Below are 72,089 nucleotides of genomic sequence, written 5' to 3' on the forward strand. Positions count from 1 at the left end.
TTACACACGCGTTAACCAACCTCGAAATGAAAACATATGCTCTCCGAGTTGGAGGCTATCATGTCTTAAATACGGCCACCATCCCGGAAACAGAATTGCAAGCTTCCATGTCGCAAATTCGAAAATATCAAAGACACAGACTTGGATGCTATCGTATCTCAAAACGGACACCATAAGTCTCCGTACTACAGGGACAGAGTATGAGGCCGTCATGTCTCAAATATCGATACAATCAGTGTCCGCATTACAGAAACAAATGGGAGGGTATCATATATCAAATACGGACACCATCAGCATCCCCATTACAGTGATACAGTTGGAGGCTATCATGTTCAAATAATATCACAAACTGCCTCTTCATTGCCGAAACAGTGTAAGAGGCTTTCATAGCTCAAATACTGACACGATCAGGTTCCGCATTACAAAGATAGAGTTAGAGGCTATCAGCAATCAAATAGTGACACCTTCAGTATTACAGAGATAAAGTTGGGAGTTATTATGCATGTTCCAAATGCTAACACCATCAATGTTCGCATTACAGAGACATGGCCTTGGTTTTACGGAGACAGTGCCAGAGGCTATCATGTCGCAAACACTAACACCGTCAGCCTCCGCATAACAAAGACAGAGTTAGAGGCTATCATGTATCAAATACTGACATCTTCAGCCTCAAATTACAGAGACAGTGATAGAGACTATTATTTATTCAAATAGACATACCACCAGCCTCCGTATTACAAAGACAGAGATACAGGCTATCATGTGTCAAGAACGGACACCACCAGCCTCCGCATTACAAAGACAGCGTTAGAAGGTTTCATGTCTCAAATACGGACATTATCATCCTCTACATTACAAAGACAGGGTTAGAGGATATCATGTTTCAAATACGAATATCATCAACCTCTGCATTACAAAGACAGTTAACGGCTATCTATCTCAAATACGGACACCATCAAAGTCCGTATTACAAAGACAGAGATAGAGGTTAGCATGTCAAAAATACTGACATCTTCCGCCTTCGCATTACAGAGACGGTGATACAGGTTATAATTTAATAAATACAGATAGCATCAGCCTCTATTACAATGACACGGTACGAAGCTATCATATTTCAAAATCGAATACCAGTAACCTCTACATTACAAAGACAGTGTTAGAGGCCATCAGGTCTAAAATACGGACATCATTAGCCTCCGTATGACAATATCAGAGTTAAAAGCTGGTTTATTTCAAATTCGGATATCTTCAGCCTCTGCCTTACAAATAGAGATTAAGAGTCTATCTTGTCTCAAATACCGACATTATTACCCTTCGCATTACAAAGCCAGAGTTAGAAGCTGTCATGTTTCAAAAACGGACACCATTAGCCTCCGCATTACAAAGACAGGAGAAAGAGGCAATAATGTATCATATACGGACACCATCAGCTTCCGTATTACACAGTTAGAGGATATCATGTCTCAAATACGGAGACATCATCAGTCTCCGCATTATAAAGACAGAGATTAAGGCTACCACGACTCTAGACATGGAGGCGATCATATCTGAAATACAGATACCATAAGCCACAGCATTAGAGACTGAATTTGGACCTATCATTTCTCAAAAACGGTACCGTCATCCTCCATATTACCATTACAAAGTCAGAGTTAAAGACTATCATGTCTCAAATACTACTGACACCATCAGTCTGCGTAATACAGTGACAGTGTTGAAGGCTACATGTAGCTTGAGCTTAGTACCATCAGAAAGTAACCAGACACTATAAAACTTAATCAAACACAACATCAGTAGTCGGATTAACAGTCTGATGAAGAAGATAATGGACTTAAATTATGTAACCTATGGCAAATATTGGAAATAGACATTTAAAAAAAATGCAAATCGAGTATCAGACAAGCATAAATAAACATGAATATTACGAAGATCACATGCTGTTAATTATTGTATTATTCTTTTAGCTGCTCTAATCATATCTAAATCACGGATGTGCCTTTAAAAAGGTCGTGATTTCAGCCATGCAACTAAGTACCAACATAATGTCTGTAATTATGAAAGTTAATCAACCTTTACTAAATGATAAACTATAAAGCTGTTTTTACAGTGACAATGGTAAAACACATACTTGTGAAGATTTGACATAGGGTGATCAATAATAGAATGTCATAGTATCAGTTTTGACAAGAAAAACTTCGGAATAAACGATACTGTTTTATTCGGTTTCTCATTGTCGTAACCCCCATGATACTTTCGGATATGCGATGAATTATAGTCACCAGAGTTCGAATTATCCGAGTTACTTTTACTAAGATAAAGATAAATTTTGCTGGGATCAGAGTAATATTTCGTTAAACGGCGTCTTCTAGTTGATATGATAAGGACTGTTTTGACATAATCACTAAATTCCAGTTGAGCGTTGAGGATCCCTTTGGCATCTTGCTTATCTAGGGACACTCCAGTCGCTATTTCCCTGGAGCACACCATTTGTCATGCTTTTCCCTGGTTGATTTTTTTTCTTGTGTTATCATATTTAGCCGGAATATTATCTGACATTCATAAGTCATATTAATAATATAAATTTACAGTTCCTTTCGACCCGTTCTTGATATTGATCATCTATAAGCACATGGCAATATGTGATTTCATTTAAAATATCATTGTTGAACATAATTACTTCTAATGTTCATCTTTCTCATTTTATACAATTGGCACAATGAACCTGAGGACAACATAACTTGGTGTCACATTTTTGTCAAAAACACGAGTCGAGGCGACATCCACTTGAACCGTACAACAGATATATCAATGAGTAATTTGACTCACAAACAATAGTACCTTTAGTACATACAGTTCAGCTCAAATTGTTGCTTTATTTGTAATCGAGAATATGACTGTTTGTAACCTCGAAACACGGCTATTAGACGAAGATACTGTGCACGAATCATTACTTTACAACGGTGACAATTCGTTAAACATTGTAAGCCATTTCCATAACAAGATTACTTGAGAACCGGAAAGACAAATACGCTCTAATTGATAAAAAGCGTAGACCCAGACCACACTGAACAGGCTAATTCGTTCCTATCAGCGGTACTGAAACAACCCTGTTTATATAGATTAAAATCGTCGATTAATTTACATAATTACATCAACGTTGGCAACATTGTCAAACGAAACCTTGGATGACCTCGTTGTAACCTAGTTGCACGGTTTAAATCACAATTGGACTAGTTCTCCGGTCAAAGTTGTTTTTACAGGAACATCCATGACTTTGAAATAATTACAATATTAAAACAATGTACAGTATGTGATCTTAATGATATTCATGTATATTCATGGTCGTTTTAGACTTGATTCGACCTGATGTTTTAAATGTGCGCTTCCGATCTGAATCTTCTCTGCTTGCCTTGCACGAGGTGACGATTACTGTGCATTTTGATATTACTTGCCTTTTTAATGATAAATGTAATGAATAAATTGTTTTCATTGATACCTGGTGTGTCTAAATTTGTCCTTTTTTTCAAAAGTATAAGATATTTATACGTATCCGAAAATCAACGTCTTCAAATCGTTGTGCTTATAAATAGGATCAAACATTACCTAAGATATCATACCACACCTTGGAAATCATGTAACTCTTGTATCGTCCCCACGAGTTTGTGTTCACGAAGTTCGACTGTAGCATTTTTGTCGCATCTATATAGTTTTAGGAATTGCTCACGTAATACTTGTCTGTGATAGCTCAATAGGCTAAGTGGAATTTGTGTTTAAACAGAATCTCGAGATCCTTCTCACGTTCTTTCTCGTCACGACGAGAGAAAATTGTTTGGAAACCTCCCTAAAATGTATCTAAGCCATCCAGAGAGGTTGTTAAGTATAACCCTCACAACACTAGACGTTTGAAATTGTCTGTTATTGTACACATGCCGATACGTTGTTGAACTTTACGTGAGGAGCCCATTTGTATTCTCACCAGTCAATATACATCCTAATTTCTGTGTATACGGAATTATTGGCAAGCACTTGGGAAAAGTTTGACATAACTGTCGACCCTGAGCGTCATGTGCACAGACATCCATCCAGAAACTCGGTGTTATTCAATGTTTTGTTTTTGTTTTGTTGTTTTTTGTTGTTGTTTTTTTAAACTACATCAGCATGACAAAATACAACAATCGAGTTTCGTAAAAATCAATCTTGTCGAGACCATTTAAAAGTTGCGCGAGTCCAACGGTGTGGAATGATACCTAAGATAATGTTTGATTCTATTTGTAAGCAAAACAATTACAGTTTTCAGACGTTGATATTCCGACATGTACATGTATCAATATCTTATACAAAATATAAAGATTAATTTAGACAAAACAGCACATGATAAAATCAATATATTTATTTACGGAAATGAAACAGGGACTATTTTTCTGTCGTATTTATATGTAAATGATGTGTTGTGGGGGAAAATCAGCAACTGAAATGATATATTCATGGTGTTTTCATGGTAAAATGTCTGTTGATTTCACTTGGTATGTACTTATAAAGAATCAACATTGAGAATGTAAAATTATAGCATTAGACAAGCAATAATGAAACCCGTTCAGGTATCGTCAACTCGTGTAATTCACGTGGAGAAGATTGAGATTCCTGCATGACTTGATGTGCATACCAAAGTTCTAGCCGTGCAAAGAACGCTTAACATTACGAAACAGTCACCTTAGGAACCCGTCTACATTTTAATCAGACTTTGGTGACTCTTTTTCGGCTCTTACTGTCCACAAAATTGAGCTCATCTGTGTATGGATTCTACATTATTTAATGTACATACCAAATATGATCATGATCCAGCTGTCCTTGGAATTCAGACCCAGACGACACCAATACCTACCAGTTGTAAACATGTGAGGCCTTCTTTAAATGCACTTGACCTCAAGGTGTCCCCAGCTGAATCAATAATTATTTTCTGTGTCGTTATTAAAGCGACACTGAAGAGGCCAACATTTACATTTCACCCATATTGAAACGACCCCGTTTAAAGCGAAAACGTGTTAATATATTTACATAATTACAATTAAGTTGGCTATATTGTCAAACGGATCATCGAACTGACCTCGGCTTAACCAAGATGAACGGCATGAATCACAATTGGACTAGTTCTCCGGTCAAAGTTGTTTTTGACAGAAACATCCATGACTTTGAAATAATTATAATATTAAAACAATGTAGAGTATGTAATCTTAATGATATTCATGTATATTCATGTTCGTCTTATACTTGATTTGAACTTTTATTTTAAATGTGTGCTTCCGATCTGAATCTTCTCTGCTTGCTTCCGCGAGGTGACGATTCCTGTGCATTTTGGTATTGCTTGTCTTTCTAATGTTAAATGTAATGAATAGATTGTTTTCGTTGTTAGCTGTTTTGTCAAAATTTGTCTTTTTTCATAAGTATTACATATTTATACGTGTCCGAAAATCAACGCCTTCAAATCGTTGTTGTTTTGCTTACAAATAGGATCAAACACTATCTTAGATACCCTACCACACCTTGCAACTCATTTTACTCTTTTGTCGTCACCACAAGTTCGACTGTAATATTATTACCATGCCGACTCAGATTCCTGCATGACTTGATGTGCATACCAAATGTGATCGTGATCCAGCTGTCCTTAGAACTCAGACACAGTCGACACAGTCGTAAACAGGTGAGGCCTTCTTTAAATGCACGTGAACTAAAAGTGTCCCCTGCTGAATCGATTATGTTTTTCTGTGTCCTAATTAAAGCGATACTGAAGCGGCCAACATTTACATATCACACATATTGAAACGACCCCCGGATAAAGGATTCATAATTTGGAAATGTCGACAAACGTCCTTAATCATATTAAAACTGACGACACCATCAAACCAATACTCTATGACGATGGGTGAATCGTAACCTTATCGCATGGCTGAATTCACAACCTTGGACTGGAACTCCAATTCGCTTACAGATTCCGCGCTCACACAAATAAAGATGTATAGACCAGTGAAAATGATATTGGACTACTTCATTAATGTTCAATAATTTCTGAACATCACTAGCAGTATAAAAACCGACTTTTTCAATATAAGCTAACCACCTGACACGTGTACCTAATAACGTGGTTTCTATTCAAAGATCCCTCGCCTTACCGACAAAGAAACAGCCCGCCCCAGCAATCAAATTGACTGCCTCATCATACCGCTCACGTAACAAGGCCTACGGTCAATAAAGAAATTGAAATTGAAATTGAAGTCTGTGAATAGATACTTTTTAGACGACCTCTCAAACTGTCGTAGTCCGGGTTTGAGTTGGTGTCCAAGATGATGTCAGAAATATCTAATTAAAAATAGGAAAGGATGGGCTACAGTTACGATATTACATTTCCGGAAAGGAATCGATGTGCGGAGCAAGCGAAAATACTTATATTTGTATCATTCCCCATGAGATTTACATTATGTCGGGAGGATATTAACATACATTCGATAAATGTAAGAAGACAATATTAGATTAATTATATATCTCAGCGTTGAATAACAAAAACATAAAATAAGTTTACAAACAAGATACAAAGAAATTGAGCTCACTATCAACCAACAGTAGGCTTTTCAAATTGTCCTACATCCTTGGTTCGCCGCTCCATCCTAAATAGGTTTGTCTATAAGATGAACTTTGATCCCGAAGGTTATTCAAATGTTGATGTCATTTTTCCATTTCGGTAACGTCTACGTTAAACATTATCAGGGACAAACCAATCATTTCTTGTAATTGGCTATTCATCAGAGAAATTATCTATAAATAGAATACCGATGCGAAAGTTTTCCTGAAAGCGCCTTTGTAGTCTCTCTTCCCAAAACAACATAATACTTTATAAAGATGGTTGTGTTCCGACGGTAACAACTTCAGAGTTTCACATGATTTTTGCTTCACCCTCTTGTCCTGCAGCCCAGGTTTAAGAATTGTACTTGCAATATTTTGAATCTTTCTCTAACATGACATCTCTTCCTAACGTCTCATTTGACGACACTTCTTCGTAGTTAGCATGTACAATGTAGTTGTCTGTTACAGTTTTAATTCAATTTTTAGCCAAATGCAATGCATATTATAACTACTACTGCTATTAAAATGCATGGTGCACATTCCATCTCTTACAATACAACCACAGACACCTTTATAAAAAATATAGGCATTATCAAATAAAAGTTCAAACATAATTTTAAACATATCACTTCGAAACATCTATAGAATATATAATTCAATTCCACGAGTGAAGTCGGAGTAAATGAAATACTATTTTTATGGCTAAGGCCATCAGGTACATGGAGTTAACTCTTCCCCTTCCATACTAACGTGCATGTATCTGCCATGCATGTGTATTTATCGGGCCCCTGTCACTATTAACATCTTCAATAAGTTTATATACTGCAGGTACAAATTCTGCGAATACCTATCATAACTTCAAATAACTTTGACATGCATGTACAAACTGACGAAATGAAGGAAATTAATGTGATTTGAAATACACGTATGTATAAATGAAGTGAGTTTTTTTTTAAAGAATACATATTACATTTATATGTATATAGAGGATATCTAACCATGTCTTCATTAATACCAAATATATTCCGCGGGTGTGCCTATTTATGTTGATATTGTGGATAGCACAATAAATATCAAATTAAATAAATCAAAATGTTAGCCGCACGAATGAAATATATTTGGTATTGCTGAAGATACTGTTAGATATATTGATTATTGCATTTTATAGCAAAATATACCGAGGCAGCTCAATTTCTCCCAGAATTCATTACGGCCCCCTGTCAACAGCTCACCAGAATCGTGACGTTATGTATTCTGTCTTGCATTATGCAATATATGGCATGACGGAGAGCTATATGCAAATCTTAATTTTTCCCGATGTCGTTTCCGGTTTTCTAATTTTCTTTCCTTTCAACTGTGAAAAATATTTGCTGGGAAAGGACATGATATCTCGTTCCCAGACAATAATATCTCGTTCCCACACAAAAATATCTCATTCCCACACAAAAATATCTCATTCCCACACAAAAATATCTCATTCCCACACAATAATATCTCGTTCCCACACAATAATATCTCTTTCCCACACAAAAATATCTCATTCCCACACAATAATATCTCGTTCCCACACAATAATATCTCTTTCCCACACAAAAATATCTCATTCCCACACAAAAATATCTCATTTCCACACAATAATATCTCGTTCCCACACAAAAATATCTCGTTCCCACACAATAATATCTCATTCCCACACAATAATATGTCGTTCTTACCCAATAATATGTCGTTCACACACAATAATATCTCGTTCTTACCCAATAATATGTCGTTCCCACACAATAATATCTCGTTCTTACCCAATAATATGTCGTTCCCACACAATAATATCTCATTCCCACACAATAATATCTCGTTCCCACACAATAATATCTCGTTCCCACACAATATTATCCCGTTCTTACCCAATAATATCTCGTTCCCAAACAATAATATCTCGTTCCCACACAATAATATCTCATTCCCACACAATAATATCTCGTTCCCACACAATAATATCTCGTTCTTACCCAATAATATCTCGTTCTCACACAATAATATCTCGTTCTTACCCAATAATATCTCGTTCCCACACAATAATATCTCGTTCCCACACAATAATATCTCGTTCCCACACAATAATATGTCGTTCCCACACAATAATATCTCGTTCCCACAAAATAATATCTCGTTCCCACACAATAATATCTCGTTCTTACCCAATAATATCTCGTTCCCACACAATAATATCTCGTTCCCACACAATAATATCTCGTTCTTACCCAATAACATCTCGTTCCCACACAATAATATCTCGTTCTTACCCAATAACATCTCGTTCCCACACAATAATATCTCGTTCTTACCCAATAACATCTCGTTCCCACACAATAATATCTCGTTCCCACACAATAATATCTCGTTCCAACACAATAATATCTCGTTCTTACCCAATAATATCTCGTTCCCACACAATAATATCTCGTTCCCACACAATAATATCTCGTTCCCACACAATAATATCTCGTTCCCACACAATAATATCTCGTTCCAACACAATAATATGTCGTTCTCACACAATAATATCTCGTTCGCACACAATAATATCTCATTCCCACACAATAATATCTCGTTCCCACACAATAATATCTCGTTTTTACCCAATAATATCTCGTTCCCACACAATAATATCTCGTTCTTACCCAATAATATCTCGTTCCAACACAATAATATCTCGTTCTTACCCAATAATATCTCGTTCCCACACAATAATATCTCGTTCTTACCCAATAATATGTCGTTCCCACACAATAATATCTCATTCCCACACAATAATATCTCGTTCCCACACAATAATATCTCGTTCCCACACAATAATATCTCGTTCCCACACAATAATATGTCGTTCTTACCCAATAATATCTCGTTCCAACACAATAATATCTCGTTCTTACCCAATAATATCTCGTTCCCACACAATAATATCTCGTTCCCACACAATAATATCTCGTTCCCACACAATAATATCTCGTTCCCACACAATAATATCTTGTTCCCACACAATAATATCTCGTTCTTACCCAATAATATCTCGTTCCCACACAATAATATCTCGTTCTTACCCAATAATATCTCGTTCCCACACAATAATATCTCGTTCCCACACAATAATATCTCGTTCCCACACAATAATATCTCGTTCTTACCCAATAATATCTCTATCTTACCCAATAATATCTCGTTCCCACACAATAATATCTCGTTCCCACACAATAATATAATAATATCTCGTTCCCACACAATAATATCTCGTTCTTACCCAATAACATCTCGTTCCCACACAATAATATCTCGTTCTTACCCAATAATATCTCGTTCTTACCCAATAACATCTCGTTCCCACACAATAATATCTCGTTCCCACACAATAATATCTCGTTCCAACACAATAATATCTCGTTCTTACCCAATAATATCTCGTTCCCACACAATAATATTTCGTTCCCACACAATAATATCTCATTCCCACACAATAATATCTCGTTCCCACACAATAATATCTCGTTCCCACACAATAATATCTCGTTCCCACACAATAATATCTCGTTCTTACCCAATAATATGTCGTTCCCACACAATAATATCTCGTTCCCACACAATATTATCCCGTTCTTACCCAATAATATGTCGTTCCCACAGTAATATCTCGTTCCCACACAATATTATCCCGTTCTTACCCAATAATATGTCGTTCCCACGCAAAATTATTTCGTTCAAACGCAATAATATTCTTTTATGATGTCCGTAGTATGGTTTTGTTAGATGCCCAAAATATTCCCACAGTGTATATACCAAGTTGTGTTGCCATTGAATACATTTCTTAAAGTACAGCAAACGAAATGGAGACCAGTAGGAATGGGTGGTCCCTATCCTATCGTCAGGTGTACTAATATACAGCGATTTAACTAAATCGGAATCACGGAGAAGTAAATTTACATTATAAATAGTATTATTCTCAATACATATAAATACAGTGGATCGAAAGTACTTAAGTAACCGTTATGTCTAAGTATTTAACATATTATCATGTTACAAATAATATACAGATAGATGTCCGTAATCTCCGTCGTTTTGCTATAGAAAATGGCGTCCTTGACGCCATGCACACGCGGTTAAAAAGAGCACGCGGCTTAAACTGAATTTAATGCTAAAAGTAAATTCAGAATGCATCATGTGATTAATTTGTGACAGCGTTGAGTTCAGTGAAATGTATGTCTCGGATGTTATTGAACATCAAATGTATATAGCAACTTATGCAGAAATTATGCAAAAACTTCATGAAACCATTCGTTTCTTTCCCTTATTTCCAAATCTAATGAAACAAACACTTTAAAAAATGTTAATGTTATTTCTATTTCATGTAGCTATATTAAACTTCAGTGTCCTCTTATCAATCCGATCACTGAAAATATAACTGATTACCTGTTCACGACGAATGACGTAACACTGACACAAAAAAGTTGTTGATGGAAACTTCATAATTGTTTTCAATCATTTATTCAAACTGAAAGAAATCTGACAGGTGGTAAGGGATTGACGGTTTGTTATGTCCTGTAAAGGATTCTGGATTGTTTGATCCTCCATTTTGCACACTTTGAAGCTCATTCCCGTAGCATTATTATTCTCGGCAACAAAAGACGATAGCATTTAATTCAAAAATAAAATCCCTCTCTACACTAGCGCTGCGGTCGGGAATGTGTGGTCTCTGTGTGTCCGAACTTTATTGTTTTGTTTGTATGTGTTTATTTATGTTTTACTGTATTCATTCACTGTATTTCTACTGACAAACCGTAAGGTTTAAGTAATAAATTGTTTGAATTGAAAAACCTGTATCAAGGTGTTAATTTAGGTACAGGTAAACTGATAGATTGAAATTGATTGATTGATTGATGGGACTTAACGTCCTTGTTCCGGTTATAACCGAGCCTTATAACAATTAACAATAATAAAAATCCTGTGACACATGCTGTGCTTATTGAAAAGAAAAAACAATATAAAAGATTAGAAAGAAAATTTAAAAGATTATACTTAATTCATGAAGGGGATATGATGGAGTATCTGCGTAAGCATGACCCTAAATACTTTTATAAGAAAATCAGCAAAAATCGAAATAACAAATCGCCACAAATGCCTTTAAATCAGTTGTTTGACCATTTCAAAAATCTTGCTAACAGTGCAGAAATAACAGACTCTACGCATATACATGAGAATGAGCCTGAAGTTGACGAGGCGGTCATTTTTGAAGAGCTAGATCATGACATTGGTATGAATGAAATAAACGATGCTATTAATAATCTCAAACGAGGTAAATCACATGGTTTAGATGGTTTGTTAAATGAATGTTTTATGGAAGGTAAATTTATTCTTTCACCAATTTTTCACACAGTATTTAATAATATCTTAAGGTCTCGATGTTTCCCGTCTGAGTGGTCTATAGCAGTCGTGGTGCCTGTACATAAGAAAGGCGATCGTACAAATCCTAATAATTACCGTGGTATCAGTCTAATTAGCTGTTTATGTAAATTATTTACATCGATTCTTAACAAGAGACTATTAGATGTTTGCATCAAGTACAACATTTTAACGGACGCTCCATTTGGATTCAGACCTAATGTTAGTACAATTGACGCAATTTTCGCTCTACAAACATTAATTTCGAAAACTTTAGGTACGAAAAAAACGCCTTTACTGCTGCTTTGTTGACTTTCGCAAAGCTTTTGATTACGTGGATAGAGCAGGTTTATGGTTTAAGCTGACCAAGATCGGTGTGAGAGGAATTTTTTTAGCAACGGTAAAATCTCTTTATACTTCTGTAAAAGCTTGTGTTTTAGCGAATGGGAAATGTTCAAACTTTGTCCTAGTTGGTATTATTACAAGGGGAAATATTGTCTCCCCTACCGTTTTCTCTGTTTATAAATGATTTTGAAAATAGTTTCATTGAAAACGGCGCCACTAGTTATAATGTTGGAGAGTTGAGTTTATTCCTACTACTATATGCAGATGATTTAGTTTTGTTTTCTGAATCAATTGAGGGTTTGCAAAGTCTTTTGAACAGTTTAAATACATATGCAAATGAATGGAAATTGACTGTTAATATAGAAAAAACAAAGATAGTTGTTTTTCGAAACGGGGGTATGGTTAAAGATAACGAAACGTGGACTTTAAATGGAGAAAACATTTCTGTGGTCGATGAGTTTTGCTATTAAGGCACTCTTTTTCGATACAACAATAAGCTTCATGTCTAAGCATGTAGCTGATCAAGGGAGAAAAGCCTTTTTCGCTTTACGTTCAAAATGTAACAGTTTGAGTTTAAATATCAATACAATGCTTCATCTTTTTGATACTTATGTCGGCAGCATTGTTTTTTATGCCTGCGAAATTTGGGGAAGCCATAAAGCAGTAGAAATAGAAAAACATCATCTGGAATGTTTTAAACATCTACTTGGGGTCAAGAAATCTACTTGTAACGCGATGGTATACATTGAACTTGGTCGTCAACCTCTCTTAAATACCCAACTTTTTAGAATGATTAAATATTGGTTTATATTATTAAAATCCGATAATTGTATCCTAAATGAGGCGTATGATTTCCTTTACAGTGAAACTTTAAAGGATCATCCAAAGCATAATTGGTTAGTGTATCTAAAACAGAAGTTATTTGAGCTTGGCTTTGGATATGTCTGGATTCGTCAGTCTCATATGGATGTCAATCTTTTACCTTTAATTAAACAGAGGATTATGGATCAGGCTAATCAATCCTTGTTCAATTCAATTAATATGTCGAACAAATGCGATCTTTATAAGCACATGGTTGACAAGGTAATGTTACAGTCGTATTTAACTTAATCTCTTCCAAAACAGCGAAGAATTATGGTAACCAAATTACGACTCGCATCACACAATTTAGCAATCGAATCCGGAAGATACAGAAATATCGATATACGTTTTAGATATTGTTTAAACTGTAATGTTTTAGATGTTGAAGATGAATATCATTTTCTTCTTGTATGCCAGTGCTACGCTGATATCAGGAAAAAATATATCAAATTATTGAAGCTTTCAAGCGTAGAATTGTTTAACTTAATCCGTCAATTTGTATTTTATTTCACATAGACACGGCTCTCTAACCGATCAGTAATATTTAATGCTCTCCTTCCGGACAGACCACTATTTATGGAATCTTAACAATAAAAATGTATGGTTTAATTGTTTATGATTCTGTTATTACATGGTTCTATACCTTATGTTCTGATTATGTAGATGTATTACAGAAAAATATTGAATGTAATTTTTGTACGGATAATAACTCTAAGTAACATTCGTCTATACATTTGACTTCACTAATTTTTGTCATATTTTGTGTTCTTGTAAGTATAGTTACTGCATGCCATATTTTGTATTATCGATGTTACAAATGAATTCTGTATATACTGATAGTCGGTATGGCCTAAAGTGAATAAAAAATTGAATTGAATTGACAAACAGATACACTGCCTTAGTTGACCAGGCTATAAATAGACCCCCTATAGGGCTAATTAATAAAAGGAGAAACTGACCAGGTGTGGTGATGACTTACATACCTGAACCCGATGACACCTAATCAATTGTATATCCATGGCCATCAGGCGAAGTTGGTGGGGGGAGGGGGGATTAGTACCCATGGCGACAAGTTAGGGGAACAATTAAGTCATTTATATGCTTCTATTAACACATCTGTTTGTTTCAGAGGCCTATTAATGGGTGACTCAGGTGTACGTGTACTTAATGTACATATTTTGTCAGACAAAAATATTCCAAATTTTTATTAAATGTTAATTTACTTAAGTTTCTTTTACATTGTTATTTTAAACTTGAATGTTTCTTTCACAGTACATGTCATCTATATGATATTACATTCTATGTTCTTGAGACATTTACATGTACATGTCCAGACTACATGTACATTACATAATACTATATTTATAACCCTGTTGCCAATGACCACCTGGGCCCAATATGCAACCCATCCATGCCTTGAGGACATGCATCCTATCACACCTTACCTGTAAGATTATGCTTAGTCTAGCTCTTCTGTGTTTGACACATGGCACACCTGGCCAGGTGACTTGTCCCCAATTAACTCCCGGGGTCCAATCATGGTTCATTCTAACTTAGCCACCATTCTGAAAATAGCTTGTATTACCTGGCCAACATGTCAAATTTTACACTTGAATGAGTTTAAACTATATCCTGTTCTTACTTTTAATGAAAGAAAATATGAAAATGACAAGTTAATATGACTTATAGAATAATGATTCAAATGAATTGATGTAGGCTACTTATCATAACAAATCTTAGATATTTGCGGTAAAAACCCAAATTTATTAAGTCTAGATATATTATGAAACCTGCATCTCAAGAGTTTAAATTATGCTTTTAATAATAGAAGTATTAACAAGTGTCTTTAATGACTGTTATTTAAATATCTGTGTATGTGTGTGCTTTTTGTTTTACAAAATGACGGTGTCTTCCCACTCAGCCAACATATCCTATTTTAACAATAGGGGTAGGAACAATAGAGAACAATAGGCACTAATTACAGGTAAGTTATAGCCTGTTTTGGAGAGGTAATTGATTATCATGTTACCTGTGTTATCTGTATTACCTGTGCTACATGCTGTTAACAGTTTGTACATAATGTATACTAAATATATATCAAAAATACTTTTATACAATTACAAAAAATATCAAAATATAATAACTAAAATTTTCATAAATTAGTGAAAATAATTCATTTCTCTATATCTTTCATTGTTATAAATTTCACACTTTATCATAATTATGTTTTATAAATATAACAGAAAATACATTTGTTCAATTCTAACCTTTACATTGAAATGAAACATTATCAATAAGTTTAAGTCAACGTTACCCGTTTTATTGTGAATATAACAGGTATAAAACAACAAAATACCTTAACTTTAGTTAACCTGTGAACAATGTACTGTGTTGTTTGTATTATTGCTGACAATTAAGTCTAACCACCCTAGTTTACCTGTGTGATACTGTTTCGGACCATTTGTACCCTATACATGTATACCCTAACTAGTGCATAGTACATGTTACTGTCTTAAAGGTTAGACTTTAACACAGTAAATGTAATATTGTTTATCTCGGTTTCCATCATAATGCGTCGACTCCTAAGATCCACCATTTTGTATCACACTAAGCTTGATGAGCCATGTGACTTATTTTTTGTGAGCGTGTTATTTTAATAGGATTTAATAGGAATAATTATGGACGCAGGCTACTAGCCTCTATATCCATATCAGAAATACATATGATGTAAAGTTATTTGCCGTTTCCGGTGTCACGGCTTATACAATATATTGATTATCCTATAATAAAGCATCCATTTAATTAAATTAAATTAAAATGAAATGTTCATATTTTTACAGTGTTCATCAAGTCTTATTTCAAATTGCGGTACATTTTCAGAGTTAATAACATGTTGTGGAAGGTTGTTCCAAATATCCACTACGCGAAAACTAAAAAAGTTCTTCCTAATATCAGTTTTACAGCTTCTTTTGAAAGTTTATAAGAATGATCTCCACTAGGTCGATATCCTTAATCTTATATGGATTCCACACGCTAGAGGCATATTCTAGATGAGGCCGTACAAGTGTCTTAAAAAGTAGCCTAAACATATGTTCATCAAGGTAAGTAAATGATCTGCGGATGAGTCCCACGATGCTATTGGCTTTGTTTACAACTAACTCAATGTGAGTTATAAAATTTAAATTCCCATCTACAGTGACTCCAATATCTTTTTTTTCGCTGACATTTTCCAATTCTATTTCCTGACCATTTTCCCCTAGCATGTTGAATTTTCTTGTTGACTTGGGTTTGACAGACAAGACTTTACACTTCTTAGGATGGAATTTCAGTAACCAATTTTTAGACCATATTTGCAGTGCTTCTAAGTCATCTTGTAGCTGTTTAATATCATCATTGTTCCTTATATTTCTATACAATTTTGTATCATCTGCGAAAAGTGGAGATGCTGAACATGGAACTTCTGGCAAGTCGTTTATATAGATGACAAAAAGTATAGGGCCTAAAACACTGCCTTGTGGTATTCCGCTTTGTACTGGATAGGTATTCGACGCTGCTCCGTTCACAATCACTTTCTGTGTTCTATTTTTCAAGAAATCCTCAATCCAATTTGTTACACTTGTGCTTATTCAATATGCTTTCAGTTTTTGTATGAGTCGACGGTGAGGTACCTTACCAAAGGCTTTCATGAAGTCCATGTAGACTACATCTATCTGCCCGCCATTATCAATAACTTCAGTCCAGTTTTCTAGCACTGTTAGCAATTGTAACTGTGTGGACCTTCCTGGTATAAAACCGAATTGTTTGTTACTAAATAAATAATTCATATGATTAACAATGCTGTCTCTTACCAGGTTTTCTAACGTTTTCACAGCTACACTAGTTAGGCTTACAGGTCTATAATTACTTGCATCTGATTTAGAGCCTTTCTTAAAACTCGCTGTAATATTCGCTTCCTTCCACTGTTGAGGTAATTTCCCAGAAGATAAGGAGTCCCTGAAAATTATGGACAGCGGTGCAGCTATACTTTTTCTCAGTTCCTTAAGTACCTTAGGATGTAACATATCAGGTCCCGGAGACTTGTTTTCATTCAGATTAGACAGAAGTTTTTCCACTATCTCAGATGTGCAATCAATATCTTTAAATTGCTGCGTAACGTTCCGTTTACTGAATTCTGGTAGGTCTCCAATTGGTTCTTCGGTAAAAACCTCCGCCTTTTCCTTGTCCTTCACTGCTATCTTTTTCTGGTTCCCTTCCATGTATGTTAAATCTGATATTCCGGTCTTCTCTTTTCTTTTCAAGTTTACATACTTCCAAGATTTCTTCGGTTGGCCTTCGATGTCTTGAACTAAATTTCTCTCAAACTCCTGTTTAGATTTTCTAATTTCCCATTTCAGCTGGTTCCTAAGTCTAGCAAATTTTTGATATTTTTCTTCTGATCTAGTTTCCAGGTAACGTTGCCATGCTCGATGTTTCTGATGTATTTTCTTTAAAACTGTTTCACTTAATGGCGTACTGTCCAAGTGCTTCGAATTCATATTCTTGGTTCGAATCCTTTGTTTGGGTATACATCTTCCACATGAACTTGTTATAGTATTTAAAAGTTGATCATAATTTTTCTGTATATCGCTTTTAAGAAGCGAAGTCCAATTCCTTGGTAAATTACTTTCCATGCTTCCATAATCTCCCTTATGACATATTAAACGAGGTTCCTTGGGTTCTTGCATCTTTGTTTGGCACACAAAATTAAAATTGATGACTAGATGGTCACTATTTCCAATAGGACTCGGGTATGTTATATCTTTTACCATCTCCTCTTCGTTTGTAATAATGAGATATATAATGCTTGGATCATTTCCCTTCCTATTCCTAGTAAATTTGTTTACATGTTGATAGAGGTAGTTATCCCTAAGGCATTCAATGAAATTCTCACTTCCTTTATCTCCATTTGTTGACCAGGAATCCCAGTTTATTTTTGTAAAATTCATATCTCCCATTATCAGGATATGGCTATACTTTTGTCCTCCTGATACTTCTGCAATCAATTTTTTTTCCATACAAAGATACAGACAGATTAATAGCTGTATCTATTTAATTCTCAACTCCTTCTAAAGATATTTGCTGTCGCTACATTTCGTTTTTGACGTTCGGTAAGTGTTTTTAACTAAATTTCGTTTCGATAAAAATACACTCCGTAAAAATTCTACCGAACGGTTATGAGACGGTCTACGAGTGAAAATAGTTAAACGCAAGTGCAACGGTAATGCTATGGTGAGTGGACGCAAATGGTACGTACACGGGTCTGTACATGTACTTTTATTACCTATCATAGATAACCCAAATTTTTCAGAATGTCTATAATTATTTACTGTATTTTTAGTGTTTTACCCATCCAGAATTTCCTGTGGTATCCCCCATCCAAAAAAAAACTATTTTAAAATTTGGTTTGAAATTTTTTTCATTTTCAACTATAACCTATATACATGTATAGCTAGCTTATATAAAGAATTAAATCACTTGCCTTCTTGACAGTAGTGTTTTCATTCCATCAACCTGCAAAACAAGAATAACAAAAAGGAGAGAATTTATCATATTTTACGAAATGTCACATAGACAAAATGATGTGTTCAGTGATGTTCATACATTTACATACCATATGTTCAGGAGACCAATAAGGGATACTGATGATTGTTTTAAGGGTGTTTTGCCTAAAATACGGGAGATTTGTGCGTGATATGAATATCAACATCTTTACTCAAATTTTAAAGCAATAAACTAATTTTGAAAGTGATAGAGAATATTTACATCTATTTGAGATATTAATCATACTATATGAAAACATCAAAATGTTGTATAGGGTAAAAATGCATCTTTTGTTAAAAATCCATTTTAGTGAACTATCTGTCCGATACATATATAGTTACATGTTCTGACTATGCTCAGAATTTCGAAGATCAGTCCTTTTCCTATCACTATCGACATGTAAATTTTACGCGACGATTTGGTGAATAAAAGCTGAGCTCTCGGTAAAAAGGTAAGTTTTTGTTCTCATTCTTTTGTAACATAGAAGAATACGTCATTAAACATAAATATATACCTACTTCACAACGATCAGTGCTCCTTACCGACACTGTTCAAGTCCTTTTCGGCTATTACGGTACTTTTCGACACTTTTCGGCTTTTATCCCAACTTTCAGTCCTCCTTTGTATGCTTAAATCCTCATCGTGAAATCGGCATATTCCCCGTGCTGGTCAGTGTCGATAACAAATTTCTCACATTTGCGATCGTGATGTTCGTTGTGTCCTCGAAGCCCAAACAGTTTACATGCATAGAAAAACATGTTGCAGTGCAACGACTCTGCCGTGTCCGCCCCAAAACACCACTTTCCCATGATTTTAATTCGTCCTCTGGCATTAAAGGCTTGGCTTGTTTACTGTTTTTAATCTTACCGAGTCCAATAGAAACAAACTCTTTCATTCTTTCATCCTGCCATTTTGTGGGTCTTAAAAGTTCTTATCATTAACATTACAATCTCTCAAATGTCAGAGAAGTCCGCAGATGATTTAGTTTAGTTTAGTTTTATCGCCATATAGTGACAAAGGGATTAGGCAGCAAGTTTTACCAACTTATAAACGACTTCTCCCATAATAATACATAATAATAGATAATAACATATCCACATGATGGCATATACAAGTATTCAAAAATGTGATAAAGAAACAAAAATATAACAATTGACATGTCAGAAATAGTATTTTTATAGTAGAGAGAGAGGGGGGGAGGTGGAGGGTGTAGGGTGTAGGTACATATAAAGTTAAATGACTGCAAGGTCGTGGTTCCGATTTTTCCCGACAAAGACGGCACGAGTTATTCTAATCGTTATTCGAATCTTTCTGCTTGTACTAAATGTTCATCACATCCTGAGCAAAGTTTCTTTCTCCTGGGTCTCTCTGTTTCCTTCTATTATATCCGTTTCATATGTGCCGCCCGGATCTTTTATATATTCACATGGATAAATGGAGCATTTTGGATTAAGATGTTTTTGAAATTATTTGGAAAATGGCATGAAAAGAAGGGGAGAGGGGGAGTTAGGCAAATGATAGTTAGTCGAATCTTCCCGACCTTCTCAAGAAGTTTTGCACAACTTGTCAGCTGAGGAAATATTCGTGTCACCATTGCAAAGTAAATCTACATTAACATGACCGTACCAGGTTAAATAAGAGTAAAAGGGATAGTTAAGGAAGAAAATGAAGGGAATCTTCACAGGGATGTCCACATTGACAAGCAGGTGAATCAACGAGATTGGCTCTAAAAAGATCATAACTTGGTGCACTTGCTCGATTTCTTATTCTGTTGTGTAGAATATTTAGTTTTCGAGGACCATAGCTGATAAAATGCTTGTCATATATACTGTTTACTGTCATAGATTTTTGTTAGATTAGATTTGAAGGAACTTAGAAGTAGGCGAGTTTCTGATAGTGTTATTTAAGTCATTCCACAGTTTTGAAGTGGAAGGAAAGACATATTTTTTTGATAATTGTAGACAAAAGTGTTGTTCCCTAAATAAATCTGCATTTCGTAAATTATAAGGAGCAATGTTGCCAATATCCATTGGCAGTAGGTCGATAGGAAAACAAGATGCCAGATTATTGACTATAGAATAGAATAAGGAGAGTTTTCGAGCATCTCTTCTCTTCGAAAGGGGTAACCAACCGGTTTCTAGATATAGGAACTCTGTTTTTGTGAATATGGGAAACCCTGTGACTATTCTTGCGGCCTCTAGATTTATCCTTTCTAATAAGAATGAATTTGATGCACCGCAGTTGTCCCATACTTCACACGCATATTCTAGTAGTGGTCGTATATAGGTGAGGTACATTTCTTCTAATGTGTTCCTGTTTAGAATAAGTTTTAATTTACAGAGGGTGGCTATATATTTAGTTACTTTATTGACTATAGATTCTACATGTATGTTCCAATTACAATCATCGGAAAGAATGACTCCTAGGTGTTTATGGTGGTTTTTTATTTTAATCGGGGTATTGTCGAATGTAAAGGACGGAGCAAAAGGAAGTTGTGTAGTTGATATTACGAGGGCATCGGTTTTATTAGGATTAAAGGACATAAGCAATTCATTGGACCAAATTTCATGTTTTAGTAAATCGCGTTTAGCCTCCGCCTCGATACGGTTGAGGTCATATGACGAGGTGAAAGATTACAGGAAATATAATTTATGTATAGTAAAGTGGATCAAGAACTGACCCTTTGGATAAATACTTTATGTCGCCCTAACGGCGACATTCTATTTATCTGTCACCCAAATTGTATTCATATAAACTGTATACTACCCTTTGGTAACAGTTCAATGCTTAAATATGTAAAGCGGATCAAAAGTGCTTCAGCAACCTTCACGTCTGCGTATTTAACATATTATCGTTATAATATGCAGATAGATGTCGACCATTTCCGTCGATATGTAATGCAATAGATAAAAGGGCGTCCATGTAATCAAGCACACGAGGTTGAAAGTGCACGCATCTTGAAGAACACGGTGAATTTATTAAAAATGCATTATGTGGTTACTGTGTGACAGCGTTGAGTTCTGTCAAACGTTACAAACATGTCATTGTGTTTGATATTTAAGAATGTATCAAGTGAAAAAAAGCCAAATAAATTTCCATAAACCAAATCAAAGTCTGTAAAATTCTGAAAAACAAAGTGCAACGTATTGAAAATTCACCAAAAAAATGAATTTTATTAAGAGGTCGGTTTCGGTCTGATTATGCTACAGTAAAAGGGAAACAACTCGTAACAAGATCCAAAATGAGACACCGACGTTGGATCCAATTTTAGTTTGTTATTAAATTTCGACGAAACTTCATCGCTGTCTCTTCTCCTCCTTTGGGTATAATTGCCTCATACAATTGTTGCTGGCACTATATTATATTGTGAAATATCGCTGAGAAAGTTTATCTTTTGCAATAATTGCCATTTCATTTCGTTTTAAGGATTTGAAATAATTTGCTTTGTTTCGCCCCTCGGAGACGAGACCCCTATTTTACACCAAATTTGGTCACACTTCATCTAAGGATGCTTCAGACTTTATATAGTTCAAATCCTTTCATTCTTAGCGAAGAACAATGATTTTTTTTTAAAGAGTGCATTTTCCCCATATTGGGCCCTGCTGATAAGGCCTCGGAGGCAAATCTCATCATTTAGTAAACATTGCTTCCCCTTCACCAAAGGATGTTTCTGACTAATATTGGTCTAATTCAACTGAATCATGACAAGCGATTTTTTTTTAGAATTGTTGATGGACGGACCGCGGATGTCGCACCATGGCATCAGCTAAGCGGCCATCGCAACCAGAGTTAAATATAGAAAAAAAAAGACGTAGCCAAACATCATTTTCATATGTTAGAGGACTAAAACATAAGCTATATCATTTCGAAAAGTTGTTTTAAAGGTCGGTTTTAAAAATAAAAACCTGGTCCAGGAGGCTGTATTGCTGGTAGTTCTCGGTGCAATTATATATTTACTCATTAATTCCATATTTATGATTTGATTATGTGAAGTCTTTTACGAGTTATAATATAATGAGCTAGCACGAAGGTACAGACGATAGACATGATATAATAAATAGTAGCAGAGGGTAGCTTACTGGTCAGAGTGCAGTAGTATCATGGAGCGGCAAAACGACTGGCTACACTAACCTTCAAAATCATAATATATGCTAAACATGACACGTGACTGAATACATTAAGTCTTGAATAAAACCTGCTTGCAAAGTGCCCTCCTTGAAACTGTTGCGAACTCCTCCGTACCTGCTCTTCCATTCTGACGATGAAATAAATGTCCTGTCCTCGATGGAGGAGTTAGAGGAGATAGCCATAGTTGGTATTGGCTGTCGGCTTCCTGGCGCTAATAACATCAGAGAATTTTGGGATGTTTTGGTGAACGGAGAGAACCATGTAAAGGAGATACCAAAGGACAGATGGAACCTGGACGCTATCTATGACCCAGACCCGGACGCGTACGGGAAAACCAACGTTCGTCGGGCGGGACTTTTATCTGAGTAAGTCTAGCCATTAATGACTTTAACTGAATTATAACAGTTTAAGTTTTCCATTTTGATGCTTTATTTAGCAATAAAGCATATTTTGTCTTGTCCAAACAAATCTCTGTGAAGAAATTTGTGCCGTTCTTCTTAAAATTGTCAATTGTAAAATGTACTGCAAAATTAGACGATTGATTTCAGTACTGATATCACTGAACTAGAATCGATAACAGTTTATATACCACTCTATTAGAATTTCACGATAGATATTGCCTTTTTCTTCTCTTTTTCTGTATAAATAATATCTTAGGATATTTTTTAAAAGTTAGTCTCGAAAATGCTGCTTTCCAATATATATTTTTTTTAAAGTCAACAAAACTTATCTAGTATCTCTATAAATCTGGAATTAATTTTAAGAAATAAATAAGGAGCTGAAGAAATAAAAAAAAAAGGACTATTTACAGTAGAAATGAACTGATTGCTTGTCTCCAAGGTTATTACAAATAACACCTGGTTTTGGTCGAATTTATTCGCGCGCAATATTCCACTGTTCCTATGAGAGGTCCTTTGCAATACCAGCATGTTCATGAATTACTATGAAAACAGTTTTTATTCAATACATTTGGGATTTTACCTAATATAGCGAGCATTTTTATTTTAATATTATGAATTATGTTTTTGAATATTACAGTAGAACTAAATCGATCAAGCACGGTACATACATATTTATCCGGTTTATGGAATGTTCGGTTTGATAATTGATCCATTTAGACCGGTCAGGATACGTGGATATTAATAACGGGTTTTTACCCTTTGAACCAGCGTCAATATTAATTAAGTTAATGAAGACTAGATAATCAAAATAATGCAATAACTGTTAATGCTGATTTCAAACGTATGTCATCAATCATTTTACTTTTCATTTCACGATGCTGATATCGGCAGGGAGATGCATCCGACCTAACACTAAAACTTTCTGCTTGTAGGGCACTACAAGGGGTATTTCTTTTTTTGCAAACTAGAACAAATAAGAATAAGAACAATCATTTTAAACATTAACGAGTTCCTACCGACGGTATTCATGGCAACGACATTGCATTTTAAGAAGAAGCCTGATAATTAGATGCGAAACTCCGGCTTTCCAGCTCTACCTTTTATTTATCATTAATAAACAGACCGCACGCTTCGATGAAGCATGGTCTGGCTTCCTATGCACCGTTTAAATTAGTACACAATTAAGTCATAATGCTTCTCAGTCGTAGGTTTAAAGTACTAATTAACCTTATACATTTGTACATGATTATACCCCAAGACAAACGTTACTTTAGGAGGACAATAAAGCAGGGGAGGAGGTGGGTATTACCGAAATACTAGGATGAACCAATTTTCCTGGCAGTGAAAATGTTCTGTAGTAGTCACGTGATCATCCAAATCAAAACATCACGTGACTATCCATTCTGGGAGATACTAAAAGCCGGAATGGAAAATCTTAACAATCCGGAAACTATACACTTAACTAATAACAAAACCGGACTACTATATCAGTCCGGAAACTCACTAATTACATATCAAATAGATGATATAATCGTCACAGGTGTCGATTTCACGGTCTGTTGGCCGGGCATCTGGCACTTTTGCTTGTTTAAGGCCGATTACAAGAATGTATCTTTAACTCATTCACCCCTAAAGACACATTTCAACCCTTCCAATTCAAACATTGGAATAGTTCATTATGACACTTCAGGGGTGAATGAGTTAATATATCTCAACACAAACTCAGTTCAGTTTTCGGAATTCGGGGGGATTGGTATTGGGAGGTTTTGTATTACTTTAATAAAGAAAGCGTGAGTTATTTTCGCGAAGGACTGTGTAACGTCTACAACATAAGTATTTTGATGAAACAAGTATTGCAAATGTCACATGACCCACTGGGTGTTATAGCCTGAGGCACTGGTTTTTATAGGCGTGTAGTGGCAACTGCCTCTTAGCATTGTGTCAATGAGGAAATGCAGAGCAAATGTAAATATAAGTCTTTTGATGAACTATTTAAGTGTTGTAAATGGAGCACAGATCATGTTTTACTTTTGCAGACATGATGTTTGGGATAACGAATTATTCGGAATTCCCGAAAAAGAGGCGTCTGAAATGGACCCCCAGCAACGATACGTTCTAGAATGCGTTCATATGGCATTGGAGAATGGAGGAATCACAAAAGCAGAGCTGGGTGGTTCGTCCACGAGTGTGTATATTGGCGCTATGAACAGTGACGCAAAATCGTCCAAGGACGGGGACTATTCACTCATGACCAATTACACCGTGACAGGAGATGCGGCCAGCATCATCGCAGCCCGAGTGTCGTACAACTACAACCTGCTGGGTCCATCACTTACCATAGACACCGCCTGTTCCTCATCTCTTGTGGCCATTAATCTAGCAACACAGTCTCTGATAATCGGTAAGTCATTGATGCGGTTTTATAGGAAGCTTTTTCGGGTGTTTATAGGGAACAACCAACCAATTGAAAAAATAGACTTTTGAAACAGCCCCTGTGTATAGAAAGTTGAGACAGGGATAACATGTCTGGCAGCCACTGATTGGCCAGTATGTTATGAAGTTACAAAATAGATATGTAGCCTGATAGGTAACTATTCCTAAGAATTGCTGATATACAATTCTTTAGTCAGGTTGATTTGTTTTTACAAAAATTCAGGTCATAATACTTAATAGGTAAACATTTCAGATTTTTGAGAATTTTTACTGCGAAATTCACCCAGTTTCAAAATGGCTTCACTGGAAAAAATTTGAACTGAAGGACTCCATCTTTTTAACTTTTGTTATAAACAATAATTGTCATATTATATTCGGGAATTTTAATGGTATACTCCAAAATGTTAACACTAAAGTCTATGGAAAAAACAATTGGTTGGTGGTTCCCTATAAACAAACGGTTAATAAGATCCTTATTTAATATGCCAAACACAATGTGGCCACATGTTATAACACGAATCCCAAATTGATTTAAATAACTGGGTAGTTGTCATATCATGAACGATAATGATCATAATAGCAATTACCAGAATTTTAATGCTTCAATCTAAAAAGACCGAAAAATTGCAGCCAGCATCATAACTGCCCGAGTGTCGTTCAACTGCAATCTGCTTTGCTCTTCACTTACCTAATACAATGCCTCTCCTCATCTCTGGTGGTTTTATCCTTGCAATCTGAAAAATATAATTATTATTAGATCTGTTTTATATGTTCTGTTAAGAGACGGCGTTATCCTAAAATGTTTACGACAAAAATAACACAAAAGCATATATATATATAGGTGTGGATGGGGGTATATAGCCAGCCATTTGGATGTATATCCAACCGTTTGACTATATGGTGGCGTAATTGGTTCCCCATCTTTGTATAAAGGGGTTCTAAATATTAGTCCCATTTTATGTAACAGATCACTTTGTACAAGTTTGTACAAAAAAGTAAAGATGAAATTTATTCGTCATTTAGAAGATTTAATAAATGACATTTTTCACTTTCAATCTTGATTCTGTTATGTTTTTAATCTTTATACAAACAGAGCACATCCACACCTATCTTGATGCATTGCTAAATATCACTTTACCTCCACCTAGGCGAGTCGTCCATGGCGATATGTGGCGGCGTCAACAGTATTCTGTACCCAGACATGTTTGTCACTCTGACGAAGGCACGGATGGCGTCACCTACCGGCCAGTGTCAAGCTTTCTCCGCTAACGCCGATGGATATGCCCGAGGTGAAGGATGCGGCATTGTTATACCAGAGCGGCTGAGTGACGTAAGTGATCTATACACGGAATAGCACGTGCTACTAAAATGTAACATTGTGTTTGTATATGTTTGTGTGTGTCGTGCAGATTGGTATATCTGATTTCTGATTAATATTTGTACCATTCTTCGTTTCGTGTCATTTATTAGTTTAGTGCCGCTTTGGTAAGCACAATCAGACTTGCACTTCTTATTCATATGAATTATACATGCATAGATTTGATATGATCGACGTCACAAGATACATTTTTGCCGTCGTCCTTTGTCGTTTTCTACTTTTCAGAATCTCCTTAAGCAGTTCCAATGAAACTTTGCAGAAGCCATCCTTCGCCAAAGGTCAACTAAAACTAAAAGAATTATATGGTCCCCATCCCCAGCAGCGTTACGGGTGGGCAAAAAGCGGTCAAAATGGCTGTGATTTAAAAAAATATTCCTCTCAATACACAGGAATAGGTAGCCGATGCGATGCCCATGCCGAATTTTTAAACAGCCACAAAACACAATATTCTAGTCTGAAGGATGATTTTTATATCATTTTCAAATTGCGTTGAAACTCACAAATGGTTTGAGGATACAGGTCTATTGACGAACAATGGGATATCTAACGTAACAAAGTGAACCTCTATAGAAAAATAACGTCTCTCAACGAATGATTTTAGGACATTATAGTCCGAGGTGCGATAACCATAGTTATAATGATGCCTATAAATATTCAATATTATGCATCTTTTATAAGACCAATATCAGAAATGGGGATGTTGTGTGGGAAAGGTGTACAAAAAAAATTCTAGATCAAACGAATTAGAGGCATTAAGAATAATAACAACATTAAGGTACATCACACAATAAGCTTAATGTAGAAATTAATTGGATTTCAAAGCTCCAAGCGAAAAAAAAACATAAGCTAGTACTATTGTAAAACCTTATTAAATAATAAAAGTCTAAAATACCTAAGTACATCACGGATAGGTATATTGAATCATACTCACTATTATCTGCACACTCCTCTGAATGAATGTACAATGCTTACCGGAAATATAGATTTATTCTACAAAATATTGCTTGAAATATATACCAAACTAGAAGATTCGATATGCAATATCCCTCACAATTTAGACATCATAAATGACACTCAGCTATTGCTGGTGTGAAACAATGGAGCCAAATTAAATCTTGATGTAAATTATAATTGGACAATAATATTACTTTTAAATTGCCAGGACTGGTTGGATATTGTTACATGATAACAATTGTGCTTTTTACATTAAAATTATGATTTTCTTATTTACTTGTCATACTTTATGAGTAACCTCCAAACATGGAGTAACATTTATTCTACTTTTCATACACTTATGACCTATTTCCTACAGAAGTCGCGAGCGGCAGCTCATCAATATTCTGCATTAATGGTATGAAGTAAATTGATATAATGATTTTGTAGTTCTCTCCCTTTACTTGTATCAGCGGATAACACTGCAGAACAATACATGTTAACATACATATTCATTGTAATAATTTGAAAAAGGATTTACACAGTTTTAGACTAATGCCCCATCTATTTGACACATTGATAGTCAATAACAGTTTGTACTGGACAGCCTATTTGAGATCAAATGTTTGAGCTTTTAATAGGCTATTTTGTAAGGTAAAACGTTCTGAAGATCTTTTTAAGTGACTGACATTGGTAAGTTTATTTAGAGGTAGGTATGATATTTTGTTTTCTAAATTATGCTTTTAAGTTCTTCTGGAAACATCAAAGGGTATTAAAAAGTTTGCTGTTGTTTGTCATTTCGATGAAAAATAGCATATCGTGAAGGGATAAGAAAACAGCTTGACTATTAAGTAACCCATGCGTAATCTTTGAGATGTTTAAATAATTTGAATAGTAAGTATGTGTGCTTTATTTTCTATTGGCCAAAGTATTGTTTTTGCTTGTTTAGAAACAAATATGTCCGATAGTATACAACTTTACACCACTTCACTAGCGTATTATTTTTTCCTATGCTACAAATATCGGCACCGTTAGTACTTTGAGTATAACCATTATAACAAATGGTTGGAGCGGAGTGGGAACAGACAGATTTCGGGATTATATTGATCCTTGAGACAATCCTTGTTGAAAGATTTCAGTGTTTGGTTTAAGGGAAACTTTCAATAAACACTCACTCGAAAGGAAAACAACAATCAACCGATCTTGTTGGGGAAAATTAATAAAAACATTCGATTAAAAAAATCAAACAAAACCAAAAACAGAGAGTATAAAAACAAAACCGTAACTCTAGCTCGTAATCTGCAAGACATGGGCAATATTCGAACAATTCAGATTTTTAAAAGGTAAAAGGAGAAAAAGACCAGGTGTTCCGAGAGAGTAGGCGTCCTCACCACAATTGCAATTCGGTTCATATCGGGATAAATGAGAATAAGGGGATATCAACAGATTTACTAATTTATTAATTTAACCAATTTAATATTTAATATATGTGTTTACGAAAGCTGAGATACATTCTTGTGAGTGCCCTTATGAATATTCATAACTGATGCCAAACATTATACCGAAAAAGGAGTAATCCAATTACTCAGCATCAAGAATCCGGAACGTTCACAAGGGATAAGACCGTATCAAGAAAGACAGTGGTGTTTAATCTTGATGTTATTTCTGCTTGATAATGTTCGAATTGCCTATTAAGGTGCGTCTGAGCACTCCGTATTTATTAACTGTGTCGGTTTATAACGTTGGTCTTGGAGAATATGTAGATCAGTATTGATACTATATGGCCACAGACTGCAATTAAATTTCCTCTATATTCTAACAAATAGAAATAAAAATTAATGATTTCAAAGCTTTGCATTAATCTGGTTTTCATGTAATGTTGTAGAACTATTCAAGTTGGGGCTTACAGTGAGCTTGAAGTACCTCGTAACCAGCATTTAAGAAAGTTTCACCATTCCACTATATTATGGGAAATTACCAAATATTCCTTCGCAAGCCCTAAAACTCCGTGTCCTACCACACAAACAAACATGAAAATGTTGTCAAAACGAAATTCTGTCACTAGAATAATTGTTGCACTATAAAGCTATGCTAAAATCATGCATATATCTGCAACAGATAAGTCAGGAAAATATTTAGTAACAGTCCAGAAAATTTCATATGTACTACATTTGTGTACAACGACCCTGAAGCATAATTATGGTCTGAGGCAATTATGAAATATGATAGTTGTTGATTTATTGATTAACAGATATATAAACTAATCTAAAAATCAGTTGTTTAATTGAACAGAAATATATTACAACTTAAGTTTAGTTCTGTCATTGGCATGGATATATAGCAGATATTCATGTTCGATATATCCCTAACACAATGCGTTATTCCTATCAAACGGTTGATGCAGGCCTTGAAGAACGACAGACATATATGGGCAACCATCCGGACAGGTTGTAACCAAGACGGCCAGACTGCAAAGCCAATCACTGCTCCCTCAGAGGTTCAACAGGGAAAGCTACTTAATGACATATATCACCACTTTTACAACATCAATCCAAGTCATGTTCAATACATAGAGGCCCATGGTAAGTATTCATTGTTCATATATTTATCTAATACTATTTCCTATATTTGGATATCCATGTGATGAGGTTAGTGTAAAGGCTTAAAGCCATCAACAGGTGAACATGATATATCGCCAACATCGTATAAAGGATAAACGTTGCATAAAGGAATGCTAACTTATGTTGGTTCCATTAAAGATAAATAACTCATTTGAAGCCGCACGCGCAGATGTAGGCAACCATCTTCATTTACCGATCTGGAAACGAAGTATATATATTATGAATTTATTTTCATAAGTTATGCTGTTTCTCAAAACAAAAATTCATACTGTAAATATATGGTGTTTATGTCCTGCCGTTGACATTTAAGTCTGCCAACCAAATAAGAATTGGCTGTTTTGATAATAGTTTAAACACATTCTATTTGAAATAATTCAAATGAAATTGGACACTAGTTAAACAATTTAGTAACGACCTCTTTCATAATCTATTATACAATGGTAAATATATGGCAGCATTTTATGTGAAAATTTGATATATACATGTACATATATTTAGATAAAGCAAACAACAGATACACAATCCTTCCTATGCCAGCACTAGTTATTCATTTGATATGTAACATATGTTTATATATAAATAAATAACACCACGTAGTATGATATACAATTAAACTAGTGTGTATCTAGTACATGTAAAACTTGATAAAGCGAATATACAGAATATGTACCATAATTATTAAGTACAATATATTGAATAAATAAGTTATTGTATGCAAATTGCAAATTAATCACTATTATTTTGACTTTATTTAGCTATGACAGTTTATGGAAAACGATTGGTGTTCTAAATATATTCCTGTACAAATAATCGTATATTATCATTATCATCCCGGTCCAGATTAATAAAACCATTCTACAAAGCATCTAAAGCAACAGTTTATCATATATAGACAATTTTCTAAAAGTATATCACGGCAGTGATTATATAAGTTACACCAAAAAAATAATGAAATTGATTTTCTAACGGATAAGAAAAATTACATTCTGGTGATAATATTAAGTTACATATGAAGATACAGTGGAACTTCGTAAACTCGAACTCGGAAAACTCGAATACCCCGCTTAAATCTAAGTACTTCGTCAGTCCCAGCCAAATTCTCTCGTTATCATAGTAAAAAAAAACTCGGAAAACTCGAAAAACTCGGATAACACGAAGTGAAAATTTGGTCCCAACAATAAAAATCCTACTTGAAATGATCGAATAACTCGAAATATCATGTTTGTGTACAACAACGATCGATTTTTTTCAACATCGAAATTCCGTTTGTATCGGCACTACAATTTTACCGATTATTATACGCGATTATAAGTGTTTCATAAATTATGAAAGAAATTGTCGATGGAATCTTATAACAATAACTGTCGGTGATAAAAAGTACTGTTTTACTTACATCAGGTAATTTCCTAAGGCGGTCGCCGATAATAGTACACACGATATAGTCAACAACTCATCTACCCGCTCGCTCAAGCGGAACTAATCTCTGACACACCGGTAGATCTACTCGGCTGATGTTTTTACAGGTGTAGAAATGAAACAGTCACCGGTGCCTATTAAATCTGTAAACTGCTAAAACAATAGCGTAATTACTACCGAGGTGTTCAGAGTACAACTGTAACGGTCAGTGCGGTCTATTAAATCGGATAAAACGCCAACTCAGTTACAGTAACATTTTATACGCACATGCGCAGTACCAACTTCCTGTGCTAATACACATGGAAATGGCGTGGTTGTCGGTAAAGCGTAAGTTGGACAAGTGTTACTAAACACTATTTTATATGTACAATATAAGGTAATGGTTCTGTTACGTTTTACATACAATCTGTGTTAAATTTCGACGGTTTTTTTTATATAACATTAATAAATTGTTATTTGTTTGAATTCCATTTTATCGTTATTCCTTTTGCAAACAAGACATGAACATCATATCGTTATTGAAGTGACTAAGTGTCGGCAAAACTACACCAAACTACAAGTGACAGAACGAAATATTACATATACATTTACATGTATTGACCAGCCTTTACACTGAAATGATGAGTGAAAGAGCGGAGTTATAATGATTATATAATGTTGACAAATATTGACCAAACTTTGCACCAAAAATGACAACTCGCTTAATTCGAACACTCGGATAACTCGAAGTTTTCTCGTGGTCCCGTCGAGTTCGAGTTAACGAAGTTCCACTGTATCTGCATTTAACGTGCTACAGCCGTGCCTCACTGAGTCTAATGTGTATAATATCAAGTTTTCTATTGCCAACAGGTTTGCCTTTCCTAGAAACACTGTTTATGATTTTTTTTTCTACCGATTCTTTAGTTCTGGTAAATAAATCAAGCGAATACCACATTTTCAGAATAGTGGGTATAAAGGATTTCTCATACAAAACATATCGACACTTGGGTAAAATCATATCTACTATTGTCATTTACTCTATTGGGTAAAATGTCATTTAAATAAGAAGGAGCTAGCTTATTATGCATTTTGTACAATAATAACTTTTTTTTTCTGTTTTCGTCTGTCTTCGAGATTTTCCCAACCAGTTGTATCATACAAGGACTGTCTACTAGCAAATAAAGGCAAACTTGTTACTATTCTGGCCGCTTCCAGTTGTATTTTTTCTATCTTATGAATATCAACTATGGTATAACCATCCCACACTTCACTAGCATATTCTAAAATAGGTATAATGAATACACTATATAATTTAGATAAAATTTCTTTTTAACAGTAAATTTTAACTTTCGTAAAACAGACAAATGCTTAGAAGCTGATCTGAAAATATCTGTTTTGAATAGATGAATATATATGTTTTGATATGCCATCATAGTCGGTCTGTTCCCGCAAGTGTTTATAACGCCAAATGAAAGACAATTATTGATTGTTTAAGAATCCTTAATAAAAAAAAACTGTCAAAATGTTAATATAACATTTGAATATCTGTAAAGCGTTAGTAACACATGGTATAAAATTGTTGAAAGTAATGATACCGTTTTTGCGGCGCGATTTGTTTGTTTGCAGCAAATTCCTAAAATATGTTGAATGTGAATTTCAGTATTATTTGATTTAAAACTTAATTGATTATTTTCCTGTTTTTGTTGTAGGCTGTTGAAATGTAGTATAATGATTGTAAACTATGGAGATTTCAACAAATGTATTTTTAAGAAGGTTTGCGATTTCTGATTTTGTCGAGACTGTCTTGTTTTTTTAAATTACTGTATCCAAAAGAACTTCGGTAAATGTTTTCATAAGGTCGTCAGCGTTTCGCATTCTCGGCAAGCCTCGTGTTATGCTTCGATAACTCTGATCCGCAAAGAACTTCAAATAGGCTTCATTTGGCGTGTGTAATTTCCAAGACGTGATGATGTTTTCTCTTACCCTGGACAGGGATATCCGCAGTATTACCGGGGTGAGATTTTGTTATCTCACCCTAGGGAAAAGACAAGCTACACGTGCTCTTTGCACGTTCTTTACAATTGCATTTCGTCATGTCAACAATACCATGACGTCACGGCAACAGTACAATGACACCACGTCGACAATTCAATCACGTCAACATTTCCATGCATTGATGTAACGTTAATATTAGATACATAAGAGGCTAAACAGGGTAAGAGAAAATACTCATTCACCCCCATGGCAGCGAGACAGGGGAATCTCAACCCTCGGGGTAAGATAATTAAGCTGCCCAACACTCGGCAAGCCTCGTGTTGGTGAAAGATTCTTCTATTAATCTATAAGGAAACCGATATTATTAAGAAGGATAGAGATATGATCACTCTCACAGAGGTCATCACTAACGGACCAGTTATAAAAGTAGAGAGAAGGATGACATAAACTAAGATCAATATAAGACATATCATACCCTGATCCTGGGTGAATATACGTAGGCGATGTATTGTTTTACACGTATAGGCAAAGTACGTGTTTACAAGTTTACAAATGTAGTTATGTTGTTTTCTATTAAATATACGTTTACTCTTTTAAGGTACTGGTACACCCATCGGTGACCCCGTTGAGGTAAACAGTCTCGGTAGCTTCTTCAAAGATCATCCGACACAATTTGGAAAGAGATTGATTGGATCAGTTAAAACTAATATTGGGCATCTGGAATCCGCAGCTGGAGCTGCAAGTCTTATCAAGACTCTTTTGATGATGAAGCATGGGAAAATTGTACCATCACTTCATTCAATTCCGAGGAACTCAAAGATAGACTTTGAGTATTATACCCTCGATGTGCCAGCATCAGTTCACGCATGGCCTCTTCTGCAAGATGGTTCAAGAGCTGCCTGTATCAACTGTTTTGGATTTGGAGGCACAAACAGCCATGCTTTTGTAAGGCAGTGGGTTCAGAAACCGATCGATCCTACACCAAGTATAGCCGATGAGGACAAGCTAACATGTATACCTATCTCGGCTAAATCCCAAAACAGCCTGATTAACACACTGAAATATTTGGTAACAAGACTTAAAGATGAACCATGCAATTTGCAAGAATTATCATACACTGCCTCGTGTAAACGGGATCATCTCCGATACCGAAGGATGTTCGTAGAGTCCAGTATTACTGGCCTTGTAAAAAGCTGCAATCATGAGATAGAAACGATATCAATCAACAATATTAAACCGGGCAAGGAATACAGAATAGTGTACGTGTTCTGTGGCGTTGGAACAGCTTGGACAGAAATGGGAATGGCTATTGTGCGAGAATACCCTGTGTTCGCTAACACACTAACACATATTGATACCTACCTAATGCCGTTAACAGGATGGTCCATAGCGGACAAAATACGGGACGGTGAAGACATGGAAGACCCCTTCATTAGCCATATTGGTATTTTTGCATGTCAGGTGGGATTGTCAAATCTTTGGAAACATTGGAGAATATGTCCTGATGCAATCGTAGGTCAATCTGTAGGTGAGGTGGCAGCTGCCTACTGTAGTGGAGTACTTTCTCTGTGTAATGCAGTCAAGGTTGTATACCACAGATCTAAACTACTGGCAGAAACGTCAGGTGGAAGAATGATGGTGATCAGAAATATTGACACAACAAAAATAGCGGAGATATGCCGCAAGGTTGGACAGGTTGACGTTGCCGTATATAGCAGTCCTGTCGCATGCACAATCTCTGGTGATGATATCAAAGTGGAAGAAGTGAAAACCCTCGTAACAGAAGATGAAACCAATACGATCGAAATACCACTATTCAACGAATTGAATACAAAGTTTGCTTACCACAGCTACAAGGTTGAACAGGCGGCGATTCGCATTAAAGAAAGTTTGGAAGGGATCGAAACTGATACATCAAATATACCAATATTTTCCACTGTAACGGGAAAGATGGCTAACGATTTCGGCACTCCGGAGTATTGGCGGCGAAATACCACTAAACCAGTATTGTTCCATCAGGCACTTCGAGAATCGACCGATGGGAAGCCAACTGTATTTTTAGAAATTGGCCCGGCACCCGTTCTTAAAGCGCATTTGGGAGACATATTTAAAGACGAAGATGTCACAGCGGTCCACTGTTTGAAATCCAAAAGTGGTTCTTATCAAGTGAAGAAATGTCTTATGGACCTTTATGCAGCTGGTATAAATCCGAGCTGGGAAAATATCATAGAGAAAAATAACCTGATAGACTTACCCTCATACCAATTTGATGGCAAGCACTTGATGGTAGAGTCGGACTTCCGCTTTCTCAGAAGACATGGCCTAATTGACAATTCCTCAGGTCAATATCTTATGTTGACACAGAAAGAGTCTGAAGGGGAATTCAAGGTCAACTTTAGTCCAAACTCCACACCCTTTGTGTACGAGCACGTAATCGATGACGCCACCATCATACCTGGCGCTGTTTACACCGAGGTGGCATTTGAGCTTGGTATGAGCAGGATGGGTATTATAGCTGAAAATATGCAAATAGAGTACGAAATTATTAAATCAGTTCCCTTATTCAAAGGAAAGCCTTTTCATCTTGATTTACTATCTAATATCACAGAAAAAAATGATAGTTTGATGAGAGTTTCTTTCTCTATTGTAATGAATGGGACAACGATTGTCAGAGGGTCCATCACAAACAAAAACCTTGTACAACGACATATCATTCCTATTAAAGAAGTGTGCATACATAATGGAAAGCAAATAGGACGCGAAGATCTATACAGTGGGTTGGCTAAACATGGCTACAAATATGGCAACATGGTCCAAGTTCTAGAATCTGTAACATTTGGCAAAGAGGAATATACTGGGTTTATAGAACTAACTGAGGATGTGACAAGACAACTACACCAGACTTCCTTCCACCCTGCTGTTCTAGATGCCATGTTCCATTCTAGTGCTCTAGATTTTTTTCCTGTTCGAACTACGTCTTCTTACAAAATATATCCGATTCGCATAGGCAGAGTCTCATTATTACGACGACTGGAAAAAAGAATGATGTGTTATACGCAAGTTATACAGAAAGTGTATGACCGGATCATCACCAACATCATCCTAACTCGACTGGACGGTCTGGTGCTGGCTGAGGTTCAGGAAGTTGAACACCGGATTATGAATGGTAGCCTAACAGTAAATGATATTGCTTATCAGATCACCTGGACAGTTGAGAGTATTCCAGAGGTTACCATCAACGAGCATTATCAAAAGGAGAAAAACGTTACAATCTTCTTCGATGACAGCACCGTATGCAAAATGCTGAGGAGTTTATATCCGAAGGGAGACTCAATCAAGTTGCGTGATGTGATAGACAACTCCGAATCAGTAGCCTCCTGGGATCTAGAACAGACTGATGTAGTAATATTTGTTCCAGATTCGTTCAATCAAAGGAAAAGCAGCAACGATTTGTTTAGTCGTGTTTGCAAAAACTGCGACGCCTTCCTTACCACCATGAAGAAGATGAAGGATGTGAACAAGCCAGTGATAATAGTTACTGAGAATACACAAGGCAACGCCACTGAAACAGCCGCTGATAAAAATGTAATAGGTGCTGAATTATGGGGTTTTACTAGGTCCTTAAGACAAGAAGGAACAAAATGTCGAATGATTCTGATAGATGTGCAACCCACAATAGCCTCGCAATTGGATATCTTGTACAAAACCGTTGACATCCTTACGTCCGATTCCCCTTCTTCATTTACGGAATTTGTCATCGTTGAAGGGCAGTTGCATAGAAATATCCTTCAGCGGCGGCCACAGAACAGTTTTCATAGCGAAAAAAGAGTATTATCTACTGACATACACCTCGATCTCCAGTTACAGTCTGTCACTTCGGATAGTATCGACAGTCCATTTCTGACACCTTGTGATCTCCCCTGTAAATTTGGAAACAATGAGATCTGCCTCCGAGTTGAGGAAATATGTATCCATTCGCCAACCGATTTTCGCCTCACAGAGTTAGAGACAAGTGTTAGCAAATCGCTTTGGTCGGAATACAGAGGCGGATATCCAGTTATTGGGTTAGAGTTCCAAGGAACTATCCTTACCGCACATAGATCGAGGCGCGTTGTGGCATGTTACCCATCGAGGATAACCAACAAAATTTGCGTTCCAAAACAATGTGTATGCGATCTCTCCAGCCTGCCAATGTACAGCCCCGGTTTAATTATCAGGTCCATGCTGATGTGGGCTATAACGGAGAGGATCAGACGCAAATCTAAAATTTGTATTGTGACTGAGGCAGATCCGTCTGAAGACGACAAAGTTTCCCTTCTCCGTGACATGGTTGAAACTGTCAAGTATAGCCAAGTTCGAATCACATCAATTTGCTCGTTACGTAATTGCCGTCAACTAGAGGGTGACGTGTTTGTATTGTTACAAACATATCCTCAACCAGAAATAGCATGTATTTTACAGCCGGGGAATACCATTTTGTGCTTTGATGATGTGATGACATACCTATCAAATAAACGGATTCAGCTGAGTTCGAAAGGAATGAATGTACATATTGTTTCAAAGACGAAAGTGTTTGAGGAAAACAACGTTGTAACCACATTTCCTAAAGTAATCAGCTGGCTGCAAAGGCGGCGAAAATCACATGACCTTTCGATAAATGTCATGAAATCACTACAGCTGCAAACCATCAATCTCCTCGACACGAAATGTGGGGATATCATGGATGTCAACATTAAAGCAATGGGCGATAACATTTTCCGCAAAAACGCAACGTATGTTGTTGTCGGTGGATTGACAGGCCTTGGGTGGGACATCGTCAAATGGCTGGGCCACAAAGGTGCTGGCGTTGTAGTACCGCTATCAAGAAGAGGTGCTAACCCACAGATGGAAGATAAGCTCCGAAACGCAATGGACATGCACAAATATAAAATTGTGCCAATGATTTGCAATGTTGCGAATGAAGTTGATGTAAAGAGGACTTTTTCTGCCATCAAGTTACAATTTTCTAAGCATCCTGTCAAAGGCATATTTCAGGGAGCTGGAGTTCTAAGAGATACTCGAATTGAAAATATGACTATGGAGAAGTTCAAAGAAGTGATGGAGCCAAAGGTTTTGGGAACATGGAACCTACACCTAATGTCTAAGGAATTAGTGTTGGATTTCTTTGTTATGCATTCTTCAACAACCTCTATCTTTGGAAATGCTGGACAGACCAATTACGGAGCTGCCAATTCTTTCATGGATTCATTGGCCCTGTACAGACGATCAATCAACCTGCCTGGGACGACAATTAACTGGGGCGCTTTGGCGGTCGGAATGGCGACTGATGAGACCATCAGAAATAATTTAGAAGCACATGGCTATTATGTGCTTGAAACAGACAAGATAAGAGAATGCCTTATAGATTCTTTAAATCTAGACCCATGCCAAGTCATTTACGGTTTATTTGATTGGAGCATGGTCGCGAAAAACCCCGCCACTGTGCCGACGTCCATCATTGACAAGGAAGACAGCGCTGTTATCAATCAATCGTCATTTCGAAGGCGCGAAATAAACACTGTGCTGAATATTGCAGAACTCAAAACGACATCATATGAGGATCAGAGAAAGACTCTTGCATATTTATTGTTATGCTGTTGTTCTAAAGTGTTGTCGATAGATACAAGTGACTTGGAAGAAAAGCAAAACCTTCTTGGACTTGGTATGGAGTCACAAAAGTCTGTTGAATTAATCCAGATTGTACATGAGGCTACAGGTTATCGTCTTCCTGTAGCTTATATTCTGTCTCCTGATTACACAATAGGCATGGTCATCGACTTTCTGCATTCGCAAATCATCAATAACACCGGAGACAAGGATGAAAGTTCTGAAATGAAAGAAGACGTACTTGGATCACCAACATGGATGCAAAAGTTCTATATTGACACGCACGAGACGTATCCCCTTGACTCTAGTCTTTGGTTCAGTATCGATTTCAAACTTGGAAGCGGTCTATCGAATATCGATCTTTGGCGTACTATCCTCCGATGGATCACAATAAGAAACCAGGAACTTAGAACTGTCTACCGTCCTACTAATGAACGAATTAGATTTGGCATAAAAAGGCATATTTTGGATCCAGAGGATGCCAAAGTAGATTTGCGAGTTGTTGATACTTGTGTGATCAAAAGAGATTGGACAGACAGGGATGTCACCAATTATTGCACATTCGATATTACCACAGATCCACCAATGCGGGTTCTTTACGGAAATACTGGCAAGGAGCATGATATCAGGTTTATCATGAGTCATATTACCTTCGACTTACAAAGTTTCTTCGCATTGGTATCACAACTCCACTCGGATATATCGACATACCTAAAGAAAAAGGATGTTATCTTGAAACCTACATATACTCAGGATATGACGTCGCTGATAGAAGAACGTCTTGATGACGAGATGTTTTATTTGCAAGAGTTCTGGAAAGGCGAGCTTAACACAATTCGTAATGAACCGGCTCTTGTCGGGTCTGAGACAACTGCACGTGTCTCTGGAAAGACGGAGAAGATATCGATTCGACTACCAAGAGAGTTAGTAGATAAAATCAATAACAATGACAACGATGTAACGGGACCTACTCTACTCTTCTGTTTCTACCAAATTCTTCTCCACAAGATGACGTCTGTATCTACTACTCCAGTTGTACTGACAGTGGACATGCGACGACACTTTCCAGAGTTAACCAACAGGATATTTCTTGGTACAAACTACATACCGATCATAACAGTGTTTAAGGACGCGCATGCTACACTGGGAGAATGTATTAAGATGTGTTCAAGGCAAATGGCTCTGGCTAGCACCAACAGTTTGTATCCGTTTCTGCTCATCACACAGAACAACTCTGATGTCAGCAGTGCTTTTCGGCATTTCTTTAATGTTAGATATGTGTCACAACAAACATTCAGAAATGCGCATCACCAAAACTATTACATGGAAAACACTGGCTATAACACAGGCTTCCTGAACCATATCGAAACAGCTTTGAATATCGTAACTGATACCGAGACCGGGTCTATAGATTTCGTATTGAGTTACGATTCAGCCATCGTAAGCTTGGCCACAGCAAATAATATGCTGGATGATCTTCTGTTATTAGCCTGTGTGAATGCTGTGAATTCGGACATCCAGCTTGGCAATATCCCATTACAGTGCTGTCACTCAAATGCATCGGATGGAATGGATCAACTATTGCAAACAGGTAAATATATACTTTATGTCGAAAGGAATGCATTTTTTCCTAAAATGCAATCAAAAAATGCAATCGAATATGCTGGGTGCGAAAAACATGCATGTGATAAGGGTGCATTTGTTCGTGTTTGCCCCCATTGAATCATGTTGAGTGCTTGGTAGTAGTAGCAACTCTACTTTAGAAACGCATATACTTTTCAGTCAAGAGAGACATAAGGGAGAAGAACATTGCTGTGAAACAAAATAATCCTAATTTAAGTTGGTTCTCATAAATCATGCGATGGGGAAAGCAAGTATAATTTTAACGCCTTTCATGCAGGTGTGTCACCAATAGAAATTTTGGTAGGTAAAGCAATGTATTTGGCCCGAAAAATATTGCAATGACGCATACCGGTTTCAGCTTGTCCCTCCGTCTGTCCGTCCGTCTGTCCGTCCGTCGGTTGTCAAGACGATTTCAATAAAGCTGCACAAATGTAGTAGGGGCAATGCTATTCACAGATGTTTCGAAAGCAGACAAATCTATTGATACTATTTAAACAATGGTTGTCATGGAAACCATGAGAGCCCTAAATTGGGACGAAACTCGTCCAGGTACTGCTAGTGTGAACCACTTACGACGAACAGAAATAAAAGGGATGATATGAAGATCCACGTGTCCTTTATTTTGATCAAATGCTTGGTTGTCATGGTAATCTGGTCAGTATCTAAATATATATCTATTATTTTTTTCAAAACTGGTTAAATGGTGTACCTTCAGTGACGGGAAAATAAACAGTGTTATATGATTATCTCTCATCTTTCTCTTTTTCCTATAACATGATGAGTCCTTTCCTGTGTGTTGTTGATCCGAAGGCTAAATATTTGAATTCCTGTCGTAAACGTACTGTGTTGAAAATATGTAATACGTGTACAATTCCCATTCATGTGTGTATATCTATGAAAATTTTCATCAGTTAAAATTCAGTCAAGCGTCAAGCGTCAAGCGTCAAGCAGATTCCTAAGCAAGGATTTCATAATTCCTTACACCAGAGGAAAACATTAATATATTTTGACGGGGGAGAGTCTGTTGTGGTATTGGTAGTGATATCTCAAGACGTGAAATTACCTTTCGTGGTTATTGATGGTTATATTTCGTTCTTTCTCGTATCCATCAACGTAACCCTACGATGCAGCTCGACAACGCATGGCCCCATCCAGACATGTCCTCATTCGAGCAATTGTGTGACGAGCTACACATGGGGTGGAGGGGTTGTAAACTGCTACAGTACTGATATTGCATATTCTAACAAATGGTAACGGTGACTTCAAACTAGGATTTGAGCGAGCTATCGTCCTTTGTTAGTGTGTGAGTTTTGATAAAAAAAACCTATCAAGAAATGAAGAAGCGAGAGCGCTGTCAAGGATTTCCTATCAATGATAACGGCGATCTTGACATTGGCACTAAAGCCATGGCATTATCAAAATAATATTATCATTTGTAAATATGTAAAGTGCGATCGAAATCCCTCAAGGAATGAAGCTGCAAGAGCGTCGACAAGCGGCATTATGACTTTTTGTGACTGTTTGAGGTTTGATCAAAACTCCTCTATGAATGAAGCCGCTGGATCTCTGAAAAGTATTTCCTAAAAGTAGTTTCGATGCCATTGACCCACCAACCCTGGAATTCGTACTTCTACGAGATATTAATCTTTTGAAACTGTCTGATGATCAAAGTCCCCAAGGAATGAAGCCGCTAGAGCGCTTTAAATATTTGGTGTTACATACACACGTATGGTACAGTACGCACGTACAGGACTGACAAAGAGAAAAACTGAAACCCCTCCCCAAAGAAATAGTCAGCCTTAGTCATTGGTGTTTATAGGGAACAACCAACCAATTGAAAACATATATTTTTGAAACAGCCCCTGTGTATAGAACGTTGAGCCAAGGATAAAATGTCTGGCAGCCACTGATTGGCCAGTATGTTATGAAGTGAGCAAATAGATATGTAGCCTGATAGGTAACTATCAATAAGAAATGTTGTGTAAATTTCGTAAGTCTGATTGATTTTTTCCCAAAAGTTCAGGTAATAATAATAAACATGTAAACATTTAAGATTTTTGAGAATTTTTACTGCGAAATTCACCTATTTTCAAAATGGCTACCCTGAAGAAAATTTGAGCTGAAGGACCCAACTTTTTTTTTTGATTAGGTGTTATATCAGACCCTAAACTTTTGTTATAAACCATAATTGTCGGGATTCTCATCTCGGAGGCATTGTAGCAGAATTTAGAGAGGAATTTAGATTCAGGGGGGATTGGTGATGAAAATATGACCCATGTAGAGTTACAAGGAGGACCATAGACCAGGGAAGATACGGACATACATTTTGTATTTCAATGGTAGCGGTATATAGCGTGGCTCGGGGTACGGTGGTATCCTGGTTGTACTGCTGGCACTACCCCGGTTCAATGTGTGGGTGTGTGTCTGGTTGTTCTGTTGTCACTACCCCGATTTGGTATTCGGTGATGTGTTTGGTTGTTCTGTTGTCACTACCCCAGTTCAGTGTTTCGTGATATATCTGGTTATTTGGTTGTCACTAGCCCGGTTCCGTGTCCTGTGTCTGTGTTTCGACTCTTTTATCTAAATAATGGCTCTATTCCTGATTTTTTTTTTTTTCTCGTCCGGCCTTTTTTTTCTTCATTTTATTACAAAAAGTCCAGAAATTAGGGGGTGGAGGAGATAACATTGAGTTATCTCCCCCTGATCTTTATTCTATATCTTGTTTGTTTATATTTCTGAGTAGCACGATATCTATACTCGGCTATTAACCAAAAGCCATCACTTTTAATTCAAAGCTTATCAAGATATTAAAATTAATATTTCAAAAATAACTCAATTTTAATGTCGTTTTCTATTAAGAATTTCATCTCCGGTACCGATAGAAGAATTAACCTACCAGCCTAAGACTTGCAGTCGGGCACTGCATATTTTGATAGCATATCCTATGGTTCTATCCTGTTCCAGAAAAGTTATATTTGAAAAATGTGAAAGATGTTATGAGGAACAACCAACCAATTGAAAACATATATTTTTGAAACAGCCCCTGTGTATAGAACGTTGAGCCAAGGATAAAATGTCTGGCAGCCACTGATTGGCCAGTATGTTATGAAGTGAGAAAATAGATATGCAGCCTGATAGGTAACTATCAATAAGAAATGTTGATATAAATTTCGTAAGTCTGATTGTTTTTTTTCCTAAATGTTCAGGTAATAATAATAAACATGTAAACATTTAAGATTTTTGAGAATTTTTACTGAGAAATTCACCTATTTTCAAAATGGCTACCCTGGAGAAAATCTGAGCTGAAGGACCCAATTTTTTTATTTTTTTTATTAGGTGTTATATCAGACCCTAAACTTTTGTTATAAACCATAATTGTCATATTGAATTCAAGAATTTGAATGAAATACTCCAAAACAACACTAAAGTCTATGGGAAAACAATTGGTTGGTTCGTCTCTTATATACGTGTATCGGGGATTACTATATATATACATTGTGTTAATAGTAAGATATGCAATTTGAGTTGTTGATACGAAGGTAATAGATGAAGAATATCTATCGTAATTGTACTGTGTTGAATATGACAGAAATAGGTATACGTATATAGCTTATTATTCCCCTTTACATATAACTTTTGCTACCGCATGTAAACAATATGATGTGGAATTATGTCATGTTTGTGGCCAGATACAAAGTCAAAATATTTGAATAACTCTCTTTTTCGCTTTCGGCAGTTGCTTGTCGGTCGTTTACAACATAAATGCTTGAGAATTATCCGTCTGTTAATGAAATTATCGTTATGAATCCTGGTTTTGGTATCCGGCTATGACATTATGATATGTTATAATTACTGTTTACTTCACCTGTATATACTGATTCATAATCACTTCTCACTTACAGTAAAGTTTTTGAAACAGACATACTTTTCACTTAACAGTAACGTTTTTGAAACAGACATTCTTTTCACTTACAGTAAGGTTTTTGAAACAGACATACTTTTCACTTACAGTAAGGTTTTTTAAACAGACATACTTTTTACTTACAGTAAGGTTTTTGAAACAGACATACTTTTCACTTACAGTAAGGTTTTTGAAACAGACATACTTTTCACTTACAGTGAGGTTTTTGAAACAGACATACTTTTCAGTTTACAGTAAGGTTTTTGAAACAGATATACTTTTCACTTAACAGTGAGGTTTTTGAAACAGACACTTACAGTGAGGTTTTTGAAACAGACATACTTTTCGCTTACAGTGAGGTTTTTGAAACAGACATACTTTTCACTTTACAGTAAGGTTTTTGAAACAGATATACTTTTCACTTAACAGTGAGGTTTTTGAAACAGACACTTACAGTGAGGTTTTTGAAACAGACATACTTTTCACTTACAGTGAGGTTTTTGAAACAGACATACTTTTCACTTACAGTGAGGTTTTTGAAACAGACATACTTTTCATTTACAGTGAGGTTTTTGAAACAGACATACTTTTCACTTACAGTGAGGTTTTTGAAACAGACATACTTTTCACTTAATAGTGAGGTTTTTGAAACAGACATACTTTTCACTTACAGTGAGGTTTTTGAAACAGACATACTTTTCACTTACAGTGAGGTTTTTGAAACAGACATACTTTTCACTTACAGTGAGGTTTTTTGAAACAGACATACTTTTCACTTAACAGTGAGGTTTTTGAAACAGACATACTTTTCACTTACAGTGAGGTTTTTGAAACAGACATACTTTTCACTTACAGTGAGGTTTTTGAAACAGACATACTTTTTACTTACAGTAAGGTTTTTGAAACAGACATACTTTTCACTTACAGTAAGGTTTTTGAAACAGACATACTTTTCACTTAACAGTGAGGTTTTTGAAACAGACATACTTTTCACTTACAGTGAGGTTTTTGAAACAGACATACTTTTCACTTTACAGTAAGGTTTTTGAAACAGATATACTTTTCACTTAACAGTGAGGTTTTTGAAACAGACACTTACAGTGAGGTTTTTGAAACAGACATACTTTTCACTTACAGTGAGGTTTTTGAAACAGACATACTTTTCACTTACAGTGAGGTTTTTGAAACAGACATACTTTTCACTTACAGTGAGGTTTTTGAAACAGACATAATTTTCACTTACAGTGAGGTTTTTCAAACAGACATACTTTTCACTTACAGTGAGGTTTTTGAAACAGATATACTTTTCACTTACAGTGAGGTTTTTGAAACAGACATACTTTTCATTTAACAGTGAGGTTTTTGAAACAGACATACTTTTCACTTACAGTGAGGTTTTTGAAACAGACATACTTTTCACTTAACAGTGAGGTTTTTGAAACAGACATACTTTTCACTTACAGTGAGGTTTTTGAAACAGACATACTTTTCACTTACAGTGAGGTTTTTGAAAGAGTCGTCAAACGGTTGGCAACATCCGGTACAGTTGAGAGTCACCATTCAGAACAATGTACCTCAGTTAGCATGGGACAGGATTGACAGTAAAGCAGGGTCGCCCAAAAGAACGATTTCTATTCCCCATGTTCTTGCTGTTGAAATGGGAAATCTGCACGGTAAGTAAACGTGAATATGAGAATGATTAAATAGTAGGTTTCGTGCCTTTAAACAGGGAAACCTAAGGACCAGCAGTAATTTCTTTTGTTTTGGTAGAAATTGACAAATTCATGAAAATGAGCGACTTATGACATCCCGCTACATCTGTTCCTATCGCAACTTTTGTGATTTTGATATTTCTGTAAGTGATTGTTATTTTTAGACTGCTCTTCCTTTTTTATGTTAATTTATCAATTTGTTATTGTTTTCATATTGTATATTGTTACTTTACACTCGTAAAAAAATCCAATGTAATAATTTAATGTTCTGATATAACATTGTGAGCCACAAGTGTTCATATTTAAACAATCTTAAACTAACTCGACACTGTAAGTGTGTTACACACACTTCTGACGTCACATCTCGTAATCTAACGATAGCCGCGAAGAACCTCTGTGTTGATTAGTTATCTTTCACAGATAATATCTCTGGACAGAGTTTTTGCAAACTTTCAAATGCATAAAGCGGACTATCATTCCATGAAAACATTCGAACATTACGCGTTTAAAGCCAAACATGTAAAAGAATATTGATATTACTTTAAAAACTGTGAAATTCATTTTTCAGAATTCTGGGTTCTAATCATCCAGACAATCAAAAGACAGTACTTCTTCAAGACAGACGACTACATCATGGCACTACTGTGGAAAGCAAGAATACGTATTCTTATATCAAGGCAAAAATTAATGTAAAAACATGACACTCTTGTGCATCAAGCTTAAGTGGTTTTTTAATCGATATACAAAGTGGTCAGAAGAAAATCACCTTTCTCTTTTGGATAGTCCAGAGATGCTGTGTAGATACGTTCTTATTTCATCAATACATGTACATATTCGCATAAAATGAGTCAAATATCTAATGTCTGTCTACAGTCAATCAAATTGCCCGAAGTATATGCAATGCTGGATGTTATATAGCATGTCCGATTTCCGTGTTAAATAATTATAATGGTTATTTTGAGACTCGACACTGCACATTACTTAATTATTGAATCTGAAAAAAAAATATGATTCTAAGTTAGCAATTTCACCATACTGCAGCTTTTACAGTAATAAATAAAATAGTTACAATAAATAGCGATGTTAACAGGCAACTTCGCTTCGATTTCTGATCGCAAGTTTGTAAACAATGCCACGAGTCAAGAATCTGGCGCCATCTTCAAACGGTTACAGAAAGATTAATTAATTGATGTTCGATGCTAATACGTGATTTGTTGATTCTAGAGATTTTTTATTGAATCCTTTTGTGTATTTAGCCCTCCTTACTAGTGATTACATCGCCAAAGACAATCAATGTGGTCAAATATGTCTTTTAAACTCTTTGGTGACTTTGAAGCTCAATGTCCTTTATATTTAGTATTTAAAATATCTTCAGTCAGTAAAGGAGAGAGGAATAATTGACATCATAGCAATGATACTCGCAATAAGCGCATGTTACCTTTGATTGTTATCTTTAAAGTTGCATTCCATTACTTTATTTCTTTCCAATATTACTGTTGGCTTCTAGCATATGATCGAAATCAAAAACGCTTAATCCGTTATCCGTTAATTGTACTTGATTGAGAAGTGCTAGAAAGATATCTCTCAAACTTAATATGAAGGTTTCCCCTGGATTATAGTTTTCCTCGTTTAATTGTGAGACTGATAAGTAAAACTAAATGACCAATAGGAGGCAATATTGGAGATTGACAGTTGCAACGCTTGCTATTAGATTAATATATCTAACACTATGAGGCGTATATTCCCTTGGGTCCCTTGTAGTTGTCTACGTTGGATTTAGAAATGAGCATCCGTCTGAGATTTCTAAAATAAAGTTTTCTTATTCCTGTTTCCGGACATTCCTCAAACATAATTTATAGTTTTCTCCCGGTCTTTAGATGTGACCGCCCAATTTTGAGTGTGATGTAGAAAGCAAGATGACATACAGATGTCCATCTTTAATTGGATATTGTCATTTTAAGAGTGCTACCGTTTTTTAGGTGAAATGGGAGATAATACAGACAATCGTCCACATTTTATGTCGACATTTGAAGGTTGTTATCGCTATGCAATGTGTAACGATTGAATGACCAACAGACAGTTATTTTTTTCTTTTTTTGACAAGTTATTTTTTATGTTTAGCCTAATTCAGTTATTAATTGGCGCTGAACAAACATATTGATTATCAACTTAGCCATGGCGTCGTTATAATATATATATAAATATCTTGGTAAACCTTCACCTGATGGTGATTAAACACTGAATTAAGTTACTCAAGAAATTTTCATTTCTTCAAAATATTTTCATTATCAAAGATATTTACATTATCAAAGATGGATATTTACATGATCAAAGATATTTACATGATCAAAGATATTTACATGATCAAAGATATTTACATGATCAACGATATTTATGCTAACAAAATATTTACATTGTCAAAATATTTACATTATCAAAGATATTAACATTATCAAACATATTTACATTATCAAAGAAAGATATTTACATTATCAAAGATATTCACATTATCAAAAATATTTACATTGTCAAACATATTAACATTATCAAACATATTTACATTATCAAAATATTTACATTATCAAAGATATTTACATTATCAAGGATATTTTCATTATCAAAGATATTTTTATTATCAAAGATTTTAACATTATCAAGGATATTTACATTATCAAATTAAGATGTTTACATTATCAAAGATATTTACATTATCAAAAATATTTACATTATCAAAGATATTTAGATAATCAAAAATATTTGCATTGTCAAAGATATTTATATTATCAAAATAGTTTCATGATCTAAGATTTTTTACATTATCCAATATCTTTTCATTAATACAAATGTACATATATATACAGCTATCTTACTTAACCATCAATTGAAGATATTGTCATCCTCAAAGATATGTTCATTATCTATTTTTTTCATTTACCAGGATTTTTTCTATATTCCAGATTTTGTGCTAATCATACATGTAAATTAAGTTATCTTCGTAAATCAACTGATTTGCAATGAAAATTGATAAAAGTTACTCGAGATTTTTTTTTTTTTTTTTTTTTTTAATATTTTCATTATGCATGCATGTATAGTTATCTACATAAAACATCAACTGATTTGCATTTAAAATTAATATAAGTTACTCAAGCTATTTTCAAGTTATTTTTATATTTTCCAATATAATTTCATTAACCAAGATATTCTCATTAATCAATATATTCCCATTAATCACGATATTCTCATTAATCAAGATATTCCCATTAACCAAGATATTCTTATTAATCAAGATTTTTAATTAATCAAGATATTGACACTATTCCAGACATTTTTTGTTTTATTTGGATGCAATGCAGTATTTCAAAATAGTTCTGATTACAAATTATACAAACGTCCTCGATAGGATCGAAATTAATTGGTTCTATGGCGTCTGATAAGATAACACCAGGTTTGATGATACGAGACAAACGTGCGCCTCATGCGAAATTGGGATAGAACGAAGAAGTAAAAACAGATATGCAACCCCTATTCGTGAAAGCGTCACATCTGTACCAGTAATATGCCAACGGTGTGGTTCATGGACTTGATAAGTAAGAAATTGCATGCAAACTAATTTTGCTGTATCAGAACACACCTGTCGTGACAGTTAGAAACCAGTGGTCAAGACCAGCTTGTTTAATCTTATCTATAACTTTAGACAACTAACCCTGTCTAGCCATAACCCATATTTACGGCGCTTTACTGATATAATTAGAAAAGCATTCTCTTGTGATAATGAGATCGTTTGATAGCAAAAGGCAATGTTTTGAAGGTTTTGTTGTTGTTTTTATAAAAAGTGAATCCTGTGTAGGCAACACTAAATAGGCTAAAGCACAGGCCCCTGGGACCTTTCGAATCTTTTGAACATACCTCATCGGTTGTCACTAAAGTTGCTACTAATCGCACCTGGTATTGGTCAAATTGGTTCGTGGGCACGATTCCATAGTTCATGTAAATGGTCCGTTAATATGAAATAATAAAGTTACTTGGGGTGTAAGCAAATATGTTTTTTCTGGGATATCATTTTGGACCATACAGTACAAAATGTGTGTATGTTTTGTATTGTTTTGCGGCCCATCGAAAATTTGAGCCATGTAGATCAAATAACCCTTGATAGATATATCTAAATCAAACTGAATACAAGATGTAGATGTATATTGCAGGTAAATAAGCAAACATTGGCATTAAATCGAGAAGAATTTGGGGCATTTTATCATTCGAGAGTTAAAGGCCGATCAAATCAACGACATAGGGAGGATCTTTCATGTGCAAAAAAACATTTACTTTGTGATACATGTAAGGAAAATGCCTAAATGCAAAAGGACTTCCGAAGAGTCAAATCGGAGTATTAGTTTTCTAATGTTTTTTAATTTTTTTTCTAGTTCACCGAAAGCCAATATCATTGCAATTAACATTTTTATTTTGATCAGTTTATATAAATTCACACTTTTCAAACAACAGGTTATTACTGATATTTTCTCTTTTTTAAATGTTACATTTCGGTACTTTATCTTAAAACGTTAAACAAAACACCGATTGGTTGACTTTAACCATTGTAACATGTATGCTTCATAATTTGGTAAAGTACTAGATTTGATCAACTACCATTCATATCTTAATGTACCCTTGTATAAGACAATGGCGAAAATCAGAAAGTTACATTACTAAACCGGTAGAAATATTTATAAAAATCAGGGGAAAGTAGGCTAGCCGAAGACAGTTATATTATACTTCTTTTCACTGATGTAACGCCACAATTTACCAAATTTGAACAAAATTCATGTCTTGACCAATCGGTTTTTGACATAATCAGATGTGTCAAATTATATGCATCGATAATTAAGCTACATCACTTGACAAAGTTTCAACAACAAGTATCAAGGGAGCTATGAGCTATGGGACATTAAATGACAGACAGACAGTTTTTCCCAGCTATACCTCCTCACTTTGTTAGGGGGTATATAAATTGTATATATAGTACATGTATATATACAGTGTATATGACAATAATTAGAAATATTTTTGAACGATATGTTTGTTTTCGTGATAACTCCTAGATCATATTCCGCATGTGTAATCACAAGTTCAATCATTTTTTTCAAGTTGATATAAAATTGCAATGCAATGTCAGAAAAAATTTTATTCGAGCGTTGGAATTTTGAAAATAGATGTCCATTTTGTTTGTGTATGACCTTGCATGATCAACTAGCAAATCGAAGTAAACAGTTTTCACTTCAAGGTTTACCTGATTGAATATTTGAATCTAGGCAACAGCATTTTGATTATTTTGGATGATGTTCATAAATTTGTCTGCAAACTGCGAATAAATGGTCGATTTAAATGCATGTTTTGTTACTCTTGTTGATGGTGAGCCAACCTCATCTGGCTAATGTGTTGTACATATTGGGTTTTTTATATAGTTCATACATGCTCAAGTTGTGTATCGTTTATCGTAACCGGTATTGTAATACATTTCAATATTAAAATATATATCATGCAATAGCACACATCAATATTAATGTTGCCCTGCGTTATTATAAGGAACTTGAATATAACACTAGCATTTTCTTGTAATTATTTCACAGGTTACTATGTTGTATGACTAATTGTGTTCTTTACACCTTTTAAATCAAAGTACAAACCGCCTTCTGTACTATATGACATTTCAGGTCACTCACACATTTAGTAAAGCCACATAACTGGTAATTTTAACAACATTTACATCGTTAGAGATTTTCAACATCTCAATCATTTTTTCAATAAGGGACCTTGAATGATTAAACGATTTTTTCATCTGTAAACTTTCGACTGCATCTCAATGAATTTCCTTTTAAAAACATATATCATCGGGAAAATACCCAAATATTGCGTTTTAGGCTATTTCACTTTTAGCCAATATTTTTCTGGAAAACATTCAGGTGCTCAGCAAAATCTACAAAATTTAAAAGGTGTTCAGTTATGAGTACAAGATAGTAGTAAAAGTAATGTGGTAATGTTTCTCATCGTTGCCATGATAGCCGAGCAGGAATATGAAAGTAAAAACTTTCATTAAAGAAAATATGTATTTGGTATATAGGAAGACATATCTGTACAGTACAGTACTTTCGATTGTATTCTATTAATAAAAAATGCTTTCTGTATACAGGACTAGTATCGTGTAGCTTGCTACTATGTCGTGGTTTGTTTCAGAGACAATTTCTGTTGTCAAGACACTTCGCCGAAAGTGTTTTCTAGTTAACTTGTTCAAAAGTGTATTTGGGAACGTGAAGAGATCCAAGAGCGTTCATGGTGGACATTTACGATTGTACCTCATTTTGACTGCGTATACGGTAGTATGGCCGCAGTTGGCAACGAACATTTCAAATGATAAGCGCGTTAGCGCTCCATGGAATGTGTTCTTTACCAACGGCGGGCATACTACCGTATACGCAGTCCAAATGAGGCACAATCCTTATATGTACAATGTGCATTAAACAAATCGTTTAAATACAGTACGAAGAACATAAAATTTAGTGGGTGTTGCGACGTTGGTAACTACGGCAGCCATGGTTGCTAAGATAATAAGTTCCAGTGAATCTACTTACAGACACCAGTATTGTTAACAAAGTTTAAAGAAACAATTCAACATTTTTGTTTAATACCTTTTACATCTTTAATAAATTGATATATTCACAATCCACCATTTCCGTCTCAGATTAACTATGGTTGTCCAGAACAGCGTCTATTGACATAGATTTAGTAGTGACGTGATCAAATGTACTAAGAACTGTACGCTTCAGCCATTTGTTGTTAGCTTACCTCGTGGAGAAGTTAAATATGCACCCATTTCCGCAATATTCAGTTTAATTTTTGACAAAATACTCACTAGACCTTAGGTTTTTGTGCAGAGATCATCCGGTAACAGGAGAAAATGCTAACATTGCGTTGATCAGTACTTTCAAAATGGCGCCGTCTAGTTGACGTTCCGGTAACGTCACATATAGACGACGTCATAATCATGTTACCAGTTCCCGCGATTATTAATCCGCTGAGCCTTTTTTCACTGCGTATATGCTACTTTATTCGCAGTCAGAGTTTACTAAGCAAAAGAAGGGAGAGATGTAAATATTAAAAATTGTGCAATGCATTTATCTGTGATATGAGTTTCAATTAGATGTCCGATACAAAAGCAACAAATGTTCAAAGCGTCTTAGATACGTAATACGTTCGTCATCAGATCAAAATTGACCGATGGACAAATAACAATGCTACGCGCTACCAGTTCTTTGAGAGCCTTGAGAGAGAATTAATGACAAGGGAAAACAACCAGTCTAATGATATCTTCAGTACACGTTAAAAAGATATCCTACCGCTCCAATGACACACAGCGTGTATATAAAGCCGTCACACATGAGAAAAATAGGACTATTTTTTCTGTTTTTATTTGTGTTAATTATAGAACATGTCTTTGTAAGCACTTTGATTAATCTTTTGTCCTTAATGTGTTTTTGATACTGTAAAACGTAGATGTCTTACGCCCGGAATATGATGAACTGTCCAAGGAAACAACACGGTAATTTCATTGAACGTCGAGTCCATTCAACTATCATTTTCCTCGAATCCTATAATGTCATCATTTCTTGCGTACCAATGGCACAACTTTCGGTCCATCAATACCTTCCAGATATTTGCTCATTAAGATCTTTAACATCTGATATAGGATCGGAATATGTTTAGTCCGACAAAAACCCATTTTTCCCTGATGATATCAACGTGACGTAAGAGTAATAAGTTGAGTACGATTCATCTAACACCACATTTACATGTGGAATTAGGTTTCATTTTTGACAAACTTCATCGAAACCGTCTTGTAATATTTCCCATCTGAATAATTCCGCCGAGATTGGGGTAGATACCTTCACGTGATCTTGAGTGAACGGTATCTATACTATGTCATAAGGTGCTGGATGGATGTCGGTTTTACACAGAAAAAATGAAAAGGATGCCGAATGGAAGCTTGGTTTCGTTTCCTTATCCCTTGACTGATTAGTTGAGGATGTTCCAGTTGTTTGTCGTTTGTCCCTTTTTCTGACGTTTCTGTTGATCCCTTAATGTTTGGTGTTATTTGTCTCTGTTTCATTATCTTGTACATAAAGTATGTCAGGACTATTAAACTTGTTTCTATCACATTAGGTGGGTGTTATTCAACTCCCAAGGCATGAAATAATCATTACAACTGTTGAATAACATTCCGTTTATACACGTTTTGATTAGTTGACACGGTGACCTTTGACCCGAACTGCAATCGTTATTGACATCATCAATAATCGAATGACGTCATATCACCGGGGCCCGGAATCCATTTGTACACCTTATTTGCATGCGCGAAATTAAACTTTGCCACGTTCCCCTTTGATTCCAGCCGATATCATTGTGGTAGAAACAAGTCACACGACTCACGATTTTTAGATTTGGATTTTATTTCACACTCGTAAGGTTTTTTTTTAAAGTAACAAAAGACACGCTCTAAAGCTCGTGTCTTTTGTAAATTTGAAAAACGAACCTACTCGAGTGAAATAAATTCCATATCCAACAATCATTTGTTGTGTAACCTCTATATCTTCTGATAAAGGTAATGTCAGTTATCGCTACGTTGGAATGTACCTTACAAATCTTGATAATTCTGAAATCCTTAATCTTGCAAGATATCGTGTTCATGCCTATATGAAAGACTTCAAAGTCACTTTTAAGACAAACAGCCGATGAGTAATGCAGATGGAATGAGGAAGGAACGATCCATGATGTTTGTCACAGTGGCACCAACACATATGATGGGTTTATAGCTGATCCAATGCTAAATGTAGGTCTATAACATACTCAGTGCATCTGTTTGCATGTAGCCTAGTTTTGACACTCGAAATAATCCAACTACCCAACACGTTTTCCATAAAACACATTGTACAGATGAAAAAATATGCAACCCAATGGCTGTATACTAAACCATGAAACTAAGAGCGCATGATCAAAACATTTTAATATTATATATATTCACATAACATAGCGACCTATATAGGTACTGACCTATTCCAAACAGACATATTTAATTATCATTCTAGATTTTTGTCAGAATTAAGTATGCATACGATGTATATTGTTTAAGACATTAATTTATACAATTACCTTGGATGTCATTGACCTTCGCGTATTATAAAGAGTAATATTTCTCATCAAAATTCAAAGGTCTAGCTCTTGTCATTTATTTTTGCAGGTTTTGCCTCACAACGTGTCTTTGTTATACATATATGTCATCTAGAACGATATATGGATTCACTTTTGTGACATTCAACAGATGCATAACAAAAAAGGAATGAGAAAGAAACTAGTCATAACTATCTCTCGGCTAACACACAGGGTGATATGGTAAACATATCCTGTTTTAATAGCTCTTTTAAATTTGATCTTAAATACATATCACAATCACACCATATGTAGGTATATTACCTTATAACTATATGCAGAACAATGAATTAAAATATATTTCCCATTTATCACGGATTAGATGGTACACGTATGGACAAAATATCTAAACTACAAAAACTCATATAAGCTTAAAGATAACAAAGTCTAGTGCAAATGAAAAAATATCTGTATTTAAAAATATAGGAAAATTGAAAAACATCGGTAATATCCGTTATCGAACTTTTTGTTTGGTCTTGAATTTTGAAGCAGATATCTATCTTGATCAATGCAATACATTTCCAGTGACTTTCAAATTGTGTTATAACGCTCTGTCGAGAATTTCTACTTCTTCACTTGTGTCCTTTCCTTAACGCGATAGTTTAGTATTTCTTCTTAGTGAACCATCACTGTTAATCATATTCTGACATGCGTAGTCATCCAAACTTGGTTTTCTCTGTTTTGAAAAATCCATATCGGCTATGCTATTGTTTATAACATCCTTGTATGTATGTAGACATGGCAAAGCTTCTCCGTTGAATCGAGAAACACTTTTAAACATAAAATTACCATCTTCTGTTAATAATCGGGCCATGATGAAAACTGAGTAAATATCTTGATAGATATCTGAAAAAAGAACAAACATAATATCAATAGATCGCCATTAATGAGGAAAGCATTACTAAAGCAGAATTTATGGTGCCTGTTGCTATATAAAGATTACTATGTCAAATATGATGACAACTTCAATTTGGTACATACACATCACATATATTTATACACACAACCTTTAACTACATTCATATCTATTTTACAAAACTTTTAAGATAGAATCCTTCCAAGGTCGACACTTATTTTTATTTATTTTTTTTTTTTTTTCAAGTAAGATATCAATAATTCTTAAATTACCGTACATTGTTTACCCCCGCGTTCCCTGATATACCTGTTCAGAGATTTGGATATATATCAACAACGTTTATATCCAAAATTACAATTGGCCTGTTAGTTATTCTCCTCAGTCGTATATAATTGTTCAATAAGCTAACAAAGAAAGCTTGCAGCAAACAAATAATTTGAAAGCTCCAAATCAGAAAACACACATGAGCATTTCGTATTATAGAGTAAGAGGTAGGCGAAACATTTGCCGATGACGTTAGACAGAGGCTGAGGTAGATTGGATTGTAGATATGTTTTCCGAAAAATCCAGTTGGTAAAATATATTTTAATATCTGAAGGTTTTAATTTTGCATAGAAAAATAAGTAACTTCTCACAATTGAGGCTAATTGCATGTTTAATCTCATCAAACATTGACTATATATACGGTTGGTAAAATTATCATCCAAGAACAACAAATGCATTATATGACGGATAAAAGGGACACCTCTTTGACTAGATAAACCTTTGAAAAGTGAAGCCTCTGGGAGTGTACCAATGAAATGTGACGTTAAAATAGACCGTCATTTATTTAATTATTTTTGTTTCAAACATGGTATGTAAACAGGCTGACTTCAAGCTATATTCATCTTGTGATTTATTTTCAACAGCCTGTGATGTGTATTCGAAACACCTTGTTATGGAAATTATAAACTTAACCTTTATATACTAAATTTTGATTATAATTTATTTTTTTCATTCAAATTAAATATATAAAAAAAGAATACAACAAGGAGAAATCAAGATTTTCGAGCATCAATACTAGCATTGACTTTTAACTAACGATTTTTTTACCATGGAAATATCAATATCTAAGGATTAGATGGAATATATTTATCATATTATGGGGATATAACACAAGAAACGGTGTGAACTCTTAATAAATCTCTTTCTATTTTGCCATCAAATGTAATAAACAGACTATCTAACAGTACCTTCAGTAATACCAAATATATTTAACTCGTGTGGCTGAAAGTTTGTGGGTTTTTTCAAAATATTAGCCACCCTCATGAAATATATTTGATATTGTTTAAGACATTGCTTGATTTTCTCTATTTATCCACACCACTGTAAACTTAACTACAGAGCAATTAGTCCGTCAATAGCACATCGGTTCAGAATATACACAAGTATCTCTTATGACTTTCTGTTAAACATACATGTACATACTGTTGCTATAATTGTATTTTGATAAACAAAACTCTGTTGCACATGTATTAGAAAGTAAAAAATCAAATATTCCTCAAATATTTCAAAATTTTTTGATCACGTTTGAATAATAATTGGTTATTAGTGACACTAGGTTAGTGCTCACTTATTTAATTTTTTAATTAATTTTCTAAATTCAGAACAAAACTAGAATAAATGTTTAATCATCTGGAACATTAATTACTAGTCAGATCAGACCCGTTTGATTCTTATTATATCTATTTTGGTCTCAAACATTTAGTTCTATCTTTGTACATTTATATAGAATCATTTAATCTACATGTCACTCAAATTCAGAAAAGTAAATAATGGCACCGTGCAAATTCATACGATCATAATGATATTTTCTCTATCACACATTTTCAACACACTTACTTTATTGGTATTCACGTGCTTAATACTACACACAAAAGCCTCCTGTTATAGCAAATGATAAACATTTATCTATCAATATATTGAGCGTTTATCATTTCTGTAACAAACTACTGCAAAACATTACTGTCATTATGTTGAATAAAAAAAGAGGAATGCAAACCTGTAATACTAAAACACTCCTGGTTCGGACGGTAACGAATGAGCAGGTGAGTGTATATCCGGAGAATTGAGAGGACCACAAATAATGCATTCCTTTTATACACACGACCCGCGACGCGCGAGTGCATTTACCTTTGAATCATATTTCTATTGCATACACATAAAATTTAATGTATTTAATATATTTTTTTTTTTTTCAATTTAACGATCGTGTTATATGCATGTGACCTTAGAATGTTGAATATATTTGAATACTTAAACAGTATGAAGATATCACGTGACAAGATTCATTTAAGCATTGAACTGTTACCAAATGGTAGTATAGAGTCAGTATGAATACAGTTTGGGCGACGGATTGATAGAATGTCGCCTGTTAGGTAATTTGGTTACAGTTGTGTAACATGATTGTATTGACATTCTCATATTTGTTTATTTACTGTAGGTTATGACGCGTTTAAATTTGCCGCTTACTCTATCACCGACGCCATCAAGTTCAAATACCAGAACAGCCAAAATTTTCACAAGGAATAATATAGTCTCTCATGTCGTTATTGATAGCAAACACATAAAGTGTTTTTTGCACAAATTTGATTCTATTCTATATTTCATGTACGTTTGTAGATATCGTGAAATTGTTGACCATTGTATAATTTCTGATTGTTTAAATTCAAACGCCGTTTCCTGCGTAATGATATACGGTTATCATTAGGAAGTGATGCGGCGTTGAACGGGTACCGGTATCACTGGATAGACTCGATTTCAAGGAAACACTAATGTTTTTATCGACTGAAATTACGATTTTTTCAGAAGAATGTCAGCTCTTTAATTCTAAATGAAAAGTTGTTTTGACAATAGGTGAAAACGATTCCAAGGATATTTCGTTCGAAACAGATTCCAGTCTAACCGGTCACTTCAGTGTCGCTAGCTTAGCAGACGATGTTCAACTTCACAGGGGCTCGATTTTGAAGTAAGGTAGGCCTTTGACAAAACTAAAATCCAGTATACATACACAACCTGAAACTATGACGATATTCCCGATTTTTCACTAGATTTTTTTTCAAATTCTGCATGGTCTAACATTCTGAAAATTTCGGAACTAGCCCCTGTGAGTGTGACGGAATTGACAAATTTGATCTTATAATAATTTTGTGTCGACTTCGTCTTTCTTTTTTGTTTTTTGTTGTTTTTTTATATATAAAAGCTTACCCTCATTACTGCTAACATTCGAAAGCTATCTAGGCCGAAAGTAACAAGAGGCCAAGGGCCTCGTAGCTCTCTGGACGTTGATTTGAAATCCAGCTTGTTTGTATATACAGTTACGTGCCAATTTTAGTCTTTCAAATCTTTTTAATTTTGCTATATATTCTTTGTATTTTCAACTTTTTCAATAAATTTTCCTGACTTTGTGTATTGATCGTTTTAAATGAAATTTTTTACTCTTATAGAGAATTGTTTCCTGTTTCATCTCATAATATTTTCACTATTTTCCGTTGTGTATAATCATAATTCATAATTTATTATTTTAATTTGATTTTATTTCATTACATAATTCCAAAAAAGGTCGTCACACGGAAATTAACAATGCATGAAAGTCCTTGCTTTCAAGAAATTAAGTTAATATTATGAGAAGACACTATGGTTATTTTATAACAAATGGACAGATTTTGTGAAAATCCATTCATAAACAATTGGAAAATATCAGTGTTTGCCAGGGACGTATACGTATACCTCGCGAGACACTGTACACTGTAGCAGACGACATAATGTGTATAAAGTAACACGCATAGCAGCAATTTTTTGCAGCGGCACAGGGATACGTGTGTTGCAGCACATTACTATATACACATTACAGTGGGTTGATATAGGAACTTTGCCTCATAACTCCTCAGAATAACGTTCGGCATGTCCCTGTGACACCGAGTATGTCCAAAATGACACCGTAAATTTAACAACTCAAACTTCTTGTCAAATCTAGTTCGTGTCGACCCCAATCATGTGTCTTGAAATCCATTCTGACAGTCCCATTGTTTCTGATATCCTCTGTCCACAAAATTTTAATAATTCTACTTCCGGCAAAAACATGAGAATGACTGCGTAAGCTCTCCAGGACTCCGTCCAGAGAGCTAACTAGCGGCCATTGTTTTAGCTTACAGCACCTCGAGCTGTATTTCTACACTGACCGAATCACTGTAAATTTTAGTATACAGTCTCATAAATACAATTTTGTTTACTAACGACATATGGGCAAATACAACACAGTATGTAAATATACATAGAATGTACGTGTATCATGTAACAGATACATACATACAATGCCGTGTATTATACAGTGTGCAGTAAGATGTCATGTACAATGTACGTTATATTTTCCTAAACTATAACTTACATGTTAAGCAAAGTACGTTGTTAAATAAGGATTTGATCTTGGTGGAATGCAGTGAAAATTCTACTATCAAGTAGGGCGACATTCTATTTATCTGTCACCCAAATTGTATTCATATCGACTGTATACTACCATTTGGTAACAGTTCAATGCTTATATTTACATTCATAATTTTATTTTATTTACTGTAGCTTAAGACGCGTTTGAATTTGCCGCTTCTCCTATCACTGACGTCATCAAGTTCAAATACCGGAACAGCCAAAATTTCCAGAAGGAATAATATAGTCCCTCATGTCGTTATCAATAGCAATCACATGAAATGTTTTTTGCACAATTTGGCTTTATATTATATTTTATAAACGTTTGTAGATATTTTCAAATTGTTCACAATAGCATAATTTCTGCTTGTTTAAAAATAAAGCCGTTTTTCGGCGCATGATATACGGTTAACATTTAGAAGTGATGCGGCGTTGAATGGGTACTGCACAGGACAGACTCGATTCCTCGGAAACACTTATGTTTCTATCGACTGGATCTACGTTATTTTCAGAGGAATATCATCTCTTAAATTCTAAATGAACGTCGTCTTGACAGCAGGTGAAAACGATTTCAAGGATATTTCATTAGAAACAGAATCCAGTCTAACCGGTCACATCAGTGTCGCTAACTTAGCAGATGATGTTCAACTTCACAGGGGCTCGATTTTGGAGTAAGGTAGGCCTTTGACATCAGTGAATAACCACATAACTATAATTCAGTATGCATACACAACCAGAAACCATGTCGATATTGCCGATTTTTCGCAAGATGTTTTTTTTTTTTAAAGGCTGGACTTTAAATGTTGTCGTGTCTAGCATTTCTGACAATTCGACAACGAGTCCCTGTGTGACGACAGTGACAATTTGATTACTTCCTATAGATCAGGAATAGAGCTGCATTTTTTTCTATTTTTAAATTTTACTCTCATAACTTGCGTTGCTTTTTTTGTGGTGGTTTACGTAGATAAATGCTAGCATTCGAAATCTCTCCTGGCCGAATGTAACTGGGGACCATTGTTTTGACCAGCAACACCTGCGGCTGTATCCCTACTCTGACCGAATCACTGTAAATTGTAGTATACACTCTGATGAATACAATTTGGTTTACTAACGACATATAGGCAAATGCAACACAGAATGTAAATATATATTCAATATCACATTTTTAGTATTGGCTACATGTACTATACTGAACTGCATATAGGGTAAAAGAATCGTACCTGCATCCCCAAATGCATGATCTTAAGAGGCGACAGAATTTGATATTTCTCTTTTTTCTAGCAACTTTTTCCTGATGACTCTCTTGACAGTTGACACTGCATCACTTTTGGCCCTAGTTGTCCACCTGTGAGGAAGTTGTGGTGTTCCCTGGCAGAGTCTATAAAATCGGTAGTTCTAACTGCTAATTAACGTTCAACGTTTAAGGGGCAGGGAAGACTGGTTCGCCGTTGTTAGTATGATGACCTGGTCGGGTATACTGCTGGGTATTTTAGGAGTATGCTTCGGTGAGGTAGCACTATAAAGTCGCCAAACACAAAGAAGAACATTCACCACACGCACGCATCTCGTATATATGAGAGGCCGTCCTATACCATAGGAAATGACTACCCTTATATTACTTAACTTTTAATACGATGGGATGATACGAATATGCTTAATGCAAAAGTGTATACATGACAGGCCGACATTCATCCCGATAATGTCAACATGAGTGTTGGTGTGTATTCACGTTTGTGACATGACAATTGATTATCACACGATGGTTGTATTCTTCTGGCCTCCGTGGGCATATCAGTTTTAAATCGTTCAGAACTCATTGTTATATTATCAAATATTTGGTCTTTTATATATTGCTTTGGCCAACCATTTTGCATGATTGACAACCGAGGAAAATTAGGGTCATTCATGTCCGTACGAAACACCGGATAAGTCGAATGTTTTACATGTTTCCATAAACTTTTACTTATCTATGTTTTACTGTAACATGAACATTCCACAGCTTCCCAAAACACTATAATATCTAACTGTCCTCACACTCCGTGTTTGCCTCTTACCCACAGGGGACGCCGTCCTTAAATGACCATAGCTATTGTTGGCACGTTTAAAATACCAAAGCTAAACTGCTTAAAGATATTTAAGATCTTTTCGACCAGTGTATAACAATTAAAGAATGTGTTCCTTGTGTCCTTCAAAAATCGAAAAAATGAGGGCAGTCTAGATTTTCATAAAAAGGTTATTAAAATAGGACCATGTGTTCCGAAACAGACGCGTCATTTCAATGATTCTGCAGATTTTTAGTGGGTTGCTACGCTGTTTTCATATATAATCATTTTAGGACGAATCGTCTGTTGATGGTAAATTCGTGATTCACTGTGTTTTAGTGTTTTATCTAGGTACTGTTCCAAATTAATTTTATTTGCATAATGCATTCCAATGATTTCAGGTGTCATTTGAGATGGCACAGAGAGTTACATGTATGACCGCGACCATGTTATGAGGAAATTTATTTGTACGGGAGAATTTTAATTAATATACATAAAAGCTAATTTGTACAGTTATCGTGAAAATAACTGATGTTTCTAGATTTTAATGTGTGATTGTTTGATCCTTGTGTAAAAAAGGAAGGGGGGGGGGGGCATATATCTTATTAAAAAAATTATATTCATTTTAAAATAGCATAAATATGGTGGATGAAAATTTGTATATGGCAGAGAATGCGTCGTATCTGGGAGGAGATATGAACAAATAGTTTCATAATCATGAGCTGTGTACAGTTTTGACTTCCTACCAAATTAAAATCAAGTATAACAAATCATGCCATTGAACGTCCTATTTCTGATAAGCTTGTCGATCGTTTAAACAATACATTTTCGTATATATTGTATATATCATGAGGATTGGTCCAACGCTTTGTGTATTATTTCCGTACGTCATTTTTTATTATTAATATCTGATTCATTTGCTTTATTTAAATGTCAAGCAGGAATAATAAAGCGGACAGTTACCCTATAATGAGAATGTAGTACACCTGCATGCATTTCATAAATTTAAGTAGAAAGCTATTATATCAGAAGCTAGTGTATAGAATCAAAACGCATATTATTTAGATGGCAGATCAATATTACATTGTTCCTGAAATGAAATTCCCCCAGCATTATCCCTTTCTAAACCCTTTCACCCTTTCTCTTTCTCTCTCCTGCACATATGAAATTGTCAGCACTGTTTCATTAGCTATCTATAAACACACGGAGACGGATTTACATAAGTAACAAGTACTTGTTTCTAAATCCTTCATGTTCTATACAATTTCAATTTATGATAATAAAATAAAGTTGAAACTGATATTATATGCCCCTTACGGCGATTATATATCTGTCACAAATAACGTAAGTCTATATTGACTTTTTGCTAGAATTTAGAAACAGTTCAATGTTTAAAGTTACATTTTTTGCTTGCTTTGCATAATCTGCAATAAAAAAACAGGAGGTACGCTTTCACGTTATCAAAGATGACTGACGTCAACAGTTTCAATTCTGACAACAGCCGAATTATTGATTGATTGATTGATTTCTTCATATTCCTCATATACATCACCTCGGATGGCCTTGGTACAAGGGAAGGAAGGAAGAAAAGATCTATTGGTTAGGAAACCTTTGAGGTCAGCAACTGTGAAGTGGTATACATGTATATACCGGTGGACAGAACTGCGACGCTCCAAAAACAATATCATGTTTATTTGATAAACTTTTAAATCGATAATGCACATTCACCTCGCGTACAACCATAATTTATAACCATAATATGATCAATATCAATATGATACTTGTGTAAAATATACGTGTCCATCCTAAACCCGGGTAAAATTATCGAGAACACAATCTATTCATATTGTAGAAGCAGAGTTTATAACAACTACGCGGATGTTGACGCATCGCTTTATCAAGTTCTACATGTTGATGTATGCACGTGCTTGCGTGGTGTAACAAAATATAACATATACTAAAGAGACACATTCGTCATTGGTTCATGCGTATGAGACAGGACAACAATATCACCACGCCTTATCAGGGTATTAAGAGAGGAACGATTGTAGCGGTTTAATCGGATACTAAAAAGAAACAGTTTTCAAAAGGAAATGACTATAAAACTATCATAATGGAATTCTTTATCCTGTTCCTGCATCTTGTTTGGATCTGGAAAAGTCACGGTGGTAAGTAATTTTCACTACATCAACAATACAATACAATTCAGGAAGATTCTTCAATGTTTCTACAAAAGACACACGATATAAAAACGCCTATCGTCAAAACAAATTTAGCGATAGAGTCAGAATAAAATAAACTGTATCATCTAACTGTTTCGTCCTTGTTTGACACGTCATTGTTATTACGTATTCAAAGTGCTAAGGCGACCAAATAACTCGAAATAGGTCAAATAATATTAAGACTTGACTTGAGAGTTTGGATAGAGGCCCTTAATTCAATACATTTCATCATTTTCAATATTAGATTTCAAACGAACGTTATGTCAATGTCTATGTTCTGAAATGTTTCACTATTCAAATGAATTCAAACGTCTCAATAACATCTAGGGAATAAGGTGTCTAGCAACAATAAGAGAAAGAAAATCGAAGAAAAGTAGACAGAAACTTTGAAGAATAACAAATATTGCAATGCAGGCAGCAAATCAACTTTGGCACATATATGGCTATTAAATTTACTGTTGTGATGACGTAAATTACTACATAATAAGCCAAGCCAGTTGCAATTACATAATCTTTGGTCGTGAGGCTATTGAAGCCATCGAAGTTTATCGTATCCTGTCTGTACGCATGTACTTAACGGTCTATAGTGAATTCTAAATTTTATTGATCATGGACCTTATGTACACCCCCCCCCCCCCCCCCCCCCCCCCCCCCCCCCCCCCCCCCCCCCCCCAACCAACCAACCAACCAACCAATTAGGCCTAACGAGAGAGTCAATAAAACTGAAGCTAAACCTACATGTACTGAGGTAGTGGTTAAGTATCTAAAGGGTTAGATATTGAAATCAAAAGTAAACTTCAGACATGTAGTAGTACTGGGGATATAAACACTAATGAGGAGAACTATAAGTTAGCAGAGGAATCGTGAGAAGTCTCGGTATCAAACAATGGTCACGAGAAGGCTAACCTTGTTAGTAATGGTGTTATCTTAGTAAAAGCTATGATTGTCATGGTGACAATAGGATTGATTGGGTTAACTTTAATTGGTATAATTATATCAAGCCCGTTATGTCACACTTGCCCTGTAGATACTACCGCTACACACAAAACTGTATGCTCAGAATTTATGATAATACTAGATAAGTAGGGGTGTTGTCCGACAGCTCGGTTTATTATAGCTGGTAAACCAAGGGTTTGGTACCCTCCGTAACTATAGGTAGTTATCTTTATAGTATTCTAGTACATGTAGATATTACTTGTTCAGATATTATTTACATATTTAAATCGCATGATAATCGGGATACAGTATATAGTCACCTGGTATTATTGTAATTACATGTAATTACCCGGGAAAGAGGTATCATATACAGGCATAACAATCAGAGCGACTGTTACCAGTCGTCAGTATTGAATTCTACTTGAGAACCTAAAGATGTAGGGAAGCAAAGGGAAATGTGCATGTACAAAAACTGCATCTAATCTCTCTTAGCATCAATTGGCAGGGGTAATAAGCGTAGCACTACTTAGATGGTCAGGGATGAAAGGGAGTTAGACCACCTAAGGGCCAACATGTGTGTATCTGACCAGCCAGGGCAAGGAGAGCCCTTAGAAACGCCACAGTTACCACGGGTATCAGATTTCCAGACCGGATCTGACTGACCAGCGCTGGACCTCCCTACTGTGAGGATTGGCACAAGTTTGTCCTCAGGTGACCTTAACGAGTTTCGGGACACCGGTCATTTACATGTGTGTGCCATATATGTGATATACCCATGTAGCAACACCAGCTCATCAAACGTCTCCATTGGCTTTGGCCTCGAGGAACTGTACCAGTTCTATTTGGTCTATTGTCATCACGTCATCAGAGGTAATCCAGGAGACGTTACGTACCTCCGTGAGGATACAGGAACCGAGAAGGAAGAGGATCTCCGAAACCCGAAACCCGGAGGACGTTCTTGAGTTAATAAGCGTAATGCAGTGTTTTTACTTGTGACTGTGTTAATCAGTTACAGTTATGTGAAACGAACTCTGGTAATTTAAGCATCTGGATTGTACCTGCAAAATGTGTTTATTGTATGTGTTTATGCGTTTTATTTCAGGAATTTGATGTTTTTTATATGTTATTGTTCTTAAGGGGGCAGTAGATAGCAGTATTACTAGGTGGTGCTATTTTGTTTTGTGTCTAATTTACGACAGGTACACTATACATGAAGGTCAGTACTGCCTGCTCCATATGTATGTGAATTTCACTTTAATAGTAGAGGAAAAAACTTATTACACATGATACTGGATCATAATGTTTGTTCTTTAAGGAGTTTTGTTCTTATATTTCACGATTGTCTTAACTCTGCTCTGTTCATTTTGGGGTGAATGGTTAATTTGGTTCATATACCGATTTAAACTTTTACCCATTCCAAAGGTTGACCCCTAAGGTGGTCTTGGTGACCGTATAGACAAAGTTATATTTTCAAGAAAATGATACTTTGATCTTAAGGGGGGAGGAATGTGGGAGAACAGGTCACTATAGCCTTACTATGACTTATCAGTATCAGTTGTTATACCGTTATCACTGTGAGTCCCTTTAATAGTACTATCCTTTAATTGCAACCAAACGGTACGGTAGGGCTATACATTCCGCGTATACTTCCGGTTGTGTATTTGTCGCTATCACCGGTGCTGTCTAAGTTTACAGGGGTGTTTACTTTCGAGACGACCGGATCTTGGTGAGTTGCCGGAAGAGGTTCCGACCTTACTACGCATATGCCATAGATTTGTCCAATCAGAATGGGTATGCGATGCAGGGATGCAGGTTGCATGTAGGACCAGGGGGCTGGAGTATAAAAGGGGCTGCACAGTGATAATCGGGGACTTGCATGGCCGGATAACCGTTCAACACCTCAGGAGAGGATACCCTCTCCACAAACCAGGCTTCGACAACGTTGCCACAAGGTGCTGAACACCAGTGCCGCACATGTGCTGACAACAGCACACCTACGTTAGGGGACGATAGGGTGTAGGTCACGTTAGTGCTGGATGGGGGATCACGGTATGGGGTGTTGGATGTGTTTATTAGCGCGTGGGAGACTACTGGGGCAGTGATTTCTAACCATTTACTATCTGTCTACTCTACATATGTACATACTTTGCCTATATCATTAAATATGTTTACTTTAATAAACCTTAGTTAACTTTATACAAAGTGTTGATTGGTTTGTGACTTGTAAACTCCTCCACATCCGAGGGACTTGGGTATGGATTGAAGCTGACTGTAACAGCAGGGGTGGTTCGCCGGACATGTCCGCTGGCCACAGTGTCGGTAGATTTGGTAATTTAAACACTATACGATCACTCAGTTTTGTCTCGCCGATGCTGGCCCGGAACGGTCGGTCCGGACGGACGCACCCTATTACACTTACACCACCTCGAGCTGTATTTCTACACTGACCGAATCATCGTAAATTGTAGTATACAGTCTCATAAATACAATTTTGTTTACTAACGACATATGGGCAAATACAACACAGTATGTAAATATACATAGAATGTACGTGTATCATGTAACAGATACATAATACAATGCCGTGTATTATACAGTGTGCAGTAAGATGTCATGTACAATGTACGTTATATTTTCCTTAACTATAAATTACATGTTAAGCAAAGTACGTTGTTAAACAAGGATTTGATCTTGGTGGAATGCAGTAAAAATTCTACTATCAAGTTATATATTCAATATCACATTTTTAGTATTGGCTACATGTACTATACTGAACTGCATATAGGGTAAAAGAATCGTACCTGCATCCCCGATTGCAGGATCTTAAGAGGCGACAGAATTTGATATTTCTCTTTTTTCTAGCAACTTTTTCCTGATGACTCTCTTGACAGTTGACACTGCATCACTTTTGGCCCTAGTTGTCCACCTGTGAGGAAGCTTCTGGTGGTGTTCCCTGGCAGAGTCTATAAAATCAGTAGTTCTAACTGCTAATTAACGTTCAACGTTTAAGGGGCAAGGAAGACTGGTTCGCCCGTTGTTAGTATGATGACCTGGTCGGGTATACTGCTGGGTATTTTAGGAGTATGCTTCGGTGAGGTAGCACTAAATAGTCGCCAAACACAAAGAACATTCACCACACGCACGCATCTCGTATATATGAGAGGCCGTCATATACCATAGGAAATGACTACCCTTATATTATTTAACTGTTAATACTATGGGATGATACGAATATGCTTAATACAAAAGTGTATACATGACAGGCCGGCATTCATCCCGATAATGTCAACATGAGTGTTGGTGTGTATTCACGTTTGTGACATGACAATTGATTATCACACGATGGTTGTATTCTTCTGGCCTCCGTGGGCATATCAGTTTTAAATCGTTCAGAACTCATTGTTATGTTATCAAATATTTGGTCTTTTATATATTGCTTTGGCCCACCATTTTGCATGATTGACAACCGAGGAAAATTAGGGTCATTCATGTCCGTACGAACCACCGGATAAGTCGAATGTTTTACATGTTTCCATAAACTTTTACTTATCTATGTTTTACTGTAACATGAACATTCCACAGCTTCCCAAAACACTATAATATCTAACTGTCCTCACACTCCGTGTTTGCCTCTTACACACAGGGGACGCCGTCCTTAAATGACTATAGCTGTTGTTGGCACGTTTAAAATACCAAAGCTAAACTGCTTAAAGATATTCATGTCCGTACGAAACACCGGATAAGTCGAATGTTTTACATGTTTCCATAAACTTTTACTTATCTATGTTTTACTGTAACATGAACATTCCACAGCTTCCCAAAACACTATAATATCTAACTGTCCTCACACTCCGTGTTTGCCTCTTACCCACAGGGGACGCCGTTCTTAAATGACCATAGCTATTGTTGGCACGTTTAAAATACCAAAGCTAAACTGCTTAAAGATATTTAAGATCTTTTCGACCAGTGTATAACCATTAAAAGATGTGTTCCTTGTGTCCTTTCAAAATCGAAAAAATGAGGGTAGTCTAGATTTTCATAAAAAGGTTATTAAAATAGGACCATGTGTTCCGAAACAGACGCGTCATTTCAATGATTCTGCAGATTTTTAGTGGGTTGCTACGCTGTTTTCATATATAATCATTTTAGGACGAATCGTCTGTTGATGATAAATTCGTGATTCACTGTGTTTTAGTGTTTTATCTAGGTACTGTTCCAAATTAATTTTATTTGCATAATGCATTCCAATGATTTCAGGTGTCATTTGAGATGGCAAAGAGAGCTATGACCGCGACCATTTTAGGAGGTAATTTTATTTGTACGGGAGAATTTTAATTAATATACATGAAAGCTAATTTGTACAGTTATCATGAAAATAACTGATGTTTCTAGATTTTAATGTGTGATTGTTTGATCCTTGTGTAAAAAAGGAAGGGGGGGGGGGGCATATATCTTATTAAAAAAATTATATTCATTTTAAAATAGCATAAATATGGTGGATGAAAATTTGTATATGGCAGAGAATGCGTCGTATCTGGGAGGAGATATGAACAAATAGTTTCATAATCATGAGCTGTGTACAGTTTTGACTTCCTACCAAATTAAAATCAAGTATAACAAATCATGCCATTGAACGTCCTATATCTGTAAGCTTGTCGATAGTTTAAACAATACATTTTCGTGAATATTGTATATATCATGAGGATTGGTCCAACGCTTTGTGTATTATTCCCGTACGTCATTTTTAATTATTAATATTTGATTTATTTGCTTTATTTAAATGTCAAGCAGGAATAATAAAGCGGACAGTTACCCTATAATGAGAATGTAGTACACCTGCATGCATTTCATACATTTAAATATGAAGCTATTATGTCAGAAGCTAGTGTATAGAGTCAAAACGCATATTATTTAGATGTCAGATCAATATTATATTGTTCCTGAAATGAAATTCCCCCAGCATCGTCTCATTCTCTCCCCGGCACATATGAAATTGTCAGCACTGTTTCATTAGCTATCTATAAACACACGGAGACGGATTTACATAAATACCTAGTACATGTTTCTGAATCATTCATGTTGTATACATGTATATACAATTTCAATTTATGATAATAAAATAAAGTTGAAACTGATATTATATGCCCCTTACGGCGATTATATATCTGTCACAAATAACGTAAGTCTATATTGACTTTTTGCTAGAATTTAGAAACAGTTCAATGTTTAAAGTTACATTTTTTGCTTGCTTTGCATAATCTGCAATAAAAAAAACAGGAGGTACGCTTTCACGTTATCAAAGATGACTGAGGTCAACAGTTTC

General features: G+C 35.5%; 1 protein-coding gene across 1 annotated transcript; it reads left to right on the plus strand.

The window, feature by feature from the left end:
• The first annotated feature begins 23,115 nt into the window (after positions 1 to 23,115).
• LOC117318064 (polyketide synthase-nonribosomal peptide synthetase hybrid himA-like) lies at positions 23,116 to 49,202 on the plus strand. The gene is made up of 7 exons (XM_033873066.1): positions 23,116 to 23,324; positions 25,397 to 25,761; positions 26,942 to 27,123; positions 30,509 to 30,686; positions 34,714 to 41,352; positions 46,785 to 46,958; positions 47,566 to 49,202. Exons 1-7 carry the CDS (start codon positions 23,116 to 23,118, stop codon positions 47,688 to 47,690), a joined length of 7,872 nt encoding a protein of 2,623 aa, XP_033728957.1. The 3' UTR covers positions 47,691 to 49,202.
• Positions 49,203 to 72,089: the final 22,887 nt, after the last annotated feature.

Source organism: Pecten maximus, chromosome 19 (assembly GCF_902652985.1).
Source record: "Pecten maximus chromosome 19, xPecMax1.1, whole genome shotgun sequence".
Taxonomy (NCBI): domain Eukaryota; kingdom Metazoa; phylum Mollusca; class Bivalvia; order Pectinida; family Pectinidae; genus Pecten; species Pecten maximus.

What these genes read in the sequence shown, in the direction of transcription:
- LOC117318064 (XM_033873066.1), top strand. Translation starts at nt 23,116, where the DNA reads ATGGAGGAGTTAGAGGAGATAGCCATAGTTGGTATTGGCTGTCGGCTT. An exon ending in CGGGCGGGACTTTTATCTGA is followed by an intron (nt 23,325 to 25,396) that starts GTAAGTCTAGCC and finishes TTACTTTTGCAG; the next exon opens with ACATGATGTTTGGGATAACG. An exon ending in GGATCAACTATTGCAAACAG is followed by an intron (nt 41,353 to 46,784) that starts GTAAATATATAC and finishes TTTCACTTACAG; the next exon opens with TGAGGTTTTTGAAAGAGTCG.